This window comes from Ascaphus truei, chromosome 4 (assembly GCF_040206685.1).
Source record: "Ascaphus truei isolate aAscTru1 chromosome 4, aAscTru1.hap1, whole genome shotgun sequence".
NCBI classification, from domain to species: domain Eukaryota; kingdom Metazoa; phylum Chordata; class Amphibia; order Anura; family Ascaphidae; genus Ascaphus; species Ascaphus truei.
In genome coordinates this window covers 262,027,470-262,099,558 of record NC_134486.1, presented here as the reverse complement: position 1 = coordinate 262,099,558, position 72,089 = coordinate 262,027,470, and the positions used below count along the sequence as shown (strand labels likewise).

The 72,089-nt window shown below is 42.7% G+C and overlaps 1 protein-coding gene across 3 annotated transcripts; it reads right to left on the bottom strand.

Moving 5' to 3' along the window:
• Window positions 1–37,565: 37,565 nt before the first annotated feature.
• MYB (MYB proto-oncogene, transcription factor) lies at window positions 37,566–63,279 on the bottom strand. 3 transcript variants are annotated; one of them, XM_075597383.1, is made up of 16 exons: window positions 63,074–63,276; window positions 57,054–57,168; window positions 55,198–55,269; window positions 54,205–54,297; window positions 53,668–53,888; window positions 52,814–53,045; window positions 50,698–50,766; window positions 49,618–49,722; window positions 48,337–48,588; window positions 46,942–47,304; window positions 46,337–46,482; window positions 45,854–45,968; window positions 45,630–45,755; window positions 44,876–44,986; window positions 43,674–43,781; window positions 37,566–39,057 (listed from the first exon to the last, which is right to left on the bottom strand). In XM_075597383.1, exons 1-16 carry the CDS (start codon window positions 63,094–63,096, stop codon window positions 38,944–38,946), a joined length of 2,265 nt encoding a protein of 754 aa, XP_075453498.1. In that variant the 5' UTR covers window positions 63,097–63,276; the 3' UTR covers window positions 37,566–38,943. The 3 variants fall into 3 exon arrangements, with proteins under 3 accessions (XP_075453498.1, XP_075453499.1, XP_075453500.1); XM_075597384.1 differs by lacking the exon at window positions 55,198–55,269 and having other exon boundaries at window positions 63,074–63,279; XM_075597385.1 differs by lacking the exon at window positions 46,942–47,304 and having other exon boundaries at window positions 63,074–63,271.
• Window positions 63,280–72,089: the final 8,810 nt, after the last annotated feature.

The following is a 72,089-nucleotide window of genomic DNA, read 5'->3' as shown; positions in this document are numbered from 1 at the left end:
GCCCCATAGAGGGTAGGTAGCCCCCCCCCGGTCGGTAGTGGTGGGTTTAACCCCTTAATTACTATAGTGGTTACTAACCGTTAAGGTAATTAAAGGATTAGTGGCCAGCAGTTCGGTTTTTCATTTTAATGTTGCTGCCCACGTAGAATGAGGAGAACTAAGATGAGGATGGACTTCATCCTGGCATGAGTAAGCAAAACTTTTAATTTACTATATGCTGGCAGGTAAAGTTTTATTTTTAATGGGCAAATGTGCTATTATCCAGGTCTGGATTAAAGGGATTTTGGCCATTACTGTATGTGTTGGGGTGTGGTAGGGGGGGGGGGGCGGGGTAGAAGGGTGCCCATTCATTGCCATTGAGGTTATCATTGAGGACATAGGTAACCACACAGGCAATCAATTGGTATATTGCAAGAAAAAATAGAGGAAATATCCCTAGCGATGCTGACCAGGAAATGTCCATGTATTAGAGATGCCTATTGTAACATTTAAATCTCCATAATTTTCCAAACAAAGACAGCGTGGTGAACTCAGGACTCCAAAATCCACACACTGTTGTCCCTTTAAAACACCACTATCTGAGGACTCCCACTAGCCTGCAATAGGTATATCTTATGTGGTAGTCAATATGGTTGTATAGGAACTGGATGATCACATAAATGAAGTAACGTATATAATAAAGTTACTCACTGCTGACCATGTGGAGATCCTGGTGCTGTCGGCGTGCTCCTACCAAGGATTTCAGCATGCAATTGATTGTAGACGGCGGTGCAACTGCTATTGAAAAACATATGACCAGTACTGCAAAAGGATCTAGGTGCAAAAATGTATTAAAGGCACATTAAAAAACAGTAAGAGGACACTCTTACGCGTTTCGCGTGGTAACCCACGCTTTATCATAAATTTAAAGCGTGGGTGATATTTATTTATCATAAATATAAAGCTCGGCACCTCCCGAGCGGCCATTCTTTATCCAGGGAGATCTATTGGACACAGTAAGTATTCCCTGCCTGCTGCACTCACCCCCGCTGCCTCCTCATGCCTCCCGCTGCCTCCTCATGCCTCCCGCTGCCTCTTCATGCCTCCCGGTGCTCCCCTGTCTCCCATGGGTAAACCGTCTGGGTTGCGGGAGATGGGCGCGGGGGGGGGGTAAAGGGGGGCGGCGGTCGTGGCTGGCGGCGTGGGAGGGGGGGGGGCGGTCATGGCTGGCAGCGCGGGGGAGAGGGGGGCGACAGTGTGGCTGATCTATTTTTGCTTTCAATATGTGAGTGTGTGTGTGTGAGTAAGAGAGTGTGTGTGAGTGAGAGTGTGAAATCACCCACCAAGTCACCCTGTCACCATGTCACCAAGTCACCCTGTCACCCACCCTCCCTGGCACCCACCGTCACTCTCTGTCGCATCCACACTCTCTCTCCGTCACTCTCTGTCGCACCCACACACTCTCTCCGTCACTCCCTGTCGTATCCACACTCTCTCTCCGTCACTCTCTATCGCACCCACACTCTCTCTCTCCGTCTCTCTCTGTCGCACCCACACTCTCTCTCTGTCTCTCTCTGTCGCACCCACACTCTCTCTCCGTCTCTCTCAATGTCGCACCCACACTCTCTCCGTCTCTCTGTTGCACCCACTCTCTCTCGGTCACTCTCTGTCGCACCCACACTCTCTCTCCATCACTCTCTGTCACACCCACACTCTCTCCATCACTCTCTGTCGCACCCACACTCTCTCTCCGTCACTCTCTGTTGCACCCACTCTCTCTCTCCGTCATTCTGTCGCACCCCTGCTCTCTCCTCTCTGTCGTACCCACACGCTCTCTCCTCTCTGTCACACCCACACTCTCTCTCCTCTCTGTCGCACCCACACTCTCTCTCCTCTCTGTCACACCCACACTCTCTCTCCTCTCTGTCGCACCCACACTCTCTCACACTCTGGATCTGGATATTTTATTTACCCTGTATATCTTAACTGCCCTATACCTACACCAAAATAACCTATACTGCTTTCTTCCAGATCTAACTCTCGAGCTTCACACGGGAGATATCGGGATCCCCCCTAACCCAGAAGACAGGTAGGGAACACCTCCCCTCCAACATATATTTTTTCAGGAATGAGGTACCTGGATATTGAGGTACTGCGGATCAGGTAAGATCCCAGATGGGATTGCTGCTTTAGATATTGTGAAGCAGGGGCGTCCAGACACTGGTTAAAGGGTTCAGGAAACTAGTCACACACACGTAACAAGGACTAATTGTAGTATAATGTAATAAAATAAATAAACTTATGTCAAAACTAATGTTGTTCTTACTAGGAATTTATTAAAAAAAAAATTGAAAGCGGGTCTGGGGGTGGGGCTAGGTGGCGAGTAGATTTTTTTGTTCGGCGAGTAGATTTTTGGGTGATTTGTCGACCCCTGCTCATTTGCATATCTTAGACAGGTCTGCAACCCCGCCTTTCACCATTATCACCCAAAACACAGCATTTCCATTGCAGCAAGGGATTCTGGGAAATGACATGCAAATGAGCACACCATGCCACCTTTTGCTTCCAAACCATAAACATGGTTCCGTATAGGCTTAAGCTTGTTGCATGGTCACAGCTTTGATAATGGTTAAAGGTGGGTTGCAGACCTGTCCAAGAAATGCAAATGAGCATACAGTAATATTTCCATTAGCTATATGCTTTGCTGTGGAGGGTTTTTGTCACTTTTTTTACCCACTATAACTTAATGTATGTATGTATGTATGTATGTATGTATGTATGTATGTATGTATGTATGTAGGGGATATATGTATTGTTTTTTTTTTATATATTTGGTGGGATTTTTTTGTATGTATTTGGGGGTGGTAAGTTTTTTGGTATATATCTTGTGGGGGGAATTGTGGGAGGGGGAGGGGAGGAATGAGTGAGCGTGGGGTAATTGACGGAGGGAGAGGAGAGAGGGGGTGAGTGAGTGTGACAGGGTGAATGAACGTCACCAGCCATATACCTGGCAAACCTATGTTTAGGCTTGCAGTGCCGCAGTGACGAGGTTAAGTTTCAGTTGAGAAGGGCTGCTTAATTAGTCTGACCCCAGCTGCATAATCAAGGTGTTTTAAAACCCCCAGGCTGTACACACATGCAGGCTAGCTGGTCAGGAGAAAGGACTGAAATACTGAAGAGATTACTGCTATAAGGTCTGTTTTTCAAAGTACATGTGTGATGAACTGTCTGTTTCCTGCATGCTGAAGAGAAGCTGCCTTGTTTTCTATACTGAAGAGAAGCTATTTTGTTTTGTCTGCTGAAGAGAAGCTATTTTGTTTTTTTGTATGCTGAAGAGAAGCTATTTTGTTTTTGTGTGCTGTATGTTTTTTAAGGCTCAATAAATAAGCCTTATCAAGAGAACCCACATGTGTGGTTGCATGTACCCTGCAACATATGGTGTCAGAAGTGCCTGGATTTTGAGAGGCCCCTGCAGTTGAAGGGCCACACACACACACACACACACAAAAATGAGATAAATGGAAGAATTTTTAAAAGAGTTTATGTGCGAGCAGACCAGACAGCAGGGACTGTTAATGCAGGAGCAGACCAAACAGCAGGGACTGTTAATGCAGGAGCAGGCCCAACTACTATTGCAGCAGCAAACCCAGCTCCTAACCCAGCAGCAGGCAGCACAGGATGAGCGGATGGCCAAGCTGCTGACCCAATTCCAGTCCAGAACTTGTGAACAAACCCCCGGTCCTCCTGAGGAAAATGGCTCCGAACAAGGATCCAGAGGCTTTTCTACTGACATTTGAAAGGGTTGCCGAAGCTCAGGGCTGGGCTGGGCTGCAGATCGCTGGGCAACTGCTTTGGCCCCGCTCCTCATAGGAGAAGCCCAGGCCTCATATCAGGGCCTCCCAGCAGATCAGACAATGGACTACCAACAAGTAAAAGCCGCCATACTGGATCACTTAGGTCTGACCCCAGAGACCTACCGGCAGCAGTTCCAGAACCTGAAGTACACCGCTAAGATGAGACCCCGGGTCCTCGCTCAGCGGTTATTGGACTTGTGTACTCGCTGGATACAACCCGAGGACCGCACTAAGGAGGCAATTCTTGAGCAAGTGGTTTTGGAACAATTCCTACAGATAATACCCCTTTCCGCACGCTCATGGGTAAAACGCCATGCTGCTGAAACCCCAGCTTTGGCGGTCCGACTTGTTGAGAACTTCCTTGGGGCCGATGATCAGGTGAGTGCCTTGGACCCGATGGAAACAACTTCACCAACACTTGAGGATACCCAAAGAGGGAGATTGGAACAACGGGGAAACTACGGTCCCTCCATACGCAACCGCCAAGTGCCACGAATGGAGCAGTCCTTCCAACAAGGAAGAAGTCAAAATGCCGGGCACCGCCGAGACCCTCATCCCCTTCCTGAGGGCGGCCTGTCGCCAAATGAGAGGAACTTCCGAGGACGTCGCCCACAGGACCCATCAGATGCCTGGTCTCCAGTATCCGGTCCAGCGGAGCGCTATCCGCAGCACCCTCATGCGAGGGAACCCTCTCCAGGTTCCGCCTGTGGAGAACAAGGCCACCGGCATGTGGACTGTCCACAGATGGATTGTTCCTTCAGCAGGACCATCGTCTCGGCCTTCACTGGAGAAAGTTACAAGCCCTGGCTACTTCCAGCCCAGGCTGGGGGAAAAACCGTCCAGGCCCTTGTAGATTCGGGCTCTGGGAAAACTCTGGTCTTCCAGGAACTGTTACCGCCTAACGTGTGTTCTTTTGACTCCCCATGGAGTATAGAATGTATACACGGCGATGTAAAATGGTATCCGACGGCCAAAATCTGGCTACAGGTAAAATGTCAGGAGGTCTACCTCGAAGTAGGAGTCACTCCTTGGCTCCCTGCCCCGTTGTGCTCGGCCGGGACTGGCCTTTCTTTTTGGACCTAATGGCTCCAGTCTCTCACGAGGAGCCTTATTCTATGGCTCAGGAGAACCCTGGCAAACTGTCCCCTTCTCGGCAGACCTTTTTCCCAGTGGACACCGGGTTCAAAAGACTCGGAAGCAAAGACGCTCTGACAAACAGGACTGGTTGCAGAAATCTGGGTCTCAAGGTGACCATTCTAGTAGCCAGAAGTCACAAGTGATGGCTGGGGATAGCCAGAGGGAGGGGGATATGGGCCCTGGAGATTTACCAGATCTATACCTCCCTGATTTTCGCCAGAGGCAAAGGGAAGACCCAGTCCTTGCTAGACAGTATGATAAAGTGGTAAAAACTGATGAGCAGATATTGAATGCACAAGGGGTGATAATATTCCCCCATTTTGAATTATCGAATGATATCCTGTATAGGGTGAATAGGCAGACACCAACAGGGGAGGTCACCAGACAGATATTGGTTTCCAAGGCGTTTGTTTAAATCTGTGTTCACTCTAGCCCATACTGTCCCTTGGGGTGGTCACCTGGGCAGGGATAAAACATTGAGCCGTATTTTGTCCCGATTCTATTGGCCAGGGATGCATAGTGATATTGCTAAGTTATGTGCGGCATGTCCGGAGTGCCAGCTAACTAGTCCAAAGGTACAAAAACCAGCCCCTTTGGTTCCTCTACCCTTGGTGTCAGTTCCCTTTGAGAGGATTGGGGTAGACTTGGTAGGACCTCTAGAACCTTCTGCGAAAGGACACAGGTTTATTCTTGTAATAGTTGACTATGCAACAAGATATCCTGAGGCGTTCCCCCTGAGAACAGCAACGGCAAAGCAAGTAGCCAACACGTTGTTGGAGCTGTTCTCACGGGTTGGACTTCCCCAGGTTTTGTTGACAGACCAAGGTACAAATTTTATGGCTAAACTGATGCAGGATGTCTTAAAATTACTAGAGGTCAAGTCTGTTCGGACATCGGTCTACCATCCACAGACTGACGGATTGGTGGAAAGATTTAACCGAACTCTAAAAGGGATGCTGAGAAAATTTGTAGATTCAGAGAAGAGAGCCTGGGATGAACTTCTCCCTTTTCTGCTGTTTGAAGTGCGGGAAGTTCCCCAGGCCTCCACGGGATTCTCTCCATTTTAACTGCTGTATGGCCGCCAACCCCGGGGTATCCTAGACCTCCTAAAGGAGTCCTCTGAGGAACAGCGGTCCCCTTCTAAGAATACAATGCAATATGTATTGGACCTTAGGAAGTGCCTGGATGTGATCGGCCATTTTGCTAGGGAGAATCTTAGATCAGCCCAGGACTGTCAGGAGAGACATTACAATCAAAATGCTCGTATGAGAGTGTTTCATCCAGGAGATCAGGTGATGTTGTTGTTAACCAGTTGTGAGAGCAAACTCCTAGCCAAATGGCAGGGCCCATTCGAAGTACTCCGCCGCACTGGTGATGTGGATTACGAGATCGCTCAACCAGGATCCAGGAAAGGTAAACAAATTTACCATGGGAACTTGCTGAAACCCTGGAAGATGCAGCGGTCTCTATTCATCCACAAGGTGGAGGAGGAAACAGACTTGGGTCCTCAGCCCCCACTGGAGAACATCGTGAGTGACGATAAAATCCCAATGGGTAGACTGTTGTCCTCTGAGCAAAAAGGGGACTTGTTAGAAATAATTACACAATTCCATTATGTTTTTTCTGATTTGCCATGGAAAACTAATTTAATTTCACTTGTGATCGAGACAGCACCTGGGGTAAAAGTACGTTCCCGTCCTTATAGGTTGCCTGAAAGTCATAGGCCCTGGTAGAGAAGGAGGTACAAGAAATGTTACACTTAGGAGTGATTGAGGAATCATGCAGTGAGTGGTGTAGTCTACTAGTTATGGTCCCTAAACCCAATGGGAAGGTAAGATTTTGTGTGGACCTCCGAAAGGTCAATGCGGTATCCAAGTTTGACGCATATCCGATGCCAAGGGTGGACGACTTAATTGATGCCCTTGGTAACACTGAATATATATCCACGCTAGACTTAACAAAAGGAGACTGGAAAATACATTTGGAAGAAAAGTCCAAATGCAAACCAGCCTTTGCCACTCCCATGGGTTTATACCAGTTTGTGACAATGCCATTTGGACTGCATGGAGCCCCAGCCACATTTCAGAGACTCATGGATAAAGTGCTGAGACCCCATAGGGCTTATGCCGCAGCCTACCTAGATGACATTGTCATTTATAGTAAACACTGGCAGGCCCATCTAAATAGACTGAAAGTGGTCCTCAAATCTCTAAGAGAGGCAGGGCTCACAGCCAACCCTAAGAAATGTGCCTTAGGTAAGGTGGAAACCAAATACTTAGGGTATGCGGTGGGAGGTGGAAAAGTAAGGTCACTAGCCGACAAGGTAGCTGCCCTGAAAAAAGTTCCGAGCCCCCAAATAAAAACGCAGGTACGCTCCCTGCTGGGTTTAGCAGGGTACTATCGGCGGTTCATCCCCAACTACTCGGAAGTTGCAGCCCCATTAACGGACCTCACAAAAAAGTGTGCCCCTACACAAGTGGTATGGTCAAGGGAGTGTCAGAGAGCCTTTGAGGACATAAAAAGGTGTCTATCAGAGGGCCCCGTCCTTAGAAGCCCAGACTTCAACAAGGCCATTTGTAGTGCAAACTGATGCATCAGAGATAGAGCTAGGGGCAGTGTTGTCACAACAGTTTGAGGGAGTGGAACATCCGATCCTTTTTCTGAGTAGGAAATTATTCCAGAGGGAAAAAAACTACTCAGTGATTGAGAAGGAGTGCCTCGCAGTAAAGTGGGCAATCGAGGCTTTGAGGCATTACCTGGCAGGAGTCCATTTTACTCTGGTGACGGACCATGCTCCATTGAAGTGGTTAAATAGTATGAAGGACTCCAATGCTAGATTGACCAGGTGGTATATGGCCCTCCAACCCTTCTCATTTGAGGTTCAGCACAGGCCTGTAAAAGAAAATGCAAATGCTGACTTCTTTTCTAGAGAAGGGGTGGATGGTCGGGCTTCAGCCGTGCATGGCCCCAGCCACAAACTAACAGAGGAGGAATGTGACAGGGTGAATGAACGTCACCAGCCATATACCTGGCAAACCTATGTTTAGACTTGCAGTGCACCAGTGACGAGGTTAAGTTTCAGTTGAGAAGGGCTACTTAATTAGTCTGACCCCAGCTGCATAATCAAGGTGTTCTAAAACCCCCAGGCTGTACACACATGCAGGCTAGCTGGTCAGGAGAGAGGAGTGAAATACTGAAGAGATTACTGCTGTAAGGTCTGTTTTTCAAAGTACATATGTGATGACCTGTCTGTTTCCTGCATGCTGAAGAGAAGCTGCCTTGTTATCTATGCTGAAGAGAATATATTTTGTTTTGTCTGCTGAAGAGAAGCTATTTTGTTTTTTTGTATGCTGAAGAGAAGCTATTTTGTTTTTGTGTACTGTATGTTTTTAAGGCTCAATAAATAAGCCTTATCAAGAGAACCCGTGTGTGTGGTTGCATGTACCCTGCAACAGTGAGGAAAAGAGGGAGTAAGAGTGAGCCGCAGGGGAGATAAATACATGCGAGACGGGAGAGTGAGAGGGGGTGATATGGAAGGGAGAGAAATACATGGGAAGAGGGGGGGAAGAGAGGGGGCTCGTGAGCTGTGAAATGGGCTGGGGGGCCGGATCGCTATACCAATGACACGGGGGGGGGCTTTTTAAAATGTTTGTCCTGTGCCCCATGATTTCTGTCGACAGCCCTGTTGACACCCTTCAGGTAGCGAGATCAGAATGTGCGAGTTACAGCTGCGATGTGAATCTCAGAGCTATCTGAATAGCTTGATTTCTCAAAAAATGCGAGTTTGGGCATTTTTGGTGCTCCTGCTCTGTTTGTCTGAGCAAGAGCACTACCGATCAGGAAGAAGTAGGTTTTGAACGTTTTTTCTAGTGTCTTCGATAAATGAGTCATCGATTGTTTTGGGCACTTCTCGGGCGAGTTTGCATGTGTAGCTATTCAGAGAGCTCCGATAACATTGCAAACTCGCCCGAGAAGTGTCCAAAACTATCGATAACTCATTTATCGAAGCTAGTAGAATAGGCCCCACAGTTGTAATATTAGTGCTGGAAAGATTTAGTTTTTTTTGTGGGTTATTATAACTTGTATTGTATAATTAAGACATGTTAATGTGGTGATGTGCTGAAACACTAAGAAAAAAGTAGTTGCCTTTTTATTTTGAATGTTATGTTTTCTGTTTCCCGGTAATGTCTTGGAGAAGTTTCCTGCTGGTTCTGACAGTTTAGTGTTATTCATCCTGCTGAACTGATCAGAACGGGGAGAATCAGGAAATGTTAGAGCCACCGCTAATTAGTAAGTTTCTACCAAACTTTTTAAGAGATTGTGTGTGTGTCTTTGTGAATATATATATAGTTAAGTTATGGTGGGTAAAAAAAAGTGACAAAAACCCTCCACAGCAAAGCAAATAGCAAATAGCATATAGCATATAGCAAATGGAAATTTCAATTTGCTATATATATATATATATATATATATATATATATATATATATATATATATATATATATATATATATATATATATATATATAAAATAATGATTATCTCACTTTTTGTACTGATGTCAGTACAGACTTCCATATTTATTTATTTAGTTATTTCAATTAGGTTTGAAGAGCCAGCTTTGTACAGTACAGAATATCTATGTAACCACTAGAAACTATCTAGAGAAACAATGCTTTTAAAAAAGAATATGAAACTCTTGCTCAATTAATAATTATTGTGTTGAAGGTTTGCATTCCAACATGAAAAATATAATTAGTCATTTTATTGTAATCTGTATAAGACAATCTTTCCGTGTTTGCCAAATTAGATAAAGTGTTTATTAGCTCTTCTATTGAGGAAATTGATATAGTTTTCATATTTGTATTCAATAATAATCTTTAGCTTTCATACCAAGGCAGATCAAGACTTCCACATCTACAGTATACCTACATTATGAAAATATTTTAGAAACTATGAAATGTGTCTATTGATAAAAAGGCTGAAGTCTTAATGTCTGGAAAAGAAATACAGTTTATGTTGCAACTGTAATATGTGAACGGTAGTATGCAGGTTATATGTAATGATGTGTATGTTTGTATATCACTATGTATTTACTGCTCCCTACCCCACTTTCTTGATCATAATCATAACACATCATACTGGTTTATTCTTACAATACACACTGTGCATGTTCATGGAAAGCAGGGAAGTACATGCAGTAATAGTTTCAAGCTATAGTATATCACATTGACAGCACTTATTGTTCTCATGCTATTGAAAGGTCTCCAAGTTTGTGCATCAGATTATCTCCATGGTGCTTGAACTAAAGTTCCTGAACTTGCTTACCCTAATCTTGACGTTTTGCTCGCTGGATAGTCTTTCTCAACCTTCGTCTGCAGCTATCATCTAGTTTTCAATTATAAAAAAAAAAAGCAAACAATGTTTGAAATCCAATAGCAGCTTGGTTGGAAAGGGGCACATAAATGGAACTAATTTATGGCCAGTTGGCAATTGTTTTATGACAACATAGTTCCCCTTTCTTCATATGTATGTATGAATGCAATTAGTGATGACCCTGACATTATTTATTTATCAAATGTTTTTACCAGGAAGTAATGCACTGAGAGTTACCTCTTGTGTTCAAGTATGTCCTGGGCATAAAGGTAAAATGACAAAGAATACATGGTTACAAATACAGTTACATAAGTGAACAGGATATACAGTATATACAAGACATTGCGTGCAGAGTTAGAGATAATATATATCATAGGCGTATGTAACAGTTACAGACATAGATCCAATAGCAATTTACTGAGCAAACATATTATGTGCGTAGATAAAGGGGCATTACGTGTTTGGGAGGGGGCTTTTTGAGCATTTCTCCCAAATATACATTGCAGATTCATCAAGAACTGGAAGGGACATCGCACCTCAAATGGCATAAACTCCCCTTGACTTAAATGGGGATACAGTGAATGCTGGATGGGGTGCGCTAACCTATGCTGGCATGTGATGAATCTGTCCCATTGTGTCCTATAGTGATGCTGAGTATTTCTATACAGTCGGTCTCCCACATATAATTGTATGTGTGGTGAGGGGAATGAACTTTGTGCTTTGTGTAGTGATGGGGAACAATTTTATACACTGCAAATCTCTCACAGTTCATTCTTCTTGAAGAAAACAGAACAAAGTATCCAATATCTACAGATTATCACACAGCCTGTGTTCATTCCCACCTTCCAAGTCTACATCACTGGAAAATGTGTATTTTAAATCCAGGTGTGGGGGGTTATACACATCTGATTTATAAATAAAGATATATATATATATATATATATATATATATATATATATAGATACTATATATATATATATATATATATATATATATATATATCTTTATTTATAAATCATATATATATTTAAAACAAAAACACTAGCGCTAAACGAGTGTATCAATAATAAGTATGAACTGATGTGCTAAGGCTATAACAATAACTGGTGAATAATACTGTGCGGTGTAAAAAATAAACAATGTGTATAGATAATTAATCTGATGGTCAAACTACCACCCTACATACCCAGGTGATTCGAAAGGGCACGTAAATACACTTATATAGGTATTGTGAAACACCAATAGTGCTCACTAAATTGTGAAAATTAAACAACTAAACAATATAAAGTGCTCAAAAAAAGTGAGTATCTAATAAACAATATAACGAGTGTAAGGTGGTGGATATAATCTCAAAATCTGATGGGAGTGGTTCAGGTTCACTCAAGAATCCAGACTTGTCCAGGATTCAAAGGGAGCGTTATTATCCAGATTACCCCAAAAAGGAGCATGACAAATATAGTGTACCACTGTTGTACAATCTTGATAGGATAGAAGTCTTGGCTCCTACAGAATGCCTACTTACAATGTAATCAGTTAATATGTGCGAGAAAGATAGTCTCTGGATAGTTGGATCGGGATGTGATGTTGATGACAGGTCTCAAGGAACCAGGTAAAAGGAAAAGACCAATTGTGCAGACCAAAGAATATATTTATCTTAAAATAAGGTAAAACAATATATGTACTCACATTGTGTACACATATACCGGACACATAAATGGTGTTGGGCGCCCGAGGACGTCTTGCGCAGTGGCGGTGATGGTGTATGCCGCTTCCCGGTCTCTGAGTCTCTCCCCATGTTGGTTTGTTGCTCTCTGCTTCCGCATCTGCGTCACTACCAGTCTGGTCTACGTCACGTCCGGTTTTTGCGGATCGAGGAGAGACAGTCTTGGATCGACGGGTTCTCCTGGCACAGCCTCTCAGCGTCACAGCACCAATGGCTCTACGCGTTTCGCTGAGCTTGTCAGCTTTTTGTGTGTGTGAAACTAAATATACAGTACATACTTCACCATATTGGCTATCTTTCTCATTTTTAGATCATACCCAGTCCCAGATGCCATTGATTGGACTTGTTTCATAGTACACTATCCGACTATTGTTTATTAGTGTAAACATTGTTTGCGGTGACTTGCATCTTTTGTTTTCTTTCCTGTATACATATATAGCCATGCATAATAATGGTATATTGCTTTCCTCTCTGTTGGCAGTAAGTCCTGGTAAGAACAGGTATGCCAGCAGTAGTTATGGAGGTTTTCCCTCATCCAATGGTGATGTGCCCTATGTATGAAGGGGAGTGGCTATATGCTCTGAGTCCCTGGATAGTGACATCAGGGATGCGCCTGCCTCCTGAAGTATATAAGGCACAACACAGTTAGTTACAGTTAGTTCTAGCAGTGTGTTCTAGCAGTGTTCCAGCAGCTGGGGAAAGCTGTGAAGAAGTTGTATGTCCTGAATAAGGGATTGTAGGAACACTTTGTGACCCTAGTGACGTAACTAGCGGTCCAGGTTGACCAACCAGCCTGTCTAAGCCACTCTGTGTCCAGGGACCTGGCGCAGAGAGGATCTCCCTAGGAGAAGGGGGAATCCCACTTCAATTCAGGAGGGCGTACCTGGCGAAGGGACAGCACGGAGGGATGTGCGGCTAGAGCCGACAGCTGCATGGGGCAGTCTGCTACATCACCGTCTACAATAAAGATGACCTTGTTAACGATACCCTCACTGTGTGAGTGTGAAATTACTCAGCAGTGGATGGCACCACCAAGAAGGAGTTCCTCACCAGGACCATCTCCCTGCGGAAGCACAGATCCTGATGAGGTAGAGGCGCTGCACATGATGTAAGTTGAACTCGCACCCACTACCTCAGCTACCTGTTCTGTTGAAAATCCCCTACTAACATCAAGCGGGAGACTCAGGAGTTCTGTTGCCTACAGGTGCACCACCAAACACACACGTAATGGGGGTTGGTTATAAAAGTACCCGGGCCAATGTGAGATTGGGGGGGGGGAAACTCCGTTACAATTGGAGGCGCTGCTGAGAGGATATATACCTATCAACAGGACAGGCTTTTGCTAGGCACACGCTAGGAAACCGGGAAAGTGTATGCTGCCACTTTGTGCTGCGTTGGGATGGAACCGCAGGAGTAGCCAGGGAACCTGAGTGGAGTTAGTGGGTCTGGAGAGGGGCTATAGCTGTCCGAGTCACCTTGAGGTAGTGCTAGGGGTATGACGCCAGAAGGGAGAGCTTGTTAACTAGGTCAGGTGTCCTGGAGAGGGTCTGCACTAGACTGACCAAGAGAGGTAGATGCTCAAGTACTGCATGGGAGCCCCAGAGTACTCTAGCCATTCCAGATCACTTACCGAAGGGAGCACAGACTGGGAGGAAGGAGATACAGCAGACACTGAGAGAGTGAGCCTAGCATGAGGTAGTGCAAACACGAGTTAGACATATGTTAGGTACACGAGGTGGTGCACAAGGCATGTTTATTGTACGGATGTGGTAGCTGCCCCGCAGAGCGGAGCTCCATGTACAATAATCCAGTATACCGTGAGCAAGAAGTGACCGTCGGAATGGAGGATCTGCAAAGAGCAGAAGGTCCAGGATGCCGGGGTGATGAAGGAGAACAAGCTACAGGAGAGACTCTTGTGTGTTTGTTATGGAATGGCGTGAAAGCCGTGGCTGCGCCGTGTTTGTCATGCCTATGTTCTAGGGATGATACCCCTGAGAATAGTGAGGACGACAGCCTTGCGAGATGGGAGGAACAAAATGGACTTTGTTACACACCAATTAACAAACAGCCAGACGCTACCTCAAATATAAAGAAGGACAGTACTTACCAAAATGGCGGTTCCCGCGTTCCCGGGACACCGCGTGGGCCAGCTGCAGAAAGCCTTGCAACTCTGCAGTTTGCAAATTGTTGGCCAGGATTGGCGGCAACGAGAAAACTCCACCCACTTGGGGAGTTTGGCGCGAAAGCTGGAGCCGCGCCCTCATGGACTATGACTCACTCAGCCCCTGTGCTGGGTCAGCCTACAAAGCGGCGAGACATCCCCCTAGTTTCAACCAGGGGTAGTGGTCTAAAGTTCCACCAGATGCTGATGGAGGAAGTGGGGGGAGGGACAGCTCAACCATCCCCTGCACTTCAGTTGCAAAGAGCCATTGATCACTACAGACCACAAGGACGAGTGCTCCCATTGGTGACCATGGCTGAACAAGCGGAGAAAGTGGAACAGAGTCCCTTGATATCAACCCCCCCCCCCTACTCGGCTCCAGGAGGCTTCCTGGTTATCCGAGTGGAAGGTGTGGAGACAGTGGTCTGTCTCTGCCTGCAGTGCAGACTGCCTGGTGGAGCCGTGGGCAGTGAGGCTCGATGCCCTCACTATAGCCTGCAGTACATGTGGCCCATGACGACTTTTGTACCCGTACAAACTGTAGGGATCAGACATCCTACCCCGACGTTGGCGGCGGAGCTTCCGGGTGCCTTGTGGAGGGAGAGTGCAGATCCCGCTGAGCCGGAACCCGGCCGGGTTCTCAATCAGGAGAAACCCAGTCATCGTAGAGGTGACCGGAAAGGAGCCCATAGACGGTCCCCTACTGGAATACCCCGACCGAACTGTAAATTGGAGTCCTCGGACGAGGAGTGTGCCAGGCTGGCAGAGGCACAGGACTTATAAGAGGAGTACCATGCTACAGGTATTCCGTGGCGAGATGCCATTCCTCGTGGTGTGGAGACACGGAGCCGAGTGTCTCCAGTACCGCGACAACCTGATCGCCGGAGTCCCACTGCCGTGGTGACTAGCGGGTGGGAAGGAGGTCGATCCACTCCGACCCTGCGGAGCAGTAGGATAACCCCGTGCTCACCGCAGATCCCGGGAGTGGAGGTGAGCGAAGAGCGGAACCAGGGTCAAGCTGGACCGCGCAGCAGAAGGGCGTTGCCGGATATCCTCGTGGAGGAAGAGGTCTCGCTTGGGGACCCAACCCAAGATGGTGTCGCAGCACGTGCGGATCCCGAGGCAGTTCCACACGACCTGAGCGGTGTCGAGTGGGAGGCTATTGCGCCTCTACGATCGAGCAGTGGGAGTCGATCCCCTACGGACAGCCGACGGAGTGGGCGCTCGAATTGGAGAACGAGAGGATCCACTACCAAAGGACAGAGCGAACATTGTGGCGAACGTGAGTCTGGTGTTGCGGAGGAGCAGGCCGTAACCCTGCCGGCTACTACCGTCCAGTCCCGTCCCCCAACCCCGTCCATCCCCAGGGTTAGCCCCAAGGCCCTAGTTCAAGCCCCTGTCACCTGTTCCTTCGGGTCTACATCTAGTTTGGGTGTGTCAGGGGATTCCCGGGGTCCTACCACAGAACGGACTGGAAGCCTGGACTGGGGAACTTCCGATGATGGATCGGAGGGTGGAGGGAGGATTTCTCGACGAGGGTCGATAATTAGCGAAAGCTATAGCGCGCTGAGCATTGAGGGCGGACACTGGTCGCAGCGCAAGGAAAGGGTTATGCGATCGGGTTATGCGATCTGAGGGTACTTCAGGGGTATCCTCGGGTGGGCCTGATGATGAGGAGGAGCCAATAGAACCTAACTCCGAGGAAGTACGGGAAACTAGGTGGTGGGCGCCGTTATATGAAGGTTATGTCGCCTGGCTTGACCGCACCCATTTTCTTCTAGAAAGGGAGGGGGTGGTTGATCACTGGTGGGCTCCTGGAGATTTCGACGATGAGGCATACCTTAGAGCGGTAAGGGTAAGATGGGACCGAATACAAGGGGGTCTTATTACCCCAAAAGGATCAGAAGGGTTAGATGATCCGGTGGAGTTAGATGAGCCCCTGTCATGGGTGTTGCCGGGGAAGGCTGGGCAAACTAAATTGACCAGGGCCTGCCGAGCTGAAAGGGCTATTGCGGCTAAGTATAAAAGATCCAATGGGCTCGAATACCCATAAACTGGCGACACACTTTATTCGAGCTCGGCTAGTCCCACGAATTCGGGTATACTCGGGTGTATTGAGGTTTGTGACTGTTTTCTGCCCGAGTGCATTGCGTTATTTTCCAGGCAGGGATTGAAGCATTTTATTCCCGCTGGCTGCAATACTGCACAGTATATATATATACTGCATTACAATTCATGAATTTATGCCATCTGGTAGACACGCGAAGCATTGCAGCCTATTAAATCCTAATCATTATCATTTAACAGATCAGCCGCCCGTCAGCCAGGCATGAACCATGGCTGGGAAGGCAAACGCAACGGGGCTTGTCTGAGGTGAGGAGCGGCGCATTCCAGGTATCTGCCAGGTACATACTGGGTATTTGCTCGAATAAAGTGTGTCGCAGCAGTATGTCCCTGAACCTCTGATGAGGGAAATAGAGGACAATAGAGATAGGTGGCTTCGTAATGATATTGAATACTATATCGTGAACAAGGGAGGAGCCATTAAGGGAGTTCAGGCTGAGCAGAGGGTCTCCCAACTCATGCGGGTCTGGAAGATAGGGCGTAGCGTGTATATGCACAAGGTGGTGTACTGCAATGAGAGAGGATTGCCACGAGAGTTTAGTGTAACTGTCCATGATGCAGCGGGGCGGGAGGTGAAGAAAGCAGACCCTCTGCACTACTATTAGGTCCGTTAATGAGTGGTCTGCCTTTTCCTTTGCTGCTTACTGCTGGTCAGTAAGCGTATGTTCCGTCATTATTATGTGAAGTGATAATGTTTAAACGCTAAGTTTGTGTGTTCTTTTTCAGTGTTTCCTGGAGCAAGGTACACCAAATTTAGGACCCAGCTGGGACGGTGGGGATTCACCAGGGGGAGTATATAGCCATGCATAATAATGGTATATTGATTTCCTCTCTGTTGGCAGTAAGTCCTGGTAAGAACAGGTATGCCAGCAGTAGTTATGGAGCTTTTCCCTCATCCAATGGTGATGTGCCCTATGTATGAAGGGGAGTGGCTGTATGCTCTGAGTCCCTGGATAGTGACATCAGGGATGCGCCTGCCTCCTGAAGTATATAAGGCACAACACAGTTAGTTACAGTTAGTTCTAGCAGTGTGTTCTAGCAGTGTTCCAGCAGCTGGGGAAAGCTGTGAAGAAGTTGTATGTCCTGCATAAGGGATTGTAGGAACACTTTGTGACCCTAGTGACGTAACTAGCGGTCCAGGTTGACCAACCAGCCTGTCTAAGCCACTCTGTGTCCAGGGACCTGGCGCAGAGAGGATCTCCCTAGGAGAAGGGGGAATCCCACTTCAATTCAGGAGGGCGTACCTGGCGAAGGGACAGCACGGAGGGATGTGCGGCTAGAGCCGACAGCTGCATGGGGCAGTCTGCTACATCACCGTCTACAATAAAGATGACCTTGTTAACGATACCCCCACTGTGTGAGTGTGAAATTACTCAGCAGTGGATGGCACCACCAAGAAGGAGTTCCTCACCAGGACCATCTCCCTGCGGAAGCACAGATCCTGATGAGGTGGAGGCGCTGCACATGATGTAAGTTGAACTCGCACCCACTACCTCAGCTACCTGTTCTGTTGAAAATCCCCTACTAACATCAAGCGGGAGACTCAGGAGTTCTGTTGCCTACAGGTGCACCACCAAACACACACGTAATGGGGGTTGGTTATAAAAGTACCCGGGCCAATGTGAGATTGGGGGGGGGGGAAACCCGTTACACATAAATGGAATTGTGTGTATCCTACACATTGTGGCAGCATTCACCAGCATGCAAATTATACTGTTTTTATATTTGCACACATTTTTCATACAGTATATATATATCGCACAAATAAAAGCATTTCGTTAGCCACAGAACGGTATCATCTATTTATTTTTTGATTATATATATATATATACACACACACACACAATTACAATTGGTCTTTGGTTAACCAATATTTATTGAACATAGAAAAATGTATGATCACTTCTCATTTTCCATAGAGCACAGCATTTATTTTTATAATTATAAAAAATAATTCACCTTTCCAGAGCTGATTTGAATACGTTAAATTACCTTTCCAAATCTATCCATTGTTGCGGTTGATAAATTAATAATAATGTAATAATAATGAATAGAATGTAGAAACTACAATTTTTACTACTATAGAAAATAACTTAATTTCAATGGAAAGCACCATTCAACATATTATTATTTTGAAAATTGCAGAGATATTAACAAAAAGACAAATCCCTTAACAGATCTGAATGGTTGAAGTTACATTTATGAGTGCAAACATTTCTCCTTCCAACCACTTTTTCTTTCATTGTGCATGTATATACTTTACTAAAAATAAGCAAGAGTAAAAAAAACAAAAAAGGTTTAGAAAAAATTCACTTTTAGGGGGCAGATTTATAATTGCAATATTTGTTAATTTTGAAACAACTGGAATATATATTTTTAAGTTTAAATTATTTATATCTATGTTTAGCATCAGGCTAAGTAGCTTTTTTTTGCCCATCCTGGTGGGAAAAAGTTCAACAAACTGAGTGAAACATTGTCATTCACCAGAGACGGAAACTGAGCTGAAAAACAAGATTGCACCTGTAGGCTGGCAATTTAACATAGATTCTGGTCAGATATTTTTCTCAAGTGCTTTGTTCTACCAGCTGCCACAGTGCTTTGGATGCAGGTGGAAGGATGGACTTTGCTATCTATAAAAAAAAGTGTAATAGCTGAGACCAACTTCCTCTTTAGCTCCCTGGGGATCAGACTTATTGTATTATTACATAATAGAGCGCGCATAACTGGCAGCTTAATACATATACAGTCCTTTCCAATCGGTATACAGATGGTTAAATTGCACACAATAGCAAGCTGCGTGATAATGTTTATGAACTAAGCAGAAAAAGCAAAAAGTGCAATAAATCACTAGTTTTATTTATAAAGTGAAAGATAAAGTGAAAAATAAACGTAGAAATAGAATATGAAACACTTGTATATTCTCTAATAATACACCTAAAAACGTTCCCTAGAATAGTGGACAATGATGTTGTATGAAGGACCCTTTCACAGTCCCAAAAAGAGAGTCTCCAGAAAAAGAAGACTTTCCTTCCAAACGTGGACCCCTGAAACAGGAGTTTCACTAATATTTCAGTGCCTTTGTCCTAGTCACTCCATGTGAGTGTATTTTCAATCACTTTTATTTTTTCACTATTTTGCTAAATATACTACAGAATATTATTATTTTTTTATCTTTTGTTTCCCTCTTTTCCCTAATTTTTTGGAGGTTACACTGGTTCTTCTTTTATTACGGTAATATTTATATATTCTTTTTATTAGTAAGAATAAAGGAGAATTTAGAAACATTTAGATACATTAAGGCACTAAAATGTTGTCAACAACATCTACTTATGGACAAGCCTAGGTTGAAGTGGCAATATGCGCCAAAGTACAGTGGTGTGATGTGTAATGTTACCATAATGACATCATAAATCCCGATGAACAACAATGGCTCAAACAATGACCCACAGCATAACAAGAAAGGGTACACACACAATCAAACTGTACACACACAATTAAACTGTACACACAATCAAACTGTACACACGCAATCAAACTGTACACACAATCAAACTATACACACACAATCAAACTGTACAGACACAAAGCATGAACCAATAAGAACACTAACAGGGGATATGGAAAAATAACTGGCTGATCAAGAGAGAAAAATATTTAGGAAAAAGGGTTAATCGCTACCTTATAGAGGTTACTGTCACGGCCCCTTTTATTCTCCAACATCTCCGATTTTGTTTGGGTATTTTTTTCGAATGCCACGCACTTCACCGCGTTCATGCCGCATTCATGCCGAGACAGCGCTAATACAATGCACGCGGCCGCGGCTTTAAATACCGGAACATGCCCCATCAAATACTGCATCTGCCCGCGGTTTTCAGAGTTGCGCCGAAACGGCCGCACGAGGCTAAAGGCGGCCGCCACTGTATGTAAGAGACCCACAAGAGCCTACCACAGAAAATAGGACACTTCACCGCATATACTACTGATTGTGATGTAAATAAAAATGTAATTTTCAACTTTAATTGGATGCATAAGAGTTTCCATGAATCACACTCTTAAATGATCTGCAATTTTCGACATTTATTTTGCACCTCACTATGTCATTTATTTAGTTTATGTTTTCTTTTTAGTACTTTTTTGTGTGCTCCATCTATTCCTGTTTTTTTTTATATTCCTGCCGTGACATTACTGAGAGCAATTCTAAAGACAGAGGACCATATTTACCAGTAAAGAGTTCTATACCATAAGTGACATATTTTGTTTATTTTCACTGTACACTGTATGACTTGTAATGCATTGCAAAACAGTTTTACATGGTTCATTCGTTATAGTGTTTACACCCTTATTTCATTCCATTAGCTGAAGGAGTAGCTGAGTGACATAAAGTAGCCTTTGAATAGGTTTAACACAACAATAAATAATAATAATAGCATGTTCTTGTATAGCGCTGCTAGTTGTACGCAGCGCTTTACAGAGACATTTTTCAGGCACAGGTCCCTGCCCCGTAGAGCTTACAATCTATGTTTTTTTTTGTGCCAGGGGCACAGGGAGATAAAGTGACTTGCCCAAGGTCACAAGGAGCCGACTCCAGGAATTGAACCAGGCTCGCCTGCAACAATCTCAGTGTCTATCAGTGTCTTTACTCACTGAGCCACTCCTTCTCCCGGTTTCAAATATGTCAACTCTGTGATCTTGAGAAAGTCCCTATACCTGATATCCCCCCCAAAATGTAACTCTAGAAGCTTTGACGCAGCGGACTTGTAGTGGGTGCAAAACTCAACATCAATGTGAATAGATTGTCAACATTTATGAAAAATATTATTATTGTTAATATCAGCCATAATTAAGGCAAATAATACATTTGAGTGAACATGTAGTGTTGCTATAATAAATGCAAGTGGAAAAGACTGAAAAAGATTGGCAAATGTTGGCCTGTAAGAGAGAACTGGATGGGGAGCAAGACTGGGATGACTGGCAGGATATTTGAGCAGCAGCAACGAGTTCTATAGTATATGTACCAAGATTAAAGAAAATGCATATAAATCATTATTTCAATGGAATAGGACTCCGGTAAAATTACATTGCATGAATTTTCAGCGATCTTCGTGTTGTGTTGGAGAAAGGGCAGTCACAGAGGATCACTGTCTCACATACAGTACAGTATGGCTATTCTTACACTACATACTGTACATACACACTGTTCTGTGAAAAGACATGATTTGGACACACGAGTGCTGATACTAGGGCATGTAAAACTGATCTCACATAATTTTGTTGCCTCTAGATGTGTCATTGCTACATTTTGGAGAAAATCAGAACTCCTACCCTTTAAAAAAAGAAGAAAAGAAGAAAAAAGGGTGTGTGTGCCGAGCATGTGCCTTTTAAGTGAATCTTCTTTGTCTTTTGTCATTGTTTTGTCACAGAAATTGTGACCCCCGTTTTAGCTATTTGCACTTCTGTATGTATAGTAACTGTGAATTCCTCGTGTTTGTGTGTGTCTCCGTGTGTGTGTGTCTGTGTGTCTCTGCATGTCTCTGTATCTCTGTGTGTGTGTCTGTGTGTGTGTCTCTGTGTGTGTTTGTGGTGTCCACACAGGCTTTTACCATACTGTGGTAATATAGCTTGTATATGTTACATTAAGAGCTATTTAGCAGCTTGGCATTTTGATTAGGCTGTGATTTTTGCCTGATCACCAAACAGTTAAGAATATGCCTGCCTGCCTGGCTGAGAGCACACAAACATAATGCAAGACTTACAATCCCCAAAGGGAGATGTTTTTTTTTTCTAAAATAACAGATGCTTCACCTAAGTTGTTTTTGGGGGTTTTACATCACTGCTCTATGGCCCACGTCTTGACAAGCAGCAACAGTGGAAGCAAACATAGAAGTTCATGAAAGTAGCTAAATACATAAAGTCCACAACATCACAACACAAACGCCCCTGCAATTTTAAAAGACTGCGTGCTAGTGAGGATGATACTGAATATATTTATCAGGTTTACAGGAGAGTTCAGATCTTCTGTCATTTTCACCAGTGGACTAGTCCAGCATGTCCTTATGATCTCACTATATGTAGTATGCTGTACTATAAAGCTATGCTGAGTATGACTTTGTTCTTCTACCCATTATTCTGCGTCTAAGCCCCATTGCAGGTCCCTAATGCCATCTGAATATTTCTAAACAGCAAAATTACCCTTCCATTGGGTTACTCTGGGCAAGGCTCAATCAGGACAGTTCTACGTGAGCCAGTGACATACCGGAGGTGGAGTAGAGGACTACTCTGTAAAGTCAATCTGTGATACTTTATTCCAAAGGAAATATGGTCAATTTAATAAGCCTCTCTTGCTGTGCACAGTTATTCTCGGTTGGGCTTTTCTACAGAACGGTGTGAACCTGGACAGTACCAGGGAACCAGTACATTTGGGAGCTGGAGTTAGAGCTGTGCAATTTTTTTCACTAACTGTGAATCTAGCAACATGTGCCAATATAATTTTGTAAAAACTCCAAAAATTCACTAAGCAATTTTGCACAAATTCTCTTAATTTCGCGATTTCTCTTTAATATAACTCTACAGGCGTACACTGGTATAACGACACTCACTTTAAGTACACTCGCGTGTAAGGACATATCGCCCAATAGGCAAACGGCAGCTCACGCCTGCGCCTGTCAGCATGTCCTGAACAGCCATACCGGCTCCCTACCTGTACCGAAGCTGTGCGCAAGCGGGAGACTATAAAGCCTGTTACACATGTGTTATTTACATCAGTTATGCACGTATATGATGATTGCAGAACAGCACATGCATCGATAAGTGGAAAAAAGGTAGTGCTTCACTTTAAGTACATTTTCGCTTTACATACATGCTCTGGACCCATTGCATACGTTATTGCGGGGTATGCCTGTAATATATGTTACGGCAGAGATGATAAATAGGGCACGCACACACAGAAGTGCATTATTTGTCTTCATATTATGCAATTTCCATGCTATTTAGCCAACATCATGTGGTAATCTGGAAAAAATCTTGCACCTAAAACATTTTTTATGAAGTCCCAAGCAATGGAAACGTTAGCAAAAATTGTTTTGTAAAGGCTAGCTTTAAGAGCAAATTTAGAGACATTAACAAAACTTTAGTTAAAGGACAGTAGAGGCAAGCACCTAAACGCTAGAGAGGACTCAATGACAATTTTGGAAATGTATTCAGATGGTCAGTCAGTGGGGAAAGATATTCAGGGGGTTTTCACTAAACAGCGATATGCTGAAGTTGTGTTATTGCAAGAATTCTTATTAGCACCCACTCAAGACAAGCAGTATAAACTATTGGGTACCTGTCAAAGGGCGAGCAGGCATTGCTCTGTCAGCAAAGCGGTTGTAGTGCAATTCTCTAGAAAACACACTATACATCTTATCCCACCGGAGATAGAGGAGGAGAAGCTAGGGATGGGAGGGTGCTGGTGAGAGCCAGCTACGAAGGATCAAGCTCAGAGAATGAACCTAAGCCTGTCCTGATCTCCATATCACCGCAGATCAGCTCAATTCTCCTGACCCTAACAGGTACTCGCACCACACCTTAGGTAGCAGAAACTGTGTATCTCCCACTGGGGGGCGGGAGGGGGGAACAGTGCTACATATGCAAATAACTCAACTGTTATACTGTACAATCGTGGAGCACATTCAAAGACATGATAAAATTAACTGTGTATGTGTGTTTATGTATCAGGGTTATGTATCCGTATTTTCCACATCAGATTTCCACTGCATTAATGTAGCGGGAATGTACCTTTGATAAATATGGAGACATTTGTTATGCTAAAGGACTGCATAATGTTGACATATTTTTATCACTGAAATGTGACGTGGGTGGACATGGGCAAAAACTTTGCCCCAGTTAGAGAATGTTATGAACTTTGCACCCTTGTCAGCAAGAGTTTTTAAAAGATTCACTGGAGCAAAGTTCCCATAAGTAATTATAGTATTTAGCCAAATTAGGCCATTTTCTCTGTTGACCTGTGTTGGCTTTAATCTACTTTTGAATCCAAGAAGAAAAAGTGCTTACTCTGCGCATCCTGTTAGTGTTTCAGAACAAGAAGTATACCAGATTGACATATTTGGTGGTGCCGAGTATCTTCGTGATGGGATCCCCTACGTACCTTCACTAGTAAAATCTTCATCCAGGTAAAAGATAAATGCACTCATCTGTTTAAGCAGTGTCCTCAGACCATCTATTAAGTATAGGTAAGACTATTAGCGCACAACGTTTCCTGGTATAGACCTGAAGAAGGGTTAATCCATAACCCAAAATGTGTTGCTATACTTTTAGTAAACGTTGCAAATGTTTGTCATTTTGAAAAAGTTGAACTTCAGATTTTTTGGGGCAATATCAAAAGAAAATCATGCATTTTTGGTTGTTGCTTTTAAAAAATGTTTTGCCAGATCCTTTAGAAAGGGAACTCGGACACACTGCTGTACATGGGATCCATGTACAGAAGTCATTAGTCTCCACGAAGCATCTCACACAACTTACTAGGTGTCCCCGTTACATTGCAGTGAAGGGACTATAAACACGTTACCTTGCCATGAGTTTTTCATTATGAAACTCCATAAAATAACTAAAAGAGCTGAATGCAAGAAATTCCCTAGTACGTAAAACTGCTCCCCATGTAGAAAAACAGGGGGGGGGGGGCGGGAAAGTTACGGTAGCAATGAAATAAAAACAATGGATGGAAATGACCCTAAGTAATGCAATCCTTCAAAAGAAGAGAAGACCCTGGTGACTTACTGTATGACACAGAAGTACGGAGTTCATGATCCTCTCTGGCAGCGAAAGGGCCATTAATTTGGGAGTGAATGTTTATCGCATTCAGAAAAGACGTTTTGTCCTTTGAGTCTAGAAATTTTTAGCATTCACTTAATGTTCAGATGTTTCCACAATGACTTGCCCCCACCAGCCTCCATGTTATTCTTATATATATTTCTTACCTTAAACAAAGGCCCTTGGTTCAGGAAATGTTTTACCCATTAACCTTAGAGAAAACCATGATTCCCAGCACTGACAGGCATTAGGATTATCGGGGGTTAATATCATAACATATCTCCTGAACTTGAAGTCTCTGTAATAGGGCCCTATGGTTCAGGAAAAGAAAAGAAAAAAGATATTACAATTGCCACTTTAAAGCCCAAATCTGATTTGATCATGTTTTTTTACTAATTGCCTTTCCCCCCTCAATATTCTGCATATATGTAATGTGTATATAAATATAAATATGTGATTGATGCAATTATGCTGTATGATCTGATATAAAATGAGTCACTTTCACATTTGTATATACGAGACACTGTATGGGGCATAGCGAGGGTATGCACATCATTTATTTCTGAGAAGTATCATTATTAGATAACATTTTATCATCTCTGTGCTGGTTTTTTTTTTTAAACCTTTTGTGATGTGTAAGGAGTCATTAACCATTTCACAATAGACTGGCTTCTTCAGTGCAGATACATACTTATGTGTTATTGACATATGTAAAATTCTCATTATTATAGGTATAGATTCAGAAACCTGCTTTCAATCTGGAGTTTAAGATCCCTTCTTCTCTGGCAAAGTGCATTAGAGACGAAGATTTCATCCACCTCCTGCCATCAGCTCTAGAGATACTGTATGACAACTTGTACTGATTTGGTTTGCAACTCCATTCATTACTATTTCATTCATTTTCTAGTTGGAGAATTCCAGGTTATGTTTAAGAGGTTACCAGGTAGTTTCTTGCTGACTTCTAGAGCTTCCAGAATCTATTATGTTCTACAGCGGTGTTCTATTCATTAGTAATGAATTCATGTGCTACAGAAGGAATGCCACATATTGTGCTGTAAAGAAGGATTCCTCTTGATAACTTAATAATGAAATTGTCTTAGTTGACGTTCTCAAGGTCTTTGTAAGACAGATTGCATTTGCTCCTTGCAGCAAAATGTTAGCAATTTCTGGTCTGAGCATTGACATCTCAACACTAAAGGGCATATTTATCCGGTGCCGGTCTGGGTTATCTCATCCCTTCCAGCATGAACTCCAACTGAATTCTATGGGGGTTATGCACTAAGCAGTGATAAGTGGGTTTTCTGGGTGCTATGCACAAAGCAGTGATAAGTGCTTTTAAGTGAAATAAATGCCTTTATAGCGTGATACTGAAGACTGTCAGTGTTTAAAAACAGTTTGTTTTGGGAAATCCAGTTTTCGAGTCTCAAAAAGTCAGACTGAAGTAGGTGTTGAAGGTCAGAGAGGCTATGGCTGTGTGCATATAGGATTGTGTCATCTGCATACATGTGTATTGAGGCTTCTTTACAAGCTGTGGGAAGATCATTAATGAACACTGAGAAGAGTAGACTACATTTTTAAAACTTCCAGCGACTTAGCTCCAGATTAGAACCAATGCTAACAGCACGCTAACCCCTGTCACTAGTTTTAAATACCTGGGCTTATGGTTTGACTCCCACTTAACATTCGGGATGCACATTGATACCCTGACAACCAAGTCCTATGCCAAACTAGGGGTACTTTACAGGAACAAATCCTCCCCAAGTCTCCTGGTCAGAAAGCGTATCGCACAGCAGATGCTAATGCCAATTATTGACTATGGAGACATACAGTAGTATATGGCTCGGCACCTCAAACCCACCTGAGCAAACTTGACACCCTCTACAATTCAATTTGTCGTTTTGTTCTCCAATGCAATTACAACACACATCACTGCGAAATGCTCAAAGAACTAGATTGGTCATCACAGTTCACCTTTCCTGTCTTGCCTTTAAATTCTTTATGGGCAAGCTACCCAGCTATCCTCACCCCTACCACATGCAGCACTTATCACCTGAGATCAGACTCCAAAAGACTGTTCATGGTCCCAAGGCTCAACAAAGTATCCGGCCGTTCCTCCTTCTCTTACCGTGCACCCCAAAACTGGAACAACCTACCTGAGACTCTTATATCCACCACCAGTTTAAGTTCTTTCAAATCTAAGGCTGTCTCACATTTTAATCTGGTCTGTAACTGTTTCATACGTCCATAATATATATTTTCTTTAACTGTGCATGCAATGTCTTGTATATAATGTATACCCTGTTCATTTATGTAACTGTATTTGTAACCATGTATTATTTGTCTTAACTCTGTGCCTAGGACATACTTGAAAACGAGAGGTAATTCTCAATGTATTACTTCCTGGTAAAATATTTTATAAATAAATAAATAAAAAATTAATAATCTCTGAGAGTCTCACTCTTGCTAGGAGTGATTCTTACATACCAGGCACTACACCTCTCTACTTTCTGTAAAAAGATGGTAGTTCAAATTTTGATATATAATGTAAGGGACCTAAATTCACCCCACAAACGGTGGCTGCTGTTTACAAAAATCAACAAACTTAAAGGAAAAATCCTTTTCCCCCAGGAGTCACACCTCCAGGAAAAGAGACAACCATCTCCTGTTGAGTAAACATCTCCCTCGGCTCTATGAAGCATCTGCACTAGATAAAACAAAAAGGGCATTTACTGCACCGAGATGTCACTTTCCCAAATACAGTACACAAGGCCACATATGATAAGACAGACAGATATGTCATCCCTTCCGGTTATACGGGCTCAGAAAAGATAGCCCTGGCAAATGTCTATGCCCTAAATACAATGCAAAATCTATTCTTTAATCATTTTTTTCCAAAAACTCACAGATATCAAAACAGGTCGAGTAATACTAGGTAGGGACCTAAATACTGTAATCCAACCAGAACTAGATAGATCTATCACAAACCCAGCAAAAATAGATAGCCGGATCACAATCTTCTGGACCCTTCGAGATACCTGCACCCAAAAGATAGAGATTACTCTTTCCTTTTTTTCACCAGTAGAGCAGCTATTCATGACTAGACTACATTTTCATAGATAAATTACTGGTTGGACATTTGACCAAGACTTTATACCATCCGGTCCCTTGTCAGACCATACCCCTCTAGAAGTCAGGTTAACAGGCCTCTCCCTGCCACAAAGAACACATTTTTGGAGGTTAATTAGTCCATGCTAAGCAACCCATTGACTGTCTCCAAGCTTTGAGAGGACCTATCTGTCTATTTTCTAATTAACACTACGAAAATATACCTTTAACTATGACATGGGAAGCCCACAAACTAGTTATCGGGATTGTTCATTAGCATTGCGTCCAACAACAAAAAAGCAAAAGCGGTGCAAATTGATTCCCTCACAAAAAAATCTGACCAGCCTGGAAACACAATACAAATGACCCCAAACAGCACTATAGGTACCAAAATAAAAAATGTGTATTTATTTATAAAAACGTTTTACCAGGAAGTTTGGCATTGAAAGTTACTACTGGTTTTGAGATGTGTCCTGGACACAGAGTTATGATGACAATACATGTCTATACGTTCTATTTACAGAAATTTCATGGACAGTTAGAGATGATATATGTTATAGGCATATGTAACAGCTACAGACAGGATTAAAATGTGAGACAGCTGAAGTCTAGCAAGAATTTGGACCAGTGGCAGATTTGAGTCTCAGGTAGAATGTTTTAGTCATGAGGTGCATTGTAAGAAGAGGAGCGACAGCATTTCTTGTTGAACCTTGGGACCATGAACAGTTTTTTAGAGTCAGATCTCAGGTGATAAGAGCTGCATGTGGTAGGGGTGAGCAATTTGTCCAGAAAGTATTTGAAGTCAAGACAAGAAAAATGTACTTTGCGGCTAGACTCACGTGATGGCCAATCTAGTTGTTGGAGCATTTCGCAATGCAACCCAAATGTTAAATGGGAGTCAAACCATAAATGCCAGAGGTTAGTTAAACCTGCTACTTAATGAACGTACTCAAAGGTCCCTGCTATGGTCAAATCAAAAATTATATGCAAAGGGAAATAAGGCAGATAGCTTACTAGCTATAACGCTAAACAAGATTAAACATTATCTCCATGATTAAACTCGAAGATGTCAAAATGTCAGGAGATCCTGAAAATGTCTGTAAGAGGTTTAAAAAATACTATAAGGATTTGTATAATCTTATCCAATTCAGGAACAAAGAGCAGTCCAGTCTCCAGAAAATTAATACCGATATCCTAGAGAGCGATCTCCCAAAGCTCCCTAATGAAGCGAAACAATTCTTAGACCAATGTACTGTAGCACATCGGAAAAGTGACTCAAGCTATAAAAGTTCAAAAATGAAATCCCCTGGCCCAGACGGCCTTCCTAATATGTACTAGGAAACATTTACGCCCATTTTAGATCCCAGATTAACTTGTTTAATGAATTTATGGAGGGAGACACATACCTGAACTCGATGACTACAGTAAGCGTAGTTGTGATACCAAAGGAAGACAAGGATTCACCAGACTGTAAGAGCTACCATCTTATCTCGCTCCAAAATTCGGACATTAAGCACTACTACACCAAAGTGCTGCCAACAGATTAAACATATACCTCCCAAATCTAATCCACCAGGTTGGATTTACACCAGCCCATGAACACCTGGATACTACTAGGCACATAATACATTTAACTCATGTAACGCAGAATTCGAAACCTCCAGCTGTGCTCCTTAGCCTTGTTGCCAAAAAGGCTTTCAGTGGAATCAAGTGGGATTTCATGTTCACAACACTTAAGTTCTTTGGGCTAGGAAAGAAATGCCTAACCGCTACCAAAATGCTATACTCATACCCCTCAGCGATCATTAAAGCAAATGGCCTCTAGCAAAATTCCTATCACAAATAAGGCATGGTAAGGATGCCCCGTCCCCATTCATTTTTGTCTTAATGATTGATCCCCTTGCATGCCACATTAGGCATAACCAGGAGATTTCTGGTATTATGGTTGGCACTGCCAAACACAAAATTGCAGTATTCACAGACGTCATCTTGGCAATAACCAAACCAATAGTGACACTTTCTTACCTATTTTCTACCCTGGGATCTTTTGGGAAATGATCAGGTTACAAGATTAACAATTTTAAATTGATGGTTCTTAACCTCACGATCCCCAAACAATCTGTCAAATAACTACAATTAAACTTCGATTTTAAATGGGCCATGTCCAACGTCAAGTATCTGGGGACTCAGATCACGCCGCTGGTTTCTTCACTTTATAAGCCCAGCTATGAAGACCTAGGGCCTCATGCAGTAAACAGCTGAAAAATGCATTAGGCAGTTTAGCACTGAGCCATGTTTTTGGCGTGTTAAACTCGCTGTATGCAGGAATGGGCCAATCAGCGGCGAATGAATTAGCCACCACCATTTGATGAAATGGCGAGTAACCGGTGGCGAGACGGCTGCCTGGCGAGAAACTGCCGAGAAGCCGTCCCCTGCCGAGTTGTGTTTGCAGCAGAGAGAGATCCGCTGCTCTCTCGGCGCAAACATCAGCACAATAAAAATTATTTTTAAAACCATTTTTATTCATAGTGTACATGTGCAGGGGGTCTCCGGAGCTGAACCGCATTGGTTTCAGGTCCGGGGACCCCCTGCTTCCCGAGGTAAAGACCCCTTTATGAGGTGCCGGTATCCCTCTGCATTTAAAGGTCCCGATCACGTGACCGCGGAATGTAAACAAAGCAGAGGGATACCGGCACCCCATAAAGGGGCCTGTATCTCGGGAAGCAGGGGGTCCCCGGACCTAAAACCAAAGCGGTTCAGCTCCGGAGACCCTCTGCACATCTACACTATGAATAAAACACACATATCAATAAAGACTCATTCCTTACCTTACAGGGTATCTGCTATGGTAGCGAAGCAGCATTAATATTTATTTAATAATATTGTACAGTGAGCAGGGGGTCCCCCGAGCTGAACCGCATCACTTTGTGGACCAGTGACCCCCTGCTTCCCGAGTTACAGGCCCCGGTATGTGTGATCGGATGGGCAGTGTCGCCGCCATGTTTATAGCGTCCCATACGCTACGTGCCCGCAATAAACATGGCGTCCACACTGTAACCGATGCCCCAAACCGGGGCCTGTAACTCAGGAAGCAGGGGGTCTCTGAGCCACAAATCAATGCGGTTCAGCTCAGGGGGCCCCCTGCTCCCGCACAATATTATTAAAATACATTAATGCTGCTTCATTACCATAGAGGATAGCTGCTAAGGCAATGAAGGGGTTAACGCATAATAGCATGTTTATTGGGGACAATTGCCCCCAATAAACATAGCAGCAATACACAACATACAATACAGTAATGGGCAACATTACTATTATCCACAAATGCATAATAGTGCAGTTGTCCATTTAAAATACATACAGAACAATAAAGACATTAAATACATATACACTGGCGACACATTTAATTTGAGTAGGGCTAGTACCGCAAGCCGGGACATGTCCCGGCTTGCTAGCCCCACTCCCTCGGCATGCCGCGCGTCACCGACGCGCGGTCACGCGTCATCGGGAGCCTGCGCACCCTGCACGCGCGTCTAGGGCTCCCCGAGGGAGCCCTGGTGTCCCGCGATGTGGGGGACGGCGGCAGGGGGTTCCGGGGGACCCGGCGGACCCGGCGAGCGGAGGGAGAAAGCCCCGATCGGAGGGCGCTCCTCCGTGGCTTCGGCACGCGCCCGGCACCCTCCGGCGCGCGCCAGGTTACTGCTGCGGCCGAGACCGGGCAAATGCTCGAATAAACTCGGCCGCAGCAGTAGCACTCACCCATGTGCGGCTGCCACGATGAAGGCCATCCTCATCTTCATCCTGCCCATGCCCCATTCGCTTTTGCAAAACAGACACAAGAATTAAAACATCCAATATAATGTCCCCTAACCCCTTAATCACCATAGCGGTTATGAACCACTACAGTCATTAAGGGGTTAACCCACCATCACCCACATACCCACCCCCACTAACCCCCCCGCCCCCTGAGGCCTAACCACCCTCACCCACTACCCACAAGGGAGTCCTACCACATACGCTTGGGGCCAAAAAACCCATCCCCTCAGCACATACAGTACAATAATGTGCCAAATAACTATTATCCACATAGGGATAATACATTATTTGGCCATTATTAAACACATTAAATACCGTAGTAAAATAAAGAAAATTCTACTAACCTCATCAATAAGAAGGCCCCGTCGCCAGCATCATCCTTGGGGTCCGTTGCCAAAATAATAAATAGCCAATACATATCAATGCCAGTTACATACCAATGAACCCCTTGATCACCTTATCAGGTACTAACCTCAAAGGTAATTAAGGGGTGAAGCCATCCTGCAATGGCAACACCACTTATGCATAACATCCTCAATGAATTAAAAAGCAATTTCCTACACAAATCTCATGTAATCATTCAATCTAAAGCCTCAAATGCTACTTAAAACATTGCATTTACAGTGTAAACATGTAGCATAACATGTAAGCTACATGTACACGCTGCAAATCAATGTTAACAATGCAATAATCCAACTAAAATAGCATTACATCACAAGAAGTATACTATGTCATCCAATAAAGTCACCATCAATGAATTAACAGACATGAATTACATCCCTAAACAATTAAAATACCATCCATACCAATTACACAATTAACTATAGCTATCGTTACAGAGAACAAGTTAGCATTATACAAAAAAGGACACCAAAAATTACAATATACTAAAGCAAGCCTCTCCATTACCTACAGTACAGCATAGAAGCCCAAAAATTACATCTCTCTAATAATAAAAATACATTTAGCACACATCTATGCATAGCAGCATAGCCACAATCATTTACAATACAGTAATTCAAGCTTTTACAACACTATCATTTCTTACCCTGTATGTATATATCTCTCTAGACACATACATACAGTGGCAAGAAATGATATGCATAAAAAAAAATAAACACATGAAAAAGTAAAAAAAAACACAGTTACATTAAATACATTTCTTTATTTAACTTACCATTACTTGACCCCACCGACTCCCGTTGATCAGCTTACTCACGAACCAATCCACGAACAGGAACCCATAAAATAATAAACCAGAAAATAATAAACCAGAAAATAATAAACATTAAAATAATAAAACACGACAATCCAGGGGTCTTCTAGTTGTAATCCATCTTCATCTGTATTCTTCTACCTTCTTCCGGGGTCTTCTTCCCGTCTGCTGCCACGCCCTGGTCTTCTTTCTTCAATAGGAGGTCCTTACTCCTCGGCGTCTGGCTTCAAAATGAGACGACATAGGCTTTTAAAGGCCTATGACATCACATTTTCGTCATATGGTTCCCACGGCCCTGATTGGGCCGTGAAAACCATGTGTTTTGGCCGATGTAAAAAAAAATGATGACGTCACTTAAAGGCAAAGAAAGCACAGCCAATCAGAACGGCTTTGCTTCAATTGCCTTTAAGATGATGTCATGAAAAGAAACATGGCCGCCCTCACATGGTACAGTAGCCAATCAGAGCGTGGGAAGTCTATCCCTACTCTGATTGGTTCAAGTACCATGTGACAGGCTTTCAATGACGTCATATCCGTTCTAACCCAAGCCTCTGTCACATGGTCTACTAGAGCCAATCAGAGTAGGGATAGACTTCCCACGCTCTGATTGGCTACTGTACCATGTGAGGGTGGCCATGTTTCTTTCATGATGTCATCTTAAAGGCAATTGAAGCAAAGCCATTCTGATTGGCTGTGCTTTCTTTGCCTTTAAGTGATGTCATCATTTTCTTTTACATCGGCCAAAACACATGGTTTTCACGGCCCAATCAGGGACGTGGGAACCATATGACGAAAATGTGACGTCATAGGCCTTTAAAAGCCTATGTCGTCTCATTTTGAAGCCAGACGCCGAGGAGGAAGGACCTCCTACTGAAGAAAGAAGACCAGGGCGTGGCAGCAGACGGGAAGAAGACCCCGGAAGAAGGTAGAAGAATACAGATGAAGATGGATTACAACTAGAAGACCCCTGGATTGTCGTGTTTTATTATTTTAATGTTTATTATTTTCTGGTTTATTATTTTATGGGTTCCTGTTCGTGGATTGGTTCGTGAGTAAGCTGATCAACGGGAGTCGGTGGGGTCAAGTAATGGTAAGTGAACTAAAGAAATGTATTTAATGTAACTGTGGTTTTTTTTGCTTTTTCATGTGTTTATTTTTTTTTATGCATATCATTTCTTGCCACTGTATGTATGTATGTATGTATGTATGTCTAGAGAGATATATACATACAAGGTAAGAAATGATAGTGTTGTAAAAGCTTGATTTACTGTATTGTAAATGATTGTGGCTATGCTGCTATGCATAGATGTGTGTTAAATGTATTTTATTATTAGAGAGATGTAATTTTTGGGCTTCTATGCTGTACTGTAGGTTATGGAGAGGCTTGCTTTAGTATATTGTAATTTTTGGTGTCCTTTTTTGTATGTTGTGAACTTGTTCTCTGTAACGATAGCTATAGTTAATTGTGTAATTGGTATGGATGATGCTGGTGACGGGGCCTTCTTATTGATGAGGTTAGTAGAATTTTCTTTATTTTACGACGGTATTTAATGTGTTTAATAATGGCCAAATAATGTATTATCCCTATGTGGATAATAGTTATTTGGCACATTATTGTACTGTATGTGCTGGGGGAGGGGGTATTGGCCCCAAGGGTATTTGGTAGGACTCCCCTGTGGGTAGTGGGTGAGGGTGGTTAGGCCTCAGGGGGTGGGAGGGTTAGTGGGGGAGGGTATGTGGGTGATGGTGGGTTAACCCCTTAATGACTGTAGCGGTTCATAACCGCTATGGTGATTAAGGGGTCATATATATATATTTATATATATATATTTATTTAGTTAGTGTGGGGCAGTTGTGTGTATTTTTTTTTATTGTGGGTAGCGGGGGTGGGTGAAGGGGGTATTAGCCCCAACGGTGGTTTGTTTAGGGCTTGCGGGTAGGTAGCGGGAGGCCTTAACCCCTTCATGACCGTAGCGGTATTAACCCCTACGGTCGTGAAGGGGTTAAGTGCACCAGCAACCCCCCCGCAAGCCCTAAACAAACAAGGGCCAAATACCCCCTTCACCCACCCCCGCTACCCACAATAAAGCTGGCACGGCTGTTTAACCTCTTCATTACCTTAGCGGTTAACCGCTAAGGTAATGAAGTGGCCTGTACATGCATTTTTCCTGCCTCGGATGCATGCCGGGGGGGTCCGGTGCTGATATTAATGGTATCAGCTCCGGAGACCCCCGGCATCAATCCCAGCCAGGAAAAAGGCCTGAATTTTTTCTAAGTGCCGATCCGCCACTCATCAGCTGCCTCTCAGCAGCAACTTGCCATCTTTTTCTTGCGTGGCTGATCCGCCAGCAAAACGCCATTCTAGAGTGGCGAATAGCTCCGCTTAGCTACTCGCCTCTACTAGAATACAGCGTGGCGGAAAAATTTGGATTTTTAGGCGGAAAGTGCCTTCTCGACTCGCCACCGGCGGAAAAAAAAAAAACCGCCAGCCAAACTGGCGGTTTTATTGAATCTCGCCACTTTCTCGCCCCTTACTGAATACGGATAGGCTTTTTAGGCGGGAAAGTGGCGAGAAATGCTTTTCCGCTGCTTACTGCATGAGGCCCCTAGTTTGAAAAATATACAGACACCTGAAAGAAGACACCTACTATTTCAAGGATTGGCCGGATGGCAGCAGTGAAAATGAACACCCTCCCCAAGCTGCTCTATTTTTTCCACACCCTACCCATTCATGTCTCCTGATCCACCCTACTAAAATCTCAAAAAATACATTCATAATTTTATATGGATCGTAAAAAAAGGTAAACAAATCCATGTTATATCGTCCAGCATTGGGTGGAGGCCTAGCAGTGCGTAGTATCGCTAACTTTTATATACTGTAGCAGCCCAATTAGGGCAACTCCTATGTCATTCTGAACTGGCAGTTCAAAGATGGTTCAATTTGCAATCATTTTTCTCCAAACCAGATATTCTCTGGAACCCAAAGTGTGATAGACCATGCTCTCTCTTGTGCCATCCCACATTGGCACACTCATGTGCCAGAGTCACAAGCAAACGTCTACCTGGAGAATGGCTGGCCTCAGTAGGTATGACAGCTACATCTCCCAAGACATAGTTAAACCGTTTAAATTGTTGACATTTGAAATGCCAAATTCAGAATCTCAGCTATCTGCAAATCCGAGCGCCACGTGAATAGCTGACCAAGCTATCACTCTGTACAGAAAATGCCTTGGAGCATACTACAATACATTTCTGTGATCAAGTGTATACAATGTGTGATCATCATTATAACTGGAGCCATGGTGTTGTTCTGAATCCCATCCAAAATGATGACGGATTTTAAGAGAGGGTGGATACAATGGTGGAAAAAAGAAAATAAAAAGAAAAGGGAAAATAAAATATAAAATGTTTGTTGTAACAGATAGCGCTGTTCAGTTAACATGGATAGTCATCGGTACCAATGTAACAGATGTTTGTTCACTACTTTACTTATGTGACACTGTAACATGAATTTTGCTCGCTGTTGTACTCGTATAACACTCATATAGCCCTTGCATTACGGTTCAAAAACTGTTTTTTTTCCCATCTGGATCACATACTTCACGATAAAAATCTTCAGAAAATCATTTAAAAGCTATGATTTTTATTAAAAAAAAAAAAAAAAAAAACCCCACTGTCTTCATACTGTGTATCTGCGTCTGACCCACAGCAGCATTATTTTTTGACTCCCTCTGATGAGAGGCAGATACTGATTCTATCATTATTATTGTGTTTGGTATAGTTAGTCTTTTAGGCATTCCTTTGCTAAGGTAGTAAACAGTTTAACCCTTTCACTTCAGGGAATGTGTTGCCAACCTGAGGCAGCAAAAGGGTTACAAATTAGAGGCACCAAAAAGAAAGCATCTCGGTTATGGGAATACAGTGCTTGTTTGTGCTCATGCTGCTATGTTCTCATCCTGCACTGTAGGTGTGTAATGTCACAAGACACCTTCCTGGTTCATTGTCAAAGGGACTACCGCATTAAAAAGTTCCAGTTCAACATAAAGTATATGGGAGTTGCAATGCAGTAAAGATAAACCAACATCTGGACGTTTTTCAAGAAAACATGCGTACTGCACATAAATCTAGCCTTAGTGATAAGCACTTCAACCTGTCAATGTTGTGTTGTTTTCTGCAGCCTGCGTATGAGATGTAATCAGTTTACGAAGATAACACACGTATTTAGGAATAAATTAACAACAATTTTTTTTTTTTTTAAAAAGACACTTTATTTCTCTACAAGGCAGTACAAAATAAGTGCAGGGGTGCTGCACCAAATGCTTTTAAGGCAGCAAAAACAGTGTTGTCCTCATCTATATAAAAGTCCAGATAAAAGGCAGTACTGTACAAAACATTGGGTTAAACATGAGTAATCTACAAGACAGAAAGCAGGAAAACTAAAAAAAAAACAAACAAAACAAAGAGACAACATTAGCGCAGTCTTCTCCCAAACAACTGAAGGTGCAAGGCATGCTGTGACGTTATAAACAATCTCCCAGTATTTTATTTTCTTAGATTAAGAAAACATTGTATATAAAAATTAAAAAAATAAAATAAAAGCATACAAAAAAAGTGTATGAAATGCTAGTGCATAATCAAGCAGACATCACCATAGTGGTCTTCTCTGTACAAATTCCTATTGTGCTTTCACACTGCCAGCATGTCTACATGCTATAGTCATAGCAGCAGGGGAGGAGGCGAAGAACAAACGCACGGTACAAAAACCCCAAAGAACATTATCCATTTGGCATTTTTTTTTATTATAAAAAATTAAATTACTGAATAAAAATATAATTTTGTTCTTATAAAAACTATGTATTTCAGTCGGTAATATTTGTAAGCAAGCTAAGTGTAATATATATATATATATATATATATATATAGAAACATAAAAAAATCCACACACACACACGGGTAATGGTTTTAGAAACATATCAAACAGTACTTTGAACGTGATCAATTTTAAGCATTCACAATCTTGATTACATTTCCTAAATGTGTTTCCCTGTGATAAATATTGGATTCTGTAGTAATGCTTGCTAATGTGTTTGGTACCAAAGCATTTTGTCTATTGGCGAATACAAATAATCTGGTCGAGTGCCTGTCCTTAATATGCCCCATAATATCAATACTGGTGTAAGTTTCCTTGTTCTCCAAAAATATTTGGATATTTTCATCTTTTGTGAAAAATACACTAAAATTACATCGCAGCACCTAAAAATATAGGCAAGATTGTCTTTTATTTTTTGCAATATCCATCCAAAGTTTTATTAGTTGGAGGAAATCCAACAAGAATATGCTCACTAGAACAAAATGCACTTGGTGCTTCTCCCAACTGTTGTACCACAACAAAATTCTCCCAATCATGAAAAATTCCCAACGATTCATGTAGAGGAATTGTAAAACAAAATTCCAAGTCGATTTGAAGTGTTTATAGCAGGGTTCTCAACTCCAGTCCTCAAGAACCTCCCCCCCCCCAACAAGTCAGGTTTTAAGGATAGTCCAGCTTCAGCACAGGTGACTCAATCAGTGGCTCAGTCTTTGACTGAAGTTGAGCACCCCTGGTTTATAGTATGATAATGCTTGTTCGGACACCTCCGCTTCTTCACATGACCAGCGTGGAGAAGTTTTTCATGTGTGTGGTGCGGTACTGCTCTGCTACTATCTTTTGATCTTCTGTCTTCCCGCAGGAGATGGCTTCCCATGTATTGCTGAAATGCTGCAAAAGAGGACAGCCAGGTTAGTATTAACAGGAAGGGGGGGGGGGGGGAAAGCATACTGCATACTATGAACAAAAATCAAAGTATTTGCAAACACACACATGTCTGCATGGTAGGAACTAAAACAGCACAGAAACAAACATGTTAGCTCTTCATTGATCTTTACTCCCCAACATTGCAAACTTACATTGTCTGAAGATCGAAAGTGAGCAAAATGAGCATGGTATTATAAAGGCACATTAAGAACCTCATTCTACAGTATAAACTCCCATGTGGCCATTCAGCCTTTTTTTGACTGACAATTCCCATTGAAGTCAATGGGGATTTCTGTCCCAAAACAGCCAGAACATTCGCTTACCCTTTCATTCTCTGCCACAAAGGGCTTGCAGTCAAACTGTTTGGTGCTTGAGGAACAGGTGCCCTAATGACATTCACTGGATGTCTCATGGGCCGACACACTAATGGCCCTTTTAGTCAATATGATCCTTATTTGCTTTAGTGAATCTAGTCTGCAGCTCGCTGAGATGCTAGGGGGTGGGTGACATGTGATAGCTACAGTACATGCAATCCCATGTCACGGTGAAGGAATGTCCATGGTACTGCAGATTTTCCAGCACCATAAAAGGTACTCAACTACTATACAACCTCTTTTATATACCAAACTATCATTCAACTTTATCTACAGTTGAGGATGCCACCTATATCTATGCCAAAACAAAGTGTACATGCACAATTATAAGTGCAATGATACAAATGGCAAACAGAGCAGCAAAAAAAAATATGCTAGCAGCACCAGCTTCCAGCCACATGCTGTACACATTTTATCACGGTTTATAAAATGCTACATTTTAACTCCACCCAATAAAAAAAATCCAGGACTGCCAGTGCAGAGCTATAAATCATGCCTGAGAACATAGCTTGGCCGTGGCGTTTACTGGCTGATGCTGCAACTACAGACACAAACTGGTCCTAGCATATCCAAACAAAAGCTGCTATTGCCATCTCTCATGAGGATTCCCACCACCAGCCAGCACGAGATCGGAGGTGGAAAATAAACTTGTGGCGGGAAAATAATGTTCCATTTCACATGGTGCCCGGTAACTGGAAACATATGTGAGGTTATCTAATCTCCTGCAGTGAGGGCCAGCGATAGGATTAGCATTTACTGACCCTAAACAAACATCTTCTTGGAATCTCTGCAGTGCACATGAAGAATATGCTTTGTATGTGTACATATTTGCCACTCTCTGTTACTTTCAGAACTCCGGCCTTCTTCCTACACCTGCTCTGAGGAATATGATGGTGCCTTAACAGTAATGATAAAAATCCATGAAAAACCATTATGGTTTCAGCAAGGAAGTGGACAGAGGTCTGAAGCTCTGATTTGCTAAATCAGTGCTAACCAATATCACACATTGATATAATTCCCTGTACTGTATTCTTTGTGAAGCGCTGAGTACACTTTTGGCACTATATAAATAAAAACATACAATACAATACTTTAAAACATTTGTTTGAACAGGTCCTAAAAAGGTACAGTACCTCGTAGCAGGGATTGATATCTTATCAATGCAGATAGTAAAAATAATTGAACTTATAAACAATGCAACTACCATTGGCTTATTTGTTAACTTCTACTTTAAGGGTGCGCTAATGCTAAACAGCATTGAATAAATCTGGACCTGGGCCTTTGTGCACAGGATGCTGGGCAGAGCTTCTATTCCATACAATAACGGCAGCAGGATTCCTCCTTTTAATTATTAACCTGCCTGATAATCTAATTTCACATGCTTCCCAGGTGCATTCCTACAATTCATTCCCTATTCCCAACACGTGTAGAATTCCCTCTCTGCGTCTCTAGATCACCACATTCCTCACTGGTACTCATGGGACATTGAATGCATCCGGTTTTCATTCATCCTGCTTAGCTGCCCCGTGGCAGAAAGTGAAGTGCAAATAAGCTTTGACTGTAATATCCTGCTATTACATCTTGAATAAACAAGGCGGCCCTTTACAGAAAACCAAGCAGCCCTGTGCCTGTTAAAATATGTGTGAAAAATAACATTTTGCTACAGAATTTTTCTGTTTGTGCGTTTAACTCTTCCAGTGCGAAGAGCTTGCAAAGCGTCATACATAACTGCACTTTCAGCTATACAAGGTGCAGAGAACACTGTTTATAACATGTGTGGGTGTCTCTTACTGTAGGTAACTATACCTAAGTGTTTAGAAATCAAACCCTTCTGCTTCACCTGCTTGTTTCAGTACAGTGATTCTGATACTCATTAACTGAGCCACATTAAAACACACTGCTCACTGCTAGGCCATTTTAACCCCATATGCAATGCGTTGCTGGGGACTCCGGCACCGACGGGTTAATCTAAACACTTTAAGGATTTGAATTTTGTTCTATTCTATTGTGTAGTGTGTCAAACAATCTGGGCATTACTATAAATTAGGTAGAATTGTTTCTGGGGCAAATATGGATTTTCTCAGAAATACCACGTTTAATACATAACAATTTTTTTTTAAATCGAACTTGCTTACACTGAAGTGATGCCACCAAGAGACTTTCTGCACATTGTCAAAACCAGCAATGCTTGAACAGCTTGTAATTATTTCAAAAGAGTCTGCATGCAATGTGTTGCTTGGAGCAACTAGCAGATAATGGCTAGTATCAGTACACACCCCTTTCTAGGCGCAGGTGACACCTGAAGTCAGTAAAGTTCTCATGCTGCATTTACTGACAGGTGTTACTTTACCTGCAAACCAAGTTCTACACTTCTGTTTAAACACCCCCACACATATTTATATTCTTACTCACACACACGAGATAATATACTGTAATGGTGACATAACACTGTGTACTGTGTGTGTGTTGTTCTGTTAATTATTTTTGCATATTATAATGCGGATGCATTTTTTATTATTATTATCATCACAATTGCTTCCCAATTAACAGCAGCACTCAGGACTGTGTAACCAAAAGTTGGTAAAATATTGGCTTTTACAGACTTATTTTCTAAAGTTGATGGACGTTGGGTCATATTTACTAGCACAAGACACCTTGGGGCCTGTTTGAAGATGGCCTTCACAGAGGAGTCATAGCGCTAACCAATTCCGTGGGCTTGACGCAGAGATTTGAAACTCGTACAAATCTAGAGTTGACAACAGCAAAGAGACGGATACTGTATTTTGGGGGTCGGAAAGGGGCCACTAAAATTTTGACAGGCAGAGTGTAAGGATGTCTATTTTCTATTTATTTCAATGATTAGTACATGGGCGTATACCCATTAAATAGGGTCTGCCTTGCTTCTGCGTCCAATTTACAGTAGTTTTAACCCGCTGTTCTTAAATGTAGGCTTTCTAACTGTGCGCCTGCGTGCATTACAAACAGGAATGTCGCCATGGGTTAGGATGAACCGTGACTGCTTTTGCTGCTCTGTTGATGCACAGCTGCTAGCTGGCACCGAATGTTTTACAGGACAACTGATCAAAAGGCAGGACAAGAAGGAAAATACGTTATGGGGCTATTGTAGTTACGGGCTAAGGTCACACCAAGTGTTTTCTCGTTTCTAAAGGTGTCGGCAAATACACACAGACGTACAATATGCACAACAACAATCGTGCTAATCAAAGACCTTATTAGCATATATTTCAGACAAGATGTTCACAATTCAGTAGCGGATCAAAAAAATATACACGTTGGCACAGAGCTAATATTTATATGCCAGCGCAATTTTGCATTTCCTACAAAACTCTCAATCAGACTCCGTATTTAATAAGCGGTGTAACTCAATAAGGCACCTACCGGCCCGGAAGACACTTTACAACCCACTTACTTGAATGAGTCATAAGGGGCTATATTTAACAAGATGTGTTGGAAGTGTCTATGAGAAAAGCACTACTTAGTAAATATGGCCCGTCCGATTTAGGCTGGAACCTGAGGTGTGACATTTGAAGTCTATTCCAGCCACCAAAGCAACACCAATCAATATAGATGGTTTTGGGTCATCACATGCAAAATAAATATATATTATGAATAAGGTAGATAGAGAGGGGACAGTCAAGTTTCCTTGCAGCCGTGGGAATTTCTTTCACTTATTTTCCTATAACATAATGACCTATTCTACATCGAATCTTTTATTTATTTTTTACCATTTAAACTATAACACCCATGAGCAAAGCCAGTGGAGAAAATGTTCTGTCTGAAGTGTCTAATTCATTGGTACTCAACCCCTCTGTCATTTTAGGATTACTCTTTTGCTCTCATCTGATTTTCTAAGAGCCCCATTGAAATGCTCTTATTGTTTTAATTGGCTCTGTTCCGTGCTGTATAAACGTCCTGTGGATTAGCCCCTCCGGCACTAAAAGAGCAGCATTGATGACCATGTAGAATAACAGGTTCTGTATGTTTTCATTTCCAGTATAGTCAGTGTTTAGATACAATTCTGCATCATACAGACATTTTCATTTTATTGTAGTAAGGGAAGTAGACACTCAGACCAGAGTGTTGTACAGTATACATTTCCTGCTTAAACATTAACACAGATAAATAACATATTAAACTTCTGGCTGATGCTTCAACTGAATGGTAGTATCTTGCGAGAGGTATTACCTGTAAAGGGCTTGCAAAAGACCTATTCCTGGGTGCTGTAAACGCTTTGAGAATATGATCTTCCTTTTCAGATTTCTGGTTCATTAGCAGAGAACTGGTAAGAAGATGCTGAAACAACAACCCAAAAGATTTCAGATCCAACTTGCCTCTACCAGGTGCAGAAAAGTATGACGAGGGAATACTGTGATGTAAAAGTCAATATTGTTTTCTACTTTGTATGTACTGTAAAACAAAAATGTTTGTGTGGAGGCAGCGTCCCATATTTATTTAGTGTTATGCCACAGGACACCACGCGGCCCCTTCGCTTGAATGGGCCACAAGGTGTTTTCCGGTGTCGGAAGGTGTATTGTGGGATAGCACTGTTTAGTAGTTACGGGCTATAACCCTTATTTGCATGCAGGTGTTTACAAATGCAAACTTTTAGGGTCACGCATATAAATATGAATGAGTAGTCCTCTAACTTCTATAAACATTAATGATCTCTCTTGGAAGTAACTTTTTGGGGTTTTCCATTACCAACCACAGACATGCCATTTACTGTAGGTCCTTATTTATCATGCAGACTTCTGCCATAGGGCACTCTCTGACACTGGAAGACCCCGTACACCCCGTTCACTTTAATGAGCTGTAGGAGGTCTTCAGAATCAGAAGGTGTCTTTTGACTGCTTAACGTGGGAAGGTGGCAGAAGACTGCTTGGTAGATACTGTATGGTCCTAAAGCTCAAATAAGTGTTTTAATAATAAAGGGTCAAACATGCAATAGTATAAAAATATTGGAAGATGTTATCACTTGGTATTCAGGTTATCTTTCAGTAATATTTTTTATAAAATCAGTAGGTTTGACTTGTTCACTCTAAAGTCATTGCTCCGGAATATGCCATACGTAATATGGCATACCAAACCTAGTATTTTGCAAGCATTTGGGAAATAAGAGTGGGCTACAAGTTTTATTACCTTGTACATATTGTCATCCACTTGCTTTATTCACCCGGGCTACAAAATGTAGGGAGCCAGATCTAACATAACCATATCAACAGAGACTTAAGGTCCTTTAGCCATTTTACAATGCATCAAAAAGAAGACTCTACCCTAGGTGCTATTTGTGGTGTGCAGATTTTAGGGAGGTCCCTAACACTAAAATGTAATGTGTCTCCTGTAAAAGGTAAGACAAAGTCATCAAAATACTGGTTAGTGGGACTTACTGGAGTATCTTCTACAGCAGATGGCTGCATAAAAAGCTGAGCGCTGAGGTTCTCTCCCACCCAGTGATTAGAACAGAAGAAGTTTCCCACTTTATGAGTTGGGGACTCCACCTGAGAAAGGCAAAGCACAGCATTTGTATTTATACACAGATGATTTGTTTTCCTTTATTTATGCAGATTAAGCTATAGAACAGTAGATTCCAACCCTTCTTCAGGGCCAACCTCAATCATACTAGATAATCGGAATGACCAAGGAATTAAAGAGCACAAGAATGCATTTAAGATTACATAATCAACAGCTTTCCTTGGTTATACCCCAATTGTAATCCTTCCCCAAGGAGTGGGTTGAAGAACACCTTTGTGGGAAGCTGGAAGCATGTACTCACGATACTCAGATTACATTTTCAAGTACTCACACTTAATTGTACACGTTTTGCTTTAATTAATAAGAGACCTGCCTTCCAGCTATTTGCAAGCCAAATTGCTTTGATACAGTTATTCAAAGACAAGGACAAGCACGAGACAAACTCATCATGGCAGACCCATGCATTGGGGATAACGATGATCGTAAAATCGGTGTCATAATGCAGTATATTTTCATATTATCAGAACTTGGCATTGTTGTGGGGTTTTATTGCTTAACGACGGTTATAGTCTCTTAGCATAGTTCACTAAGAGGAATGAGAATGGGCATTAAATGACCCCACACTGGGCACAGACTTGACGATGACTCATTCAGAGTTTCTTTGCTCACCTCTTGTTTGATTTTCTTCAGCAACGGTTCATCTGCTTCATGGAGCTCGGTTACAATGCCAGACTCATCAGACTCCTGCTTGATGACTTCCTGCAGGTCTTCTGCAAGGTGCGATGGGGTGTGATGCTGAATGAGATTAAGGGTAGGCACATTCAATGACACACCCCACGATTTAGCTGTTCACTCCAACAATAATCTATTGTTTCATGTTGTTACCAACTTACCAAAAGTTTTAGAGGACCATATTTGAATTCCTGAGCTGCTAATGCATTTTTGAACGGGGTGGGAGTCCTTGGAGTGCTATCCAGGATTGATCTTTTTAAAGCTGGAGTCCTGAGGCTTTATAGAAGAGAAACAAAATATATATTTAGCATTTTTCCAACGTTCTATGAAAAAATGTAAACCAACAATATAACACTCATAGCTTCACCAGGATATCTTTAGGTGATAAGTAAGGGAAAAGCACATTTCTCTCCTTGAAACACAGTCAGTAGCTCACCATACAGTACAAAAGATTTATTCTAGCACTCCATGATAATCTATACAGTATATACATCTGACACAAACAAGACAATCGCTACTCATACGTGGAACAACTTTCAGTCGATCTGAGGTATTCTAATGTCACATTTTTGCATTGTGATCATTCGTTTTCAATCAAGCGTGAACCACCTTTTAAAAAAGTCAGACATCTCACAACAACCTACATGTTATTTTCCTTCTGAACCCTCGGCGTGTGGTCCCGGTGAAGCAGTGTGGTGAGGGCTGTCTTATGAGATACGCAGAGCGGTGTGGAGGTTAGAGTCGGATGCCCCATGTCTAAGCTCTCATGTGTCGAAGAGGTATTCAAGAACTGCGAATATGAGATAAGTTACATGTCGATCCGGAATAGGGAAGTGCTGCATTAGGAAAATAATGATACACACACACATTCACACAAGTCATCACACTAATTAGCAAAGAAACTGTGATGTTAGAAGAAGGAAGACAGTAAAGATGAAGATAAATATTAAACTCCGACTCAGAAGGAATGAACTGCAAGAGCAAAGCCACGAAAACACCAGCAATTGCACCAGATAAATGGAGGGGGAAAAAAAACCCTCCGAAAAAAACAAAACAAAAACACCAGGTAGTGTGCTGGTCAACTCATCCCAGTGCTCAACACGGCAGATCTAAGAGTGATTCAACCACATAGTGAAATCAGCGAGTATGAGAGGAATTAGTCATTTGTCTCAAAGGATTAGTTTCTATATTGTTAATTACTCTGTGACTGCTGAGAATTAGTGACAGCTGTGCAGAAGTCTAAATCTACCTGCGAGGGAGAGAAGGGCAGGCTTTTGATAGGGGAGCGCTTGGGCGTAGAACTGCTGATGTCAGCCAAGCTGAAGAGACCACTCTCTTCACTGGCTAAGTGGCTCGGGCGCCCTCTCTTTTTGCGCAGGACGATCAGCGGCGACGGGGTGCATTTTGAGGAATTTAGGGAGCTGAGCGAGGCAGGGGAGCTCTGACACAGTATGCTTTTGTTTAAGCTTGTATCAGGGGGCCCCTCTGGACTGCACAGGCTACCCGATCCCTCCTGAGGCTCTGAAGCTCGGCCTGAGGGAGTTTTGCTGGGTGAGGAATCTGCTTGCTCAAAGATTTCAAAACTGTTGAGTTTGCCCCATGACGAAGGATCCTGAAAACAATGCGGGAGGCACGGAGCTTTAAGACAATGCAAGGTGCCACCTCAGAAATACACAGTGCTAGAAAAGACATGCCACGTACACTTCATGTAATACAGTTCTCAATGTGTTCCGGGAGGCTCCATGACAGGACTCAGCTGCCGTCTTCCTTTTTTTTTTAATAAAGATGCCCAACTGTGGATGGTGCCGATTGTGCTTTATTATGACCACACCTTATCAGCTTCTACCATACTGCTTTAACTGCATCACTGTACACAACAGTTCCATGCCACCACAATCAACAGACTTGTGTTGTATATTAGAGCACTATAATTATCCGTGCTGAAGGGGGATTGTCCAGAAGAAGCTGTACTGGGTTTCATTAACTGCTGTACGGTGAGCACTGTGACTTATACTATGCAACCCTACAGACTAAGCGCACATATTACTTAAGCAGTAATACAAAAAAAATAACATGCAAGCTTGTTAAGCTTCGACAAAGAGAAGCAAGCACTTTTATGCAACGAAACCCACCGCAAAAGAACCAGTTAAGCATACACACACGTGCACACACATACACATTCGTGTGCCTACTGAGAATGAGACAGGCCTGGGAGTACTTTGTGCAAAACAGCTGTAGAAGAGCTATGGTCTTTATGTATATGCCATTTATGGTTTAAAAAGTGAATAAAAGAAAACTAATATGAATGCGTTCAAGGTTCCTCTGTAATGTGCAGAATTTCTGGCCAACTGATTTCTTGAGATCAAAAGATGCCCACTAATGTATTGGGAGGTAATGGCATAATGGTACTGAAGCAATTACCACTATTTCACTTCCTATAACAGATTTTCCAGAGGACTCAAGTGTAACGCTTGAGCAGTTTACTGTATGAGAAAAGGCCAGATAAAATGAAAGCGGCCAATAGTCAAGTCATACGTGTATGCTGTACTCCCACATGCTTCTGTGCGTGTAGGAAAGTTTGCTACAGTATGTGCATTTGTGCATCGAAAAATTCCGCTTGCACAAGACTGATGATGTTACTCACGGAATCGAGAAGCTGAAGTGTTTCTGAGTATTCAGGCATGTTCTTCATCTGGATGAAGAGGTTGATTTGATTGACACCCAGGCACCTGGCTGGGGATGCGCTTTCCTCAGGCAGGCAGCCGTGATCCACCGGCGGTGATGGGGTAGGATGCTGGTGCTCCCCGAAGCAGGAAATGGGAGCGCTGTTCCCATGTGGTCTGGAGGTGTCGGCAATGGCGGTGCTGTGCCACACGGGATAGTTTGCTGCATGATTCTGTGTTTTAAGGAAGGGGAAAAAATAAAGAATATATGTTAAAAAAAAAAAAGGAAGAAGGAACTTAGCAATGAAATTGCCCAAGGTGTCTCACACACTTCTAGAGGTCAGATAAAAGCAGTTGCATCATCTCAAGAACTAACACTTCTGAAACAGTTGTCAAGATGTTTCCTTTCATCAATGTACTACAGTCCTCGACATGCTGGTGTGTTGTGTCATTTTGCAATTACTACTTCATATTGCAGCGCTATTCAAGTGACAGTCATCGTGTGTGTGCGCATGTGTAAATTACTACATAGTCTTGTCTTCAAACAATTAACCCTGATCTGGAAAGGCATTGCTTGTCAGACTATGTGCTAGGTGTAGGTTGTGCATACGTGTTTGAATCAAAGACAATGCCTCTTGTTGTAGGCATGGCACACAATGCATTGTTGTTACTATTAACACATGGAGAACAAAAATGCAATAAAACAAGCTTTCTACTCCCTGCTCCCTTCTTTTAATGTTGCTATACATTGAGTTACCATAACAATACAGTATATATACATACATACATGCACAAACACACACACTTTTTTTTATTTATATACACACAAGCTGGGGGGGGGGGGGGGGGGTGTTCTAGAGTTAGCGTTGGGTTGGTTTTACTTTCTAAATCCTTCTACCTTATTAAAACTACAGCTTTCACCAGTGCAGAGAAGAGGATGATGGCAGGTAGTCAAGTTATCTTTCTGTCAGTAGAAGATCAGGATAAGAGAAGTGTGTTTCCAGCCCAACAACTCAACAGGCACCTTGCCTTGTAAAATATTGTGTAGGTCACATTTGTTTTTTGTGTTAAAAAAAATAACAAATTCTATGAATCAATACAAGTTACATCACTACTTGAAAACGGCCGTGATGAATGCTAATCGTTTTTTTATTTATAAAATGTTTTACCAGGAAATAATAAAGAGGGGGTAGAGACAGCAAAGGAAAAGCACTGGTATAAGACTACTATCCTTGCATTCAAACACATCATGAATGTCTTACCGGCGGTGCGTGCTGCCCTTTCAGTTCATTCTCTGTTGACATAAGAAGCAACTCTAATTCCTTTATCCGTTTCTCTTTCTCTGGGTCTTCATCATTATAGTGTCTCTGAAATAAACAACGGAGGTAAAAAAAAGGTCATTTTTTTAAAAATCAAGACAAACAAAAACGTATTTTTGGAAGTGTTGTGCCACGGCCACCTCATTAGACAAAATCAACGGGGTCTTGAGTTACACTTCTCTTCACCTATTAAGCAGAGGCCTTTCTGTTCTTGAAACTACATGTACAAATGTATCAAGCCTTACTGTCCTCGGAGCCGCGGGAGAATAAACAAAGGTCTGCGGTGCCGGGGACAGTGTCTGCCGCGACGGAGCTGCGGGGGTTAAATGCTCCTGAATATGACCCCACGCAGAGTTGATCCTTCGGTGCCGCGACCATTGTGGTCACGTGACCGTGGCACCAAAAACACCAAGTCTTACTATTACACTAAGTTTTACTACTACACTAAGTCTTACCACTACATCTGTACCTCAGGAGATTCAGTGGGGCAATAAAACATTACCCAGGCCTGCTAAAAACCTAGTTGTCTCCAGGTTCACTAAGGGTTCTGGAGCTAATAAATAGCGAGGTACCAACACATAAATAATCAACGCAGAAATATGAAACCTGAGATGATAAAATACATCCTGGCAAAGATTTCAATTTGCCAAGTCAGAACTTCCCCTTTTCCTAGCTATCTCCCGCCACAATATATGTGGTTTTGTTTTTACAAAGGCCACAAATTAACCCTTGCCATTCCCAATGTGGCTGCCACCACCAACAAGAAAGCTAAGGTTTTTCTGGTGTTAACGATGTCATACTACTATGTTTTCACAAGATGTAATATTGCGGTACATGCATTATCATGCACAAAACATTCCTGTCCTTTTAAATGTGTATTCCCAGTCCACTCTCCTTTGCCCACTGACAAACACTGAAAGCACATCAACCAGTAAGTATGTTGCTATTCGTTTCTTTGCTGCCTCCAGGGACTGCAAAAATGTGCTCTATTCAAGGTACTCTTCAAATGAAGTAAACAATTACCTGGACAGCTGCAGTCGCTAGCTGGGGAACTTTCCCAAAATTTACATGCAGTGCTACAGGATAGGCAGCCTAAAAGAAATTGAGGAAAAAAAAAAATAGATCTATTATAGACAAGAATATATTAACTGTAAACACACATTTATGCATACATATTCATACACGCGTTTTGTGACATCCATTCAGTGCCTGATTTGTTTAAATGTTTTTATGTTTATTAATCGCTTTGCTGTAATGTCTCATTTGCATCAGCCTGTGGCTGGCACAGTATTTAAAAGTTGCAAGTGTAGGCTTTGATGCAGTCACAAATAATAAATATTAAACACTGTTACGTGTATTCTGTATACCTACTGTAGCAGAGCACTCCACTAACAAAGAGCTTAATAATGAGATAGCATTTTGACTATTTCATGAATCAAAGGTTTGCATGCTTTTTTGCATTTTTTTTTTTTTTAAATATTCAAACTAAGCGGGATATGGCCACAAATCTTTAAAAGAGCCATAATGATCCTGATGGAGTATGGCTGTCACAACAACAAGTAATCTGAGCAGTATTTGCATTTTCTAGGCTCAAGGGCTTAATTCATTGTTTCCCAAAAGGCAACCTGCTTCAGTTGTAACCTAACATCCGGCTTCACCAAGTGAACAGAGTTTTTCATGGCATGGATCCTCTGTCATTTCTTTGCATAAGTGTAGTAAAGTTAATTACTTTAACAGTGCTTTGTTGTGGCAAATTTCACTCTGTCCTATACTAGCCACAAACCTCTTGAGACGCACTGGAGAAAATAATGTAAAAACAGTAACAATTGGCATTTGAAATCTTGAAACCCCCTGAGCAGAGTAGAAATAATTTACACAAATGATGTTCTTTTGTATAGGTTTTTTAATACCCTTTCCACATACAGTAGCAGTCCTGAGGACACAACCCTTTTTGATCCTGCCAAATGTTATAATGCAGATTAATTAGGGTTACACTACTTTTTAAACTTGATTTTGCTCTATCATGATTAGAATCCAGACACAAAATAAATGTCAGTCCAACACCAAAATGTAACAAAAAAAACGGTCATTTATTTTGCATGTTATTTTGATGTATGGCGCTTCAAGATGTCTTAAAGCTGCAATTCAAACTGTTGTTTAAATTTTTTTTTTCATTCAATATGTGCATCAAGACAATCTACACACTGACAAGTGATTAGCTAAGTTGCTGATCAATCCGTTCTCCTTTAATCGATCGCTGAAATTCGGCTAGGGGTTCACTAAATGCATCTTGGGTAATCTTCTGCTGCACTGACAGCCAAAGTTCTGTGGGGAAGATCATGTGACCAGGACTCAAAAAGGTGATGCTGTTTCAGAAGGGGATGTGACTTTGTAAATGGTTGCTATAGGAACAAAAATGCCTGTTACATTAGAATACATTAAAAAATTCTTTAAAATTGTTTTCTTTTTTTAAATGCTAGAAGTATTTTCTCTTAGTACAGAACTGACTTATTTTTTAAAAAAAAAACCCCGTAGCATATTGCTTGAACTGCAGCTTTAAGTACTACGTATATATCACAAATAATGTGAATATATTCTTAAGATTGTTTTTCCCCGTCTTCTATTAGCTCATTGGTGATTGCGGGCACTTCAAGGGATTACAAACTCAAAGTTGTTATCAACAAGCAAAGAAAATGCTCTCACTCGGTCTATGGTAGTTAGAAAATGGATGAAGTCTGGATACCAAACTTTGTTCTGATCAACTATAGAGATATGATCTACTGTGGAAATGTGGTGACAAACAGTATATATATATATATATATATATATATATATATATATATATATTTATCAACTATGCTAGTATTTCTTATCTAATGTGGGTCTGGGATGGGTGTCCTCCCTACGTTCCTACATGCGCTCTAGTACAGAGTTTTCTTGGTGAGTAGCGCGTTAGAAAAAGTTCAAAAATAAATAAGCTTTATTTAAAGTTTTATTGCAATACACTTCACTCTTCATTTATATTTCCCTATATACTTTGTGTGCAACAGCCCTGTGGGTTTTTCTTTTCTTCTTTGTCTGACTTCAAGGGATTGGGCAGAAAGTGTATAAAAGGCGATGACACAAGTGAAGGGCTTACATTTTGCTGCTCGGCCATGTGATAGTAAGAGTAGTTGTTCAATGGAGGCTGGCTGGCTTGAGGCAGCTGTGTAGAAGTTGGAGTGTGGGTAAAGCCCATCAAATGGTTGCTCTTTGGGAAACTTGTGGCTATGGATTGCTGGTTGGTTTTGGATGATTCCTGAAGATAACCTTCCTGTTCAACCTTGCGACGCATTGTAGAATTCCAGTGGTTCTTGATAGCATTATCAGTTCTGCACAGGACATGAAAATGAAAGAAAGCATTTGTACACTGGAGTTTAAAAAAATGACAAGAACAATCACATTAATGAGAGAAAAACGGTATAAAACAAAATAACATTATTTGTCTGTTAACCTGATTTAACAATGTTGTAGTACCATTTGGTTTCTATTGTATTAAAGGTGAAAGGTACATGACTACTTTGTTATCCTCGATTTCTATGGTTAGTCTATTTTTACAGCAAAACGAAGCTGCCCCAACTTCCAAAGGTGTGGAGATATAATAATGTATCATTTTCTAAAGGATATTAACTCACCCCTAATATAGAAGTAGTGCAAGCTTCCTATTGCTCTATTAATGAAAAGTAGATTATTTGCAGATGTGTGGCTTCTATTCGATTAATGTTCACATTCTCATAGATTGTTAGAAATCTAGATTGCTCTCATGTTTACAGTGGTGCTATGGTCCAGTAATTTATTAAAACCAAACTTTTACAAGCAACATGTTTTATGGAATTTGATCCTATCCAGTGTATTAGTGCTGACTCCATCAAATGTTTCATGAATTGATTATTCAAAGGCCTGAAATAAAGTTTCTATACGCTTTGCTCAAATTACTTTGGAGTTTTCCTGTACCTTCCAGGAAGAAGCTTTGCAATTTCTGCCCATCTGTTTCCGAGACGTTTGTGAGCGTCATATATGATTCTGTCCTCCTCTTCTGTCCAAGAGGTCTTCTTCACTTCTGGGTTGAGATGATTATGCCACCTCTCTCGGCACTGCTTGCCAATTCTCCCCTTCAGGTGCTTGGCAATCACAGACCAACGCTTGGGGCCGTATTTCTGCACGAGTTCAATCACCTTCAAGGAACACAGTTGAGCCACAAATGAAACATACTTTACAAACTTATTACACAAAAAAACAAGACACCAAAAATAGTCATGTTTTCAAGACAGCATTAAGGACTCTATTCAATATGCTGTGAAAATGTCTCCTAGTGCTAATCCTTAAGGCACCACAAGGCCCCACTCATTTGAATGGGTGGTAAGATGCCTTACAGCTTAGCACTATTGAAATCCCAGGAAACTGCTTCTTACCACCAAAGGCTTCTTTTACATGTGTGGGGAAATCATGTGATCAAGGTAAAGAAAGCACAGAGTGAAATGTGACATTTACCCTCTGGTCTTCTTCTTTAGTCCATGGTCCTTTGATAAGTTCGGGGTTCAACACTTTCTGCCATCGATGCTGGCACTGGACATCCGTCCGGTTCTAGATGTGTGTCAGAAAGAGAAACAAATATATATAAATAAACAAATTAGAACAAAGTCTTAATGATGCCTGTTTTTTTTTTTTATATATATATATATAAAATATTGAAGTCATATTTAAGAATAAAATATATTGCAAGGCCACTCAAGGATTACAGGTAGGAGGAGGTTGAGACTATATCAACCTAATAAACGTAGACACGGTCATATATCTTGGATCACATGAAGCGCAGAGATCTATTTACATGGCACAAAGTAGGCAGTCTATGATCACAAACCAGATGACTAAGTAGGATAAAAGAAGACTTTTTCACAATAAAATGTAGCGGTGTGTGTCCAGAGAATCCCCTTGAATGCTACTAAAAAGGTGACACATAATGTAGTGTATCTTTATATACTTTGAACCATGTCCCCCAAAAGCTCCTCTTTATGAAAGAACTGAGGCCATTGAGCTATACTGTATAGTTGCTGGTGTGTCTCCCTCAATGTTTTCCAAACCTTGCTAATAATCACTAGTATGTAAATGTATAGACATACTCCAGTGTATTTTCCGGTAGGGGGTGGGGGAGCTTTAGCCAATCCCTATACATGAACTGCTACCTTTAATTGCCAGTCTCTCCTGGCATCGCATTATTAAGGATTTAGATGATACAGATGTGACCATGTGTCACTTTTTGCTATGCACACCAAAACATCTGATTTTGGTCAAGTTTATATGGAACATGATAACTTAATAGCCAATGGTCCAGGTTCACATCTGTGAGTAGGAACCTTCATTTAAGTCTTTTATGGAGATACTTTAAGGCTTCTAATACTCATCCTGTGGCCACCATTAACAGGGAGAGTATTGTATAAAAGGACAATTTGGCACGATCTCCAAAGAAAAAGCAACAAGACTTACAGGAAGGAAACTGGCAATAACTTTCCAGTCTTCTGTGCCATTCTGTTCCACTAATTTCTTGAGTTTCTCATCCTGAGACAAGAAAGGAAGATATTGTATTATTGCCGTCCCTTATCTGATAGAGATAACAAAGCTTTTCATCCCAACGTACAAAATGTCTGACTAACAGGATGGTGATCTCCATCTGAAGGAATTAACAAACATGATGGTGTCGTATTTTTTGATGTTTTAGCCAATGTATTGCAACATTAAGAACTAATACTTGGATGAATCACTAGGGAATGTTGACTATTTCGGATAAACACAAGGAATACTGGACCTCATTCTGCCTTAGATGCACATAGACCTTCTAAAAGTAGGAACACGTTTGACCCGACTTTGAATGAATCTAGCGTGGATAAGCTCTAGTTCAGTAAATGTACTGTACACAAACTTTATCACCATGTAAAGCTCAGCAGAAAGTCTTTAGCGCACAAGTCAAGAATGGCCAGGGAAAAACAATGTATTTGAATTTGTCTTTCACTTGTAGGCTAATAAAATACAAAAATAAATAAATAATGTAAAATGAATACAATTTGAGAAAGCAGTAACTCTGATAAAGCTCCCAGAAACCAACTCAAATGTGTTAATATGAGGTTTTATAATGAAGATGTGCTTCTAATGTGACAATAAAAATGGTGGACACAGCTGACCCAGAGAACAAATTACCAAGCCTGAGCCATATATTGTCATCCAGATAAAAGATAGGCGCACTCATCCAAGAAAGAGGAGTCCTCAGACCATTTATTAAGCATGACAAAGACAGACAAACCACAATGTTTGTATTAAACCTTCTTCAGGGTGAACACCTGAGGAAGGGTCAATACCCTGAAACATTGTGCTTTGTCAGTCTTTTTCATACTTAATAAATGGGACCCTTCTTCTTTGGGTGAGTGCACCTATCATTGATCTGGATGACAATGTAAACAGTGACGGCCCATGGAGTCCCACAATGAAGATATCCAGCACCATCTAAATATATTTACCAGAAACTTTTTCTATTGACAATTAACAGGAAGTGCAGGGCAAGTATGTACTTTTTTTGATCCATATATTGCCAGCAATGAATTATTGGTGATACATTCACTGGAAGAAGCCAACTTTGCTAGAGAGGCCAAGTTGTAAATATGGCTTATAAATGAGCTAGCTATGAGGATCGTTACTGAAGTATTCCAGAAACGAGATGTTCACTGTATCCAACTCCATGGAAGTGTGGGAGGAGGGCCTTCTGACACTTTAAAGTGTAAATTGCAACTTTCAGCACATGAGGTATGACCCTTGTATAAAATTCTATGCTGCTCAAGCTCGTTATAACCTAAAAACTGAGTTAATTCCCTTCTAATTCTAAAACACTTACCATGCAGTTTGTGCTGCTGCATCTGTGTTTACATGATACCTGGAGCCTGTTCAGTCTTGGAGTGACCATGAACACCTGTTGCAAACTCCTTTGGAGCCAAAGTTTAAGCCATCTGAATCACCCCTCTGAATTTCAAGACCAATAAAACTCTATGAACCATGATCCTTCTCTTTAACTTCTTAGTCTCAATGTGCCCAGCAGCATCATTGATACCAATACAGTACATAAGGTAAGCAGTGGACATGAAGAAAACAGGACCGCTCCCTATTTTTCTCTAAGCAACCATCCTACAACAAAACCTGGTCATGGATACCCGAGAGCTACCCAAGGAAGTTACAGCTCGAGAAGAAATTGTGTAAACACAGCTAACTCAGGCAGCACGTAACCCAAGGAAAACAATGAAACTCTACAGGTGTGATACATGTGCACATGACCATCAGTAATGCGCCAACACAGTTACCTCTTCACGTGTCCAGCGGGTTTTTCCTAGGTGTCGTCGTCCCTTAGAGAGGAGGCCGTCATAGTCATGCTCATACATTTCAATGTCATCATCCTCATCCTCTGAGCTGTATATGCTACAAAGACATAGAGAACATACTTGAACACTAGCTCTGCAAACTATCCAGTTACAAGGCACATCAAGGGGAAAAAACAAACAAACAAAAAAAGGACACAGATCTCCTTGAAAATCTGGAAATCTTGCACAACAAGATTTTGTACAGAAATATGTTGTCCTGACATTATGAACAGGTTCTACTGTTTTTGGTATCCACAGATACGAGAGAGAGGGCCTGGCAGGCTTCTCATTGCTGTGCATGTTCGGACCTGCTCGTGCTGTCAGAAGAGTGGCAAATTACACATTTGGCAACCTTTCCACCAATAAAAGTTAAAATAAACTGGAACGTCTGAGGATAGTGAAAAGAACCTGATATTGTGTCATGTAAGCAAGCATGCCTTTATCTACGTTATGAAATACGCAAACATTTGTGCCCGTCGAGAGCTAAACCGGACTTTTGTCTTCACCATCCCCAGAATTAAGGCAGCAGCTCATGTACAGGACCACTGCTGTAGTATACACCAATACTAAGTATGACTACACACTTTCAACACTTTGCGACATGTGCTGTGACACAATCAAAACCCATAAGGCATTATCGGATAAAACAATAATATTTGCATCTACGGACCCTGACATAATGACTACTCCTTCAAGCAGTGGGAGAGAAACCTATAATGCTGGGAAAGACATTTGGTTACTACCGCGCCAAGAAAAAAATAAAACAAAAACGTAGACGGGATAAAGCTCTCGCTGTTAGGGTGAGCGACATTTTCTCTAAGGCTGCGCTTATAGCGACGGCGAATCGGTGGTCAGGCGACGGTCGCTGGAAAATCAAATAGAGATGACTTCCAGCGATCGCGACCAATCCGTCGCTCCGCGCTCACTATAAGCGCACGTGACGGCGGCAATGCATTTGTTTTGGCCTATGGCCGCGGTTATAGTGCGCACGACGGTGACGCGACAGATGACGTCACCCCTCGCCACCCGCGAAAGTTGTATTTGCAGAGACGTCGCAAGCGACCTGGCCATTGATTGGTTCAGAGGCTGTCACATGTGGCGACAGCCTCTGAAAAACCACATTTGACCGGCTTGCAAATTTCGCGCCGCCAGTGTCGCGCTTATAAGCGCACGCGACGCCGGCAATACATTGCGTCACCAGCGCAATAAGCGCAGCCTAAGGCTTCGGGCATGGTCACCGCTTATGCACTGACCCTTGCTGAGGTGAGCCCCAGCAGCCGCAATGAGCGGCTTTAGCAGGGGCTCGCTTACGCAAGCGTGCGGAAGCGTAAGTCTTAGCAAAATTTTAAATTTTCGCGCTCATGGGAGTGCAGGGCCGGTCTCGTGAGCGGTTCGCCCAATGAGGGCGAACCAGCTCCGTGACGTCACTGGCCCGCCCCCCGACGCCGCGCTAACCAAGGCCAGGGAAAGCACCCGCTTTCCCTCAGCCTCAGCGCGCCTCCGCACGGGCTGAGGCACCATGGACTCGGCCTAAGGCAACAAAGCTTGGTGAGAAGAGATACTCCAGATCATTGTACAGCGCAGCATATTCATAATCCGGTTCAGAGTGGTAACATCTATTCCCCCTGGTTCTGGAACAGTTAATACACATTTGAATGCTTCCTGAAGCAAAATTCTAATGTTTTCCCTCAAATATATATATTTGTATTGGTAGTAGATCCCTTGCAAATATAGAAACCAGAAAAAAATAGGAATGTGTGATGCACTTTTTTGAATGCTGATTTGAACAAAAGTCAGAGTGATCACACTGTTGTGTAAATAAATACTATTGCCAACACACCCACAGTTCATGGTCAAAAAGACAAAGGCAGTTCTACAGCATAAGGACTACACACAGCAACCAAGTTAAGAGTCATTAACCCATTCACTGCCAGGTATGCCTTTAATACCCTTTGGCGCAATGTATTCCTGGGGTGCTCTGGCTACGGAGGAGTTAAATAGGTTCCTACTCTCATTTTGCATTTTAACTGCAGTGTTTTAGACCCGATTCCAAAATACAATTGACTGTTTTGGAATTACTCTACTAAGCCTAGTTTGTGACTAAGGGATTTCCCCATTGCCAGTACACAAGTGAAAGGAAAATATTACTGTTCTCACACAAGCATTACATGTAATAGTGAGAGAAAAAAAAATGGTTAAAGAATCTGAAATACTTCAAATTTATTTAAAAAAAAAAAAAAAAAAAACATACGGCAAAAATAATTAGGGGCTTATTTTATAGTGGACAGTTTGGGGCCAAAATTCCCTATGGATTTCAATGGGGAATTTCAGCCGCGAACGGTCCTATCAGCCACCTCGGCGGATGTAGAGTAAGTCCCTTAGGGAGTTGGAAGAGGTTAAGCATCATCTTTTTCATCCTCTGGCACCAAAGGTTAGATTACAAGTTATGAACTTGCGTGCCTGCAACCCCTACTCCGTAAAGCACCAAGAACACCAACAGCAAGAACAAATGGCTATCATTTTCATTAGAGAAAGATGGAACCCTTTTTTATCCCCCCCCCTAACAGGAAACTAATAGTTTCATGCTTTGCAGAGTGACATTTTCTGCCACTTGGCTTACCCTAAAGAGCAGATGTCCCACTATGGAGAGCAATGATGACAAAGGAAACTGCTCATGAAAAAAATGAAGATCATCTGTGTTGAAAGGGAGACTCTGTCTGGCGTTTTATTCAATAAAACAAATCTAGAAAAGATGCAAACTCAAGAAGCCGTTGGATGTGTTCATTTTATTTACATTTTAATGACAGCGTGGACATTACTTCCACCGTGCGAGAGGGAAGCGGGTTAATAAATACAGCCAGGCAGTTTCATCATAACTGTGTGGTTAGAATAAGGTGCAGCAAGTGAAGGCTAAACTTTAATTTTGGAAGGAAACTCACGTTATGCAATGGTCAAAAACAAGAGATGGAGGGGAGGAAAGATGGGTGGGTTTTGCCGCTCTTACAAATCGGTCACAACAGACGAACGGTGTAGACCAGGGGCGGTCGCCTCCAGTCCTCAAGAGCCACCAACAGGTCAGGTTTTCAGGATATCCCTGCTTCAGCACAGGTGGCTCAGTCATATGGGCCACCTGTGCTGAAGCGGAGATATTCTGAAAACCTGACCTGTTGGTGGCCCTTGAGGACTGGAGTTGGCCAACCCTGGTGCAGAGAGCCTATGGAGCAGCTTTATACAGGTGTGTGACATTTCATGCTGTAATGAGTAAAAAGCTTCATGTGAAAGCACATTCCTCTCTGTAGCACGGTACAAGAAGGCAATACCACCTCTATGCCCTAATGGGGGGGGGGGGAGTATGTTAAAGCAAGAAAACACACACATTTTGGAGCCCTAAAGATACTGGTAATGTATCCCCTGATGAGTTTTGATCCGAACTCCAAACACATAGCAATAAGAGAAGTCGTTGCTTTGAGGAAGGTCGCTGCAGTCAGGTTTGTACCGGAGGTTAGAAAGTAGTAGAAACAAGCACAAAACTTAAAACAAAAAAAGGTGTCAGGGCAGATCAGGCAGGGGCTGTTCATTGGCCCCACTTTTATTTGTTCTTTGGTGAAGGAGAATGAGCTCTGGAGGGGAATGTTGAGTGATGCTCGATATCACAATGCAGCATGTTCAATTGCCAGCACTGGGAGGATTTAACCTGCTCTACCTGAGCATGAAAAGTCGCTTTAAAGAAGAGAGGTTTGGTCTCAAACACTTGTCCACAATGTTTGTTTTTTTAATTCAGCAGCATAGTCGCTAGTTAACAGCAAGGGGAAACCAGCAAGGATCAGGTACCTGCTACTACCACCCAGCCACTGGGAAGTCAAAAAACAAAGGACTGTGCAACTTTAACCCCACGGCTGCCAGGGGAAAGACTACAACAGACTGCAAAGCATCAACACAATACATCCACGCCTACATAGAAAATAAGTCGAAGGCATATCGTGAGATAGTGCAGAATCAACATAAAACCAATATATTTATATCTGATTAAAAATATAAACCAAAATGTCATACCCAAATGTTTCCAGCCAATGTTTCCGATGCTAAAGGGGCCAGCAATTCATTGTTTTGCAATGTGTTGCAGGCACCTCTAGGAGCAATATATACATATAAAATAAAAAAACTTAAAGCAGAACCTCAAATATGAATTGAGAAGATAACTTTTAATGTGCAAACGGTTTTGGGATCTGGTTGGCACAGAAACCTTTATTCGTGCACTGAATGCTACCTAAGTTTGTAGCTGGCTTTGTGCTGCCCTATACATTTCTTAAATAATCCGTTTAAACATGCATTATATTCTAACACCCTGCAAACTTGCACTCTCCACCTGTCCTTACTTCACCCACCTCCTGCAGAAACAACCGGTTCTGTATCACTGTCTCAACTAGTACTGTAGATCACGTTGAACTTTCCCACCATCTGTCAGAGGGGGAATCGCCCACCGAAATACCGAAACCTGACAGTGGATCCTGCCCTGGCCACCCTGATGCTGTTTAGGCTTAACAACTGCGGTAATGAAGAAGCCATTTGTATGATGTGTGATTGTGGGTTAAGGCAGGTTTTATGGACATCTCTGAGACGTGTGATTGTGCTCTCAAGTGTTCTTGAACATTAAACCCATAACAAAGGGAGGGGGGTTATTTAAAAAATATATATTTCACTTGTGATTAATTGCTGTTGCATTTTGAATTTTCGGCATCAAGGAAGCTTCATTACTTTGGGTGCACATGCAATCCGGCTTTGCATGCAGCCCCACGTCTGACCTGCTCTCTCTTTCCCTGGCTATGGTGCATACAGTATGACACGTTTGGCTCCAACACATCTACAGCCTTCTCCTCTCTGCAAATGATCGCCGCAAAGAACTGAATCCTGGGTCAGAGAGGAGTGAGGCAAAGGACACGATGGCTTTAAAAAAAAATATTATTTAAAGTACAAGGAAAGTCCCACCAGGTGTCCCAAAGCAAAACGAAAGCCAGGCTGGAGAGGGCTGCGCTATCCACGTGTGCGAGGCTCAAGACTGCAAGTGCTGCATGAGCCCACGCATGGGACTGTATGAACACCTGCAAGGACCTGCTCCCTCTGCAACACCAGCGGGCACATGCATACCATGCACCTGATGCACTGCAGGGGGTATGCGATCTCATGTACAAGTGACAGCTCCCAGCCACGCTGCTCCCACATCAAGACACCATACAGAAATGTGTACACACCATCTACGATCCACAGCATACAACAAATGTCACACTTTGCACAACTTGTGTTGGTTATCCAGAGAATGGTGATTATAGGGAGTATTTCAACCAAACGCAAGTGATCAAATTGGTGGGGAGCAAACGCAAAACGTGTATTAGAAGGCTGCACAGACATGTCTGCAAAATAATAAGATGGTATAATAGAGGATTTGTGTGTTAAATTGCACTATTCATGTCTGCTGCCTGTCACCTGCATCAGAAAGACCACAAAGAATGAATGACATTTAAATGGAGCAGCGAGCAAGCCCATCACTTCTTCTACACCAGCCATATGCTGCACCAGCAACAAGTGCAAACAAATTTGTGAGAACCCCCCCAGCAATGACTAATAAAAATGATTTGTGCATGTCACTGGGGGGGCACTTAGAAACACTCCCTGTGCAATGCAATCATTATAACAGCAGCAACTTCCCACCAGGAGCAAAAAAAGAGAAAGAAAAGAACATGCATCCTAAATCTGTCAACCCCCCTTAAGTGACATGACCTCCACTCTAGCTGTCTTCTTGTTTCCATCCGATCCTGGCATCTTGCAATCATCTCAAGACAACCCCAAATAATCACCATAATAAGTTATATCCAGCTAAGTTAGACGAAGCAGTGTGTTCGGTCAAGATGAGTTCGAGGTCCTTTATTTTTTTGCTTTTCATTATCATTATTGGATTTAGTGTTTACCTGTTCCTTGGTCTCCTGGCCATCCTCAGCTCAAGGTCAGGGGAGGGGAAGGAGGTAAATGTGCTTCTTGCAAATGGATCCACCACACTCAGAATGAAAGTTTCTCAGGGAGAGTCGTAGAAAAAAAGGAGGAGAAGCAGCAGGGGAGGAGACTGTAGAAGGGGAGCAGGTTGAGAGATGAAAGAATAGAAAAAAAAAAATAAGTATTGTAAACAGAGATTCCATCAAACAAAAGCTGATTGGACACACCCCCTCCCGCCAAATCTGGCGCCCCCAGCCCCGCGCAGGCGCCCTGGCACAGCTGCCCTCGGGGGTAGATAGAGCAAGTGCCGGGCTGCGGGGCGGGGAAGTGGAGGCAGCAGCGCCAGGGGACAGGCGCCTTTTTATGCACAAACCCCGCTCTGAGTGTAAGGGGAACACGGTGCAAAGGCAAATATCAACAACACAATGCACCTCTGTATACACAGGCACACTGCAGTGTGTGTGTGTGCACTTAACCCCTTCCCCGCAAGAGCTGTCAAAGTTTCACAGTCATGTTACATTGCACTGGCAGCTTGTGATCACCCTGACATGTAGGCAGCAGTACAGGGTTTGTTTTGGGGTGGGTGGGGGGCTGTACATGCGAAATCAATCATAGTCATAATGTAAAAATGTATAAACATACACCTCTGCATCCCAACTCCCATGCATATATGGGATTATGCACGAGTGCAGGGACAGTGTTTTATTGGAGAGGCTGTGAAGGCGAAATCAGTAATATACATACATTGCCATAATGCTGCAGGATCAACCCCCTACTTGTAGCCCACATGCATATAGGGGATTCCTTCATGAACAGAAAAAAAGCAATGAAACTAGTATATGTGATGGAAAATAAACTCATTTTAAGAGACACTTTAAGCCTCTTGAGGCACTGAGGCAAAAGAAGTAGTGAGCTGAGTAATAGGTGACACTGGAAGTCATAGCCTGTCTCACTCTTGTAGACTTCATTGCACTTTTTGAAGTCAATACTTGTACAATAATATTTGATTTATTTAGGTCCAGAATTGCAAAATCAGATTTTTTTTACCCTGGGAATACGCGTGTTTAATGCCAGTGATGTTAAGGTTGAAAACGTAAGCGGACCTGTCAAGCCATACTAATTTCCAGCTTCTCACTCTTGTTTGACTCACACTCATTTGGCCAGTATTTACTTTGCGAGGGTCTGTCACATTTTACATCTAGGACTTCCAAATATCACTTTGAAATTGACATTTGATCTTTGAGGTAGGTGCTGGTACTCAGTGGTTTAAGAGCAAACATGTTAACCCCATCATTGCCATACCGACCTGCAACGCAGACAGGTGAGTTGGTCGCTCAGGCAGCGAAGGGGTTAATGATAATCTCTGCCATGTATAGTTGCCAACCCTTCGTGCCAGCAAATTGACCACTAAAACTAACACTAGGGGTAATGGTGCCATCTGCCATTTCTATGTGTTGACCCGTAATGTCAGCCTCAGAACCTTATGCTTATAGCAGCAGTCCAAGCTGCCGTTTAAAATAAAAATAAAAATTATATATATATATATATTTTGTTTGCCCTTTAATACTGTATGTGCATCAATACAATCCACACAATGATAAGTAATTAGCTAAGTTGCCGATCGATCCGTTCGCCTGTGATTGATTGGCGAAGACTTGGCTTCGGGGTTCACAAAATGGATGTCAGTGCAGCAGAAGAGGACCAAAGATGCAAAGTTCTGTAGAGAAGATCATGTGACCAGGCAGTCACTAGATACAATTGGTGCACTGATAGAGGGAGCAGGGCTCAAAAAGGGGTGTGCTAGAGCCTGTTTCAGAAAAGGAAGGGGATATGACTTTGTAAATGGTTGCTATAGAAACAAAAAATGCTTGTTACATTATAATACATTAAAAATTTTATTCGAAGTTGTTTAAAAAAATGCTACAAGTATTTTCTCATAATACAAAACTCATTTATTTAAAAAAAAACACATGTAGGATATTGATTGGTCTGCAGCTTCAACCTCACTGCACAAAATAGCTAACACACGCTGATACACATGCAGGCACACACATTATCACACTGATACATGCATAAGACACCAATACACAGATTTTTACATGTTCAATTAAACACGCACAAACATGTACACAGACCCACACATGCTTAAATACAGTACTGTTGTTATGTACTGCTGTGTGTTATTCCCACGACAAACGTCCAAAAACAGAAACAGACATGAAGATCTTCATTGATTTGGAGTTAGTCTCATTTATTTTTAGCAAGATGAGGGGGCTAATAGACTTGAACAGAATCTTACTCATTACAGTCATATCTTTTTCAGACAAATAGCATCTTTTGTGTCCCGAACCACTAAATCTTACTTGTTGTGGCTTGAAAATGAAAATTGCTTTGAATATCCAAAATAATTTCTAATTGAAATTCTATGTATAAGCACGCTGACCAACACTCATTACAGACATACCCCACATTAACGTACGCAATGGGACCGGAGCATGTATGTAAAGCGAAAATGTACTTAAAGTGAAGCACTACCTTTTCCCCACTTATCGATGCATGTACTGTACTGCAATCGTCATACACAGGCATAACTGATGTAAATAACGCATGTGTAACAGGCTCTATAGTCTCCCCGCTTGCACACACCTTCGGTACAGGTAGGGAGCCGGTATTGCTGTTCAGGACATGCTGACTGGCGCATGTGCCAGCCTGCCGTTTGCCTATTGAGCGAGATGTACTTACTCGCGAGTGTACTTAAAGTGAGTGTACGTAAACCGGGGTATGCCTGTATTATAGACTCCCTGACGTTTCTGCATAGTTTCCCTCCTTTCTCCCTGAAAAAATTAAACAAATAATTCCGCATAAAGCAAGCAAAGGCAAAGAAAGAAATAAATCTCCATTTATTTTTCTGGCCCAAATAATCGCCTAAGGAGTTTCCACACGTGGGCCAGAATTACTATACTGTAAGTACTGTAACATTTGGGGATTCCAGACCAAGACAGAAAGATGACAGCAGTATGTAATGCTTCATTAACATTTTTGAGGCCACCGGTACTAACTGCAAGGATCAGTCATGTGTCAAATCTCCCTCAGTGATTCTCAGCATGAGTGGTCTCTTAAACATCAGTAAAATCCCACTCATTAAAGTCAAAACTGTTCCATTACTTTTTTGGTCCAGAGTTCCATTTGGTTATTTGATCTTGGCAGATATACATGAGCAAACTAAGCAGTAACACAAGTCCTCAAGTAGATGGTGCAATTCCAATAACTAATTTTGATCATTACTAAAACATTTGTGTTCTGGTGATGCTGTTTTACATGTTTAACTAAACCTGCATGCTGGTTCACAAACGGGTCATTTGAAGAAGAAAAAATATGCATATTTGATCCCATTAGTGCTATATCCGTTCTAAGAATGGCTATTGTGCACAATACTAAAAAACGAAAATACAAAAAAACCCGACAGTGTTGCCTTTAGAGAAAAGGAAACAAAGCAATCTTACAAACGGCGTTTTCCAGGAAAAAAAATCAATGACATTTATTACATTTATGAGAAAAAAAACACACAATTAAAAAGAATAAGTCTACAACATGTTGTAGGGTGGTTCTTTTTAATAGTTAATAGTATTTTTTTTTATAAAAGCCATTGATTTTATCTTAGAATAATCTGTTTGTGGGATCGCTCTGTTTCTTTATCTCAGCAAATAAAAATACCACTGGCGAGCACATTCATATGTCTCAGACAGGTCTGCAACCCTGCCTTTCCCCATTATCTCTTAGCATGCAGTGCTTCCACTGGAGTCAGGGATTCTGGGAAAGAAAATGGAAAGTGTTACCTATTGCTTCAAATCCATTTGAACATGGACCCCTGCAAGCTTATGCCTGCTGTATCACACAGCTTTTCAGCGCAGCTTTGGATATATTCATACAAATTGCTACTCCTACAAACAATTATGGGCATTGTTACTCAGGAAACTTCATATACACACTTTTAAAGACAAGTGCAAGTATTTTGGGACTACAGATGAAGTTTGCATGTGAGAACTATTTTAAAATTCTTGACTCATTTCACTAACACAACTTTACAACATTGGCTAAGACTGCTTGGGCATGTTGAAGGGTGATTCTTTTTAATTGTGTTTTTTTTTGGATAATAAATGCAATTGATTTTGTCCTAGAATGCTGTATTTGTCAAATAGCGCTGTTTCTTTTTCTCATCAAATAGAAATGCCACTTTCGAGCACATTCACATGTCTCAGACAGGTCTGCAACCCTGTATTTCCCCATTATCTCTTAGGCTGCGGCCAGGCAGGGAGCGCGCTGGTGCTCATGCGCGGTGACGTCATGCTCCCTGCTCGGCCGGGAGATTTGTGGCCGGCTAGGTGCGCGCGGGGGTGATTTGGGGGGTGCGGTCATGACGTCACGGAGCTGGTTCGCCCTCATTGGGCGAACCACTCATGTGACGCGCTTGCAGACGACAAATTCAAATTTGCTTGCTCTGCAAGCAGCTAAGTGCCGAGCAGGCGCTGGGGCTCGCTCACACTGGCCGCACACATTGCCACAATGTGTTTCATAGTGGCCAGCGTGAGCGCGCCCACCCAGCGCCACCCTGTCCGAGGCCTTAGGCAGGCTGGTGGCGCATGCAGCTGTGATCTCCGGTCTGTGGTTGAGCTGCAGGAGATTGCAACGGGGGAGGAGAGGGGGTGGCCATGATGTCACCCGGCAGGTTCGCCCTCATTGGCTGAACCACCGGGGGGGCGTGGCCAGCGCTCTGTCACCAGTTCTAAAGACAATTTTATTGTCTTCAGAAAAATCTGGTCGTGCAACACGGCGGCCAAGGCAGCTAGTGGGCTCGGCCCCATTGAGGGGTGGCTCTTGTTCCTGCAGCGCATGCCATAGCGCGCGCTGCAGCATGTACCGGGGACCAAGCCTTAGCATACAGTACAGTGCTTTCACTGCAGCCAGGGATACTGGGAAATTACACACAGTTTCACCTTTTGCTTCTTAGGCCAAGCTCATGGTGGCGGCGGCGCTACGTGCACACGCTTGCGTCTGCGCGCTCTTCCAGTTCTCACCATATTGCCCTTTTGTAGTTCTTCAAGTGTCCGCGGTGCTGCGCGCATCGACGCTGCTACAGTTTTCCGCCACAACTCAAATTGAGATTTGGGGCTGCAGTAGCGTGACGTCAGTGTCATGTGAGCTGGTTCAGCCAACGAGGGCGAACCTGCTCAGTGACGCATCTGTGACGCGTTCGCCACGCCCCCTGCCATGCCCCCGATCGCCGCAACGATCTCCTGCAGCTAGCGCACACATCGCTGGGGCTGCAGGAGCGTGCATGGGAGAGCGCGCCCGTGCCACAACCATGAGCTCGGCCTTACAGTATCCATTTTAACATGGACTCCTATGAGCTTATGCCTGCCATATTACACAGCTTTTTAGCACAGCCTGTAAAACCCACCCACAGACAGCTGTTTTGGTCTCTTCAGTGTGAGGATGGTTATACTGGCTTTGTAATGTGAAGCTGGGATAGGTTTCAACCACATACTGTAATAAATAAGTTATGGTGGGTAAAAAAGTGACAAAAACCCTCCACTCTACAGTTTACAGCTGTGGCAGATTGTATTGGTGTGATCCCATGTGGCACCACTGTATTCTTGTTCTTTCACACAGTTTGGATACAGATAGACTGATTACATTTTGAGTTCTGAAACATCTCTTTTGTTTTTCACAACAACAAAAAAAGATGACAGCTTTATAGATGACCAGCTTCTATAAAGTACTCCGCCCCCCCCCCCCCCCACGAAAAAAGGTAAACGTACAAATGTGCTAGGAGTGCCACAAAGGTTCAAATGTTGCAGTTAGCATATTTTTCATGGCTATTCATTCAGTCAAATTTATTTGACTGGGAACAGTTTTTTTGCTGCCACTATGTCATGTCATAAACACAAATTCTTAACAGATTATGCAGATGTGTTTAAAAATAGTTTTGGAGCAAAAGTGAAGCAGCTGATGTCATTTTAATGTCCAATGTGGGGCACTCTGGCTCTGCTTTAATGTTCCGCAATCATACTCATGCTTTTCTTTAAAAGCAGACCACTTCCATTTCCTGGTTGAGTTTAATGCTCCTTGCGGAGCACACCTGACATACTTGTGATATATGCTAATAGCTACATTAGCTACATGTGTGAGCAGTGAGCAGCTTAGAAGTAAGATGTGATACTACCCATCAGCTGGTTTAGCTCACACACTGGCCCAGAAAAGCAATGGGTGAGGGTTCTAGTCTTGTTGGGACTAACACCAGGCCCCTCCCCCCCCCATGTCGACGGTCTTGCAAGCCCCCCCCTATTTTTAACCTCACGATCCACCTCTATCCCCCCCCCTCTTCCCATGTATTTCTCTCTCCTCCATCTCACTCCTTCTCTTTCTCACTCACCACCTCTCTCCTCTCAGTCTCCCTACGTCCATCAATTACGCCACTCTCACTCAATCCCTTACTCTGCATGTATTTCTTTACCCTCCGTCTCACTGTTAATCCCTCTTTTCCTCAGTCTCTCCTCTCACTCCCCCCCATCAATTACCCCACTCTCACTCAATGCCCCCTCCTCACACTCATTCAATCCCCCCTCCCCTGACACAGACAACCCCCCCCCACAAAATACATAACAAAAAACCACACACCCCAAATACATATAAAGGAACCAACCATTCCCCCACATTCATATAAAAGAACCTCCACCCCCAAACGCATATTTTTAAAACACCCCCCAAATACATAGAAAAGAAGCCTCCCACCTCCCAAATGCATAGAAAAGAACCCCCGAAATATATAGAAAAGAACTTCCCACCCCCCCCCTCCAATACATAGAAAAGCACCACCCCCAAATACATAGAAAATAAGCCCCTCCGCCCCCAAATGCACAGGAAATAAGCAACCCACACCCCAAATGGATAGAAAAGAACTCCACAAATAAATATAAAAGGGCCCACCGCCCCTCAAATACATAGAAAAGAAGCCCCCCCCACCTGCAAATACATAGAAAAGTACCCCACCCACCAAATACATAGAAAAGAGTCTCCTATACCCCAAATACATTGAAAAGAACCCCTCACTCCCCAAATACGTTTATCTACCTTGGGGATGGTCAGGGTCAGGCTGGTGGCTGCTGACGGTCAGACCGGTTGCTGAGGGGATCCCGGCTGGCGCTGCAAGTTAGGCCCAACCTCTGGCCGGGCCTGGCTGCCGTCCTCTTGCCGCCGGCCCAGGCTCACCCCCAGATGCGGGCCTCCCTCACTGACTGTCCCACACCGAGCTGTGGGTGCGCGTCGGAACGCGTTGGAGGACGAACATCCCATATACACTTCTGTCTACAATAAGCATGATGTTCGTCCTCCAATTGATTTGCTCTCCTATTGACCAATCCAGTACTGCCAAGTGTGCTTTAAAAAGTGTGTTAACACACAACAGAGGTAACCCCTGATGAAGTCAGCGTACATTGCTGACGAAACGCGCTGGGCTAATTCTCATCACGCATTGTGACACCGGTTGACGCATATGTGTGGACTGCCTTTCTATACTAGCAGCGTGCCAAACGTTCCCGGCAGAGCCGTATTGCAGAGTCTTAGGCCTCGTTCAGGGTGCCAGAGGCAGGAGTTGGAGGGCGGGCGTTCGCGTGTGCGAGCGGCAGTCTGCTGGGCGATGTGTGCACATCATCCCCAGCAGACTTTTTCAAGAGTTGAGGAGGCGGGGCTACAGACGGCAGCTTAGGGATCGGTGTTGCTGTCTTGAAATCATTCTCAAGAATGATTTCATTGGCTGCCGAGGTCCCAGTGACGCTGCTGCAGCTTCAAAAAACAACTTGGGTTGTTATTGAAACTGTAGCCAGCGTCAACTCCGTACTTCGGAGACAGGGCAGCTGCTACCCTGACAACCACAATTCACTTTCAATACATTGTTTCGGACGGCCGCCCGCACATAAGCACGCCCTCCCTCCGAAGCCGGCACCCTGAACGAGGCCTTACGGGCTACGGGAGCTGTACCAAAGTGAATGTGCCTTCAGGATGTTACATATTGACTGTACGTCATCACCCTCCGTAACGCGGTGTGAGGCGGACGTGGGGACCATGCTGACAGGAGAGGTGGTTCATTTCTCCCTGCATGGTCGGAGCTAGATCTGAAACCCTTCACGAGCTGCCGGAGCTGGATCGGAGTGTATGTGCCTCCAGGACCTTCATCACGGACATCTGATTTATTAACCGTGCAGTCAGTTATCAGGATACATTTCCTCCGCCTGATTACAGCCCATTTAGACTGCAAAGGATTGATATAAAACTTCGGTTGCTGCTGTAGGGGGATTGCACTTGCCGGTCCGGTGTCACTGATACATCTATCTATGCCTGATTTTTTTCTTCTACAATGTGAGTGGGCAATTGTCGTTCAGTTATAATAAAATTGTTATTTTTACATTTACGCACTATGGAGTGTGCGCTCTTCCTCTTTGTAATATAATATACCCTCCCTCTATATATTATATCCCCTCACCCCCTATGTATATATGTGTTACCTCTGTAACTGCCCCTCATATCTATTTCCAGTAATTGCCCTTAATATCTTTTTTTGCCTCAGTAACAGCCCCTCGTGTTTATTTTACCTTAGTAATTGCATCATATCAATTTTACCTCAGTTACTGCCCCTCATATCTATTTCCAGTAATTGCCCATAATTTCTTTTTTTACCTCAGAAATTACGCTTAATATCTTTTTTGCCTCAGTAACTGCCCCCATATTTATTTAACCTCAGTAACTGCCCCCATATTTATTTAACCTCAGTAACTGCCTCCTCATATCTACTGGTTTTGCCCGATTAAAGGCAATGTTTTTTTCCAATAAAGTTAAGTTGAAAAGTACACATACCTTATAAATCGGACCCGCCCACTTTGCGAGCCAATCTGCAGTCAGATGTATCAGGTAGGAGGTTAAAATGGAGGAATCTCCACC

Excerpts from the sequence above, each read along its gene's own strand:
- MYB (XM_075597383.1), bottom strand. The coding sequence starts at position 63,096 with ATGGCCAGGAGACCAAGGAACAG. Across the intron at positions 57,169-63,073 it reads GCCAGGAGACCAAGGAACAG|CATATACAGCTCAGAGGATG; the intron begins GTAAACACTAAA and ends ATGTCTTTGTAG. Across the intron at positions 49,723-50,697 it reads TAGCGACTGCAGCTGTCCAG|AGACACTATAATGATGAAGA; the intron begins GTAATTGTTTAC and ends TGTTTATTTCAG.